The 68,983-nt window shown below is 35.2% G+C and overlaps 8 protein-coding genes and 2 non-coding genes across 20 annotated transcripts; 4 read left to right on the forward strand and 6 right to left on the reverse strand.

Annotated features, from left to right (window-relative positions):
• Positions 1-13,130: 13,130 nt before the first annotated feature.
• Positions 13,131-17,208, reverse strand: LOC145029133 (protein BONZAI 1-like). 2 transcript variants are annotated; one of them, XM_078977751.1, is made up of 16 exons: positions 16,926-17,208; positions 16,236-16,283; positions 15,937-16,085; positions 15,806-15,854; positions 15,669-15,725; positions 15,370-15,558; positions 15,152-15,286; positions 14,988-15,049; positions 14,816-14,912; positions 14,596-14,710; positions 14,406-14,482; positions 14,205-14,342; positions 13,973-14,137; positions 13,781-13,894; positions 13,599-13,698; positions 13,131-13,485 (listed from the first exon to the last, which is right to left on the reverse strand). In XM_078977751.1, the coding sequence occupies exons 1-16, from the start codon at positions 17,067-17,069 to the stop codon at positions 13,397-13,399; spliced, it is 1,728 nt and encodes a 575-aa protein (XP_078833877.1). In that variant the 5' UTR covers positions 17,070-17,208; the 3' UTR covers positions 13,131-13,396. The 2 variants fall into 2 exon arrangements, with proteins under 2 accessions (XP_078833877.1, XP_078833882.1); XM_078977756.1 differs by lacking the exon at positions 16,926-17,208 and adding an exon at positions 16,597-16,800.
• Positions 17,209-19,616: 2,408 nt separating this feature from the next.
• On the reverse strand, positions 19,617-21,797 carry LOC145029150 (uncharacterized). 3 transcript variants are annotated; one of them, XM_078977766.1, is made up of 5 exons: positions 21,680-21,797; positions 20,589-20,980; positions 20,413-20,526; positions 20,049-20,335; positions 19,617-19,979 (listed from the first exon to the last, which is right to left on the reverse strand). In XM_078977766.1, exons 2-5 carry the CDS (start codon positions 20,961-20,963, stop codon positions 19,733-19,735), a joined length of 1,023 nt encoding a protein of 340 aa, XP_078833892.1. In that variant the 5' UTR covers positions 20,964-20,980; positions 21,680-21,797; the 3' UTR covers positions 19,617-19,732. The 3 variants fall into 3 exon arrangements, with proteins under 3 accessions (XP_078833892.1, XP_078833900.1, XP_078833887.1); XM_078977774.1 differs by lacking the exon at positions 21,680-21,797 and adding an exon at positions 21,527-21,653 and having other exon boundaries at positions 19,617-19,928; XM_078977761.1 differs by lacking the exon at positions 21,680-21,797 and adding an exon at positions 21,527-21,652.
• Positions 21,798-23,368: 1,571 nt separating this feature from the next.
• Positions 23,369-35,285, forward strand: LOC145029178 (Tetratricopeptide repeat (TPR)-like superfamily protein). Of its 5 annotated transcripts, XM_078977803.1 has the most exons (6): positions 23,369-23,626; positions 24,093-25,618; positions 25,713-25,811; positions 33,693-33,931; positions 34,655-34,824; positions 34,921-35,285. In XM_078977803.1, exons 1-2 carry the CDS (start codon positions 23,512-23,514, stop codon positions 25,613-25,615), a joined length of 1,638 nt encoding a protein of 545 aa, XP_078833929.1. In that variant the 5' UTR covers positions 23,369-23,511; the 3' UTR covers positions 25,616-25,618; positions 25,713-25,811; positions 33,693-33,931; positions 34,655-34,824; positions 34,921-35,285. The 5 variants fall into 5 exon arrangements, with proteins under 5 accessions (XP_078833929.1, XP_078833909.1, XP_078833922.1 ...); XM_078977783.1 differs by having other exon boundaries at positions 34,655-35,285; XM_078977796.1 differs by lacking the exon at positions 34,655-34,824.
• Positions 25,530-27,155, reverse strand: LOC145029231 (uncharacterized). Its single transcript, XM_078977832.1, has 6 exons — positions 27,003-27,155; positions 26,611-26,872; positions 26,500-26,536; positions 26,290-26,395; positions 25,896-26,006; positions 25,530-25,799 (listed from the first exon to the last, which is right to left on the reverse strand). Exons 1-6 carry the CDS (start codon positions 27,108-27,110, stop codon positions 25,683-25,685), a joined length of 741 nt encoding a protein of 246 aa, XP_078833958.1. The 5' UTR covers positions 27,111-27,155; the 3' UTR covers positions 25,530-25,682.
• On the reverse strand, positions 28,438-30,775 carry LOC145029213 (uncharacterized). 2 transcript variants are annotated; one of them, XM_078977819.1, is made up of 7 exons: positions 30,636-30,775; positions 29,803-30,177; positions 29,454-29,715; positions 29,335-29,371; positions 29,150-29,255; positions 28,898-29,008; positions 28,438-28,809 (listed from the first exon to the last, which is right to left on the reverse strand). In XM_078977819.1, the coding sequence occupies exons 2-7, from the start codon at positions 29,908-29,910 to the stop codon at positions 28,693-28,695; spliced, it is 741 nt and encodes a 246-aa protein (XP_078833945.1). In that variant the 5' UTR covers positions 29,911-30,177; positions 30,636-30,775; the 3' UTR covers positions 28,438-28,692. The 2 variants fall into 2 exon arrangements, with proteins under 2 accessions (XP_078833945.1, XP_078833951.1); XM_078977825.1 differs by having other exon boundaries at positions 29,803-29,893; positions 30,636-30,765.
• SDHAF2 (succinate dehydrogenase assembly factor) lies at positions 32,475-33,640 on the reverse strand. The gene is made up of 5 exons (XM_078977843.1): positions 33,508-33,640; positions 33,323-33,427; positions 33,109-33,235; positions 32,952-33,020; positions 32,475-32,838 (listed from the first exon to the last, which is right to left on the reverse strand). The coding sequence occupies exons 1-5, from the start codon at positions 33,630-33,632 to the stop codon at positions 32,692-32,694; spliced, it is 573 nt and encodes a 190-aa protein (XP_078833969.1). The 5' UTR covers positions 33,633-33,640; the 3' UTR covers positions 32,475-32,691.
• LOC145027894 (U6 spliceosomal RNA) lies at positions 34,734-34,836 on the forward strand. Its single transcript, XR_013675657.1, has one exon. It is a non-coding gene; the product is annotated as a U6 spliceosomal RNA (small nuclear RNA).
• Positions 35,286-37,689: 2,404 nt separating the features above from the next.
• Positions 37,690-39,179, reverse strand: LOC145029253 (uncharacterized). 2 transcript variants are annotated; one of them, XM_078977850.1, is made up of 3 exons: positions 38,872-39,179; positions 38,242-38,695; positions 37,690-38,159 (listed from the first exon to the last, which is right to left on the reverse strand). In XM_078977850.1, exons 1-3 carry the CDS (start codon positions 38,982-38,984, stop codon positions 37,764-37,766), a joined length of 963 nt encoding a protein of 320 aa, XP_078833976.1. In that variant the 5' UTR covers positions 38,985-39,179; the 3' UTR covers positions 37,690-37,763. The 2 variants fall into 2 exon arrangements, with proteins under 2 accessions (XP_078833976.1, XP_078833982.1); XM_078977856.1 differs by having other exon boundaries at positions 38,242-38,681; positions 38,872-38,983.
• A 23,818-nt stretch (positions 39,180-62,997) lies between these two features.
• On the forward strand, positions 62,998-65,943 carry LOC145029271 (calcium-dependent mitochondrial ATP-magnesium/phosphate carrier protein 3-like). Of its 2 annotated transcripts, none has more exons than XM_078977868.1 (4): positions 62,998-63,780; positions 64,337-65,113; positions 65,221-65,349; positions 65,435-65,569. In XM_078977868.1, the coding sequence occupies exons 1-3, from the start codon at positions 63,354-63,356 to the stop codon at positions 65,313-65,315; spliced, it is 1,299 nt and encodes a 432-aa protein (XP_078833994.1). In that variant the 5' UTR covers positions 62,998-63,353; the 3' UTR covers positions 65,316-65,349; positions 65,435-65,569. The 2 variants fall into 2 exon arrangements, with proteins under 2 accessions (XP_078833994.1, XP_078833987.1); XM_078977861.1 differs by having other exon boundaries at positions 63,001-63,780; positions 65,221-65,311; positions 65,435-65,943.
• Positions 65,944-66,480: 537 nt separating this feature from the next.
• On the forward strand, positions 66,481-66,562 carry TRNAS-AGA (transfer RNA serine (anticodon AGA)). Its single transcript has one exon. It is a non-coding gene; the product is annotated as a tRNA-Ser (tRNA).
• The last annotated feature ends 2,421 nt before the right edge of the window (positions 66,563-68,983 follow it).

Genomic DNA, 68,983 nt, shown 5'->3' on the forward strand with positions numbered 1-68,983 from the left:
ATCCACTGTATTTCCTTCGTAAGACACGATAGCTAAGAATTCGACATATAACTCCTTGTAAACCAGCTTATTGATGAAAACTAAGTTCCTCTAACTATTTCAAGCAATGGAAATGCCATTTCCCACAAACATCTCAAATAGCACACACAAAAAAGCATTTCTTCTAGTAAGCACTCTAGCATGCAACCCTGAGTAGATCCTGATGGGTTTTACATGCAATAACACGGACAAATCCTTATATACTTAAGGGTACATGCAACCTATTAGATCTAGTCATAACACTATTGAAGTAACATTCTATTGAACAGCACAAACACTATAACCCTAGTTAATTTCGAAATTCATAGAAGAATATTACATACCTTATGATTGTTGTAGTAAACAATCAAACAATCCTTCTTGAAAAAACTCTTGGAAGCTAGCACCAGAAATCTTATGCCACTGATGGTTCACACCCAAACCCAAGCAACTACGGAGGCTTGAAGAGAGAAGATGAGAAGGTAAATTTCAGCTATGCTCTTTCTAATAGAGTGATGGTTGAAAATTAAAGAGTGGAAAGCCCTAATTATAGTTGTTAGAAAACCCCTAGATAACCCTTATTTGATTGAAATAATAATATTAAAATCACATAATTATCTAGTTTCCTAATTTTCTTCAAGGGGTATTCTAGAACCCTAGAATCACCCCAAAACCATCCACCCTTATGTGGAAGGTTCTGCAACCCTTTTGTTCAACTATTTAACAATTACAGCTTAGGTCCTTACATTATTAATTAATCTAATTAATTCTAATTATTTTTTTATTGATTCTTAATTAAATAATATTATTTCTAATTAATATATTACTCTCATAACATATTAATAAATCCATTTATTGTTATTTATTAATCATATAACAAATCAATAAACCAATATATATATATATATATATCTTTCTTTCCCTCTCTCTCTCTCTCTCTCTCTCTCAAAGTCATCATATTTAATTACTAGGTTTGAGGGTAACCCAAAGAACTTTTTAATAAGTCAAATATATAGCAATTTAGTTATTGGCTTAGACAGCTAATCCAACAGATCCTTAGCCTATCTTATAGCATACACATCATACTATAACACGTATAACAACAAGTCAATCATAACATGTAAAGCAAGTATGGATATTTTGGGAAATCACTTTTCTGTGCTCTGGCTAACTATACACATCGCATCTACCCTTTTCTTCTCTTGAAATTAACATTTTCGAAAAAATAAAATTAGAAAAACACTCAACTATGTATTTTAAGTTTAAAATCCCACAAGTGTTCATCCAAATCCCTAAACTAGAGCTTTGATACCAACTTGAAACATTCCAAAAACCAGGGCTAAATTTTCTATTTTTAATAATAATATAACATCCATTTTTAATAAAGTTACAACCATTTATTCATAAACCATTATTCTGGAATCAGAGTTAATAAAAAGATAATGTAGAATCTCAAATCATAATTTGTTAATGTGTGTGTACGTATAGTCCCGCCTTCATAATTTGATAAGTACCATCAAAATATTTAATCCACAACTTTAAGCATAAATCATAGTGAGTTCCCTAAAATATTGCATAAAACAAGGCACAAATAAACAACTATGGATTATCAGCAACCCTGAAAACTACTAGAAGTCTCAGGGCATAAATAGAACGCGCAATGGGTTATCAGCAACCTTAGAGACTACCTAAAGTCGCAGTGGGAAAACAACACGTCCTGTGGGTTATTAGCAACCCTGGAGAATACTCGAAGTCTCAGTACTCACGATAACACATATCATAGTAACAACAAATAAGACCCAACCGGTCAACATATATACTACCACACAAGCATGTATAGTGAGAAGACTCACCTGAACTACTCAACAGAAACCCAACAGCTACATCATCATCATAACAGCCAATCTAAATTTCCTAAAACCAAACCGAGAACAATCCTTAGTCAAATACTCAATTCTACCTAAGTTTAACCAAAAGTCAAACCGGTCAAAAAGTAAATGATCAAAGTCCACAAGGTCAACGGTCAGGTTAGACAAAGTCAGCATCACATTGTGACCATTCCGTGGTCACGTCGTGAGAATACGATGACATTAAGTGCTTAATCTCTTTAGACCAAGGCTCATAATCTCATATCTAGCTCCTAAATAGCTTCATCATGGATAAAGTTTCCAACTTTATCCATTAGGATGATCCAAACAACCAAGATCTAGTCTTTAAGGTCTTTAAGGGACCAAGAATGAATCTTTCTCAGCTAAATCCATTAAGTCCAAGTCTCCAACCTTCAGATCTAAATCAACATAATGTTTGAACGAATAAAGTTTCTAACTTTATCTATAATAATGTCTCAAGATTTCAAGATCTAAACTTTAATACACCAATGTAACGACCCAATTTTCAAAAGAAAATTTTCTTTTTTGATTAACCAAAATACTTTCCACAAACCATGAAATCCCAAATACAATTGTTTTCAAAATTCATATCAAGTACAATTTTATTTCAAATTATCAGAGTGTCCCATAAAAATGTCTGAGAGAGAGTGCATGCCGCGCCATCAAGCCTTGTTCTTGCCTTTGGGTTCAGATATACCTGAAACAAATCCACAAACTATAAGCTAATGCTTAGTGAGTTCCCCAGAGCATACCCTACACAACCATATTAGCTATAAAAGCTACATATATCACAACAGCCATGCATACAAACATATAGGGATATCGTGGGCTCGTCCACTGGGTCTTACTCCAGGATGCCATGGGCTCCCCACATAGTCTTACACCTAAGTGCCATGGGCTCTCCCATCGTCTTTAATTGGAAAGCCATGGGATCTTCACATGGTCTTACATTTGGTTGCCATGGGCTCTCCCATGGTCTTTAGTAGGAAATCCATGGGCTCTCCACATGGTCTTACATCCAGGTGTTATGGGCGCTCTCATGGTCTTACATCCAGGTGTTATGGGCGCTCTCATGGTCTTCTATATAAGCATACCATATATACATATAGCATACTTCCTAGCACATAAACAACTATCATGCCTCGTACCATAACTTCAGCTACTATACCACATAACATAAAATGGGCCAACCTTGGTGCCTTCGACCCATTGATATGGTGAGGAGACTCACCTTTGACCGCTGAATCCGAAAGTTGCTCTCCTAACAGCCCGTAACCACCTGTGCTGAACAATAATAACATTACCTAAGGTTAGGACTTTAACACAATCCAATTAAAGAACCCAAACCCCAAGTCCTTTCATAATGGCCCAAAAAGTATTCCTTTGTTAATGGGCCCAAAGTCCATAGCTAAAATCATTAATGGGCCTCATGGCCCAATAAGGCCTAACCATAGTATCCATGGCCCAAAACAGATAAACTATCCCACTAGCTCCAAAAAGTGACCAGGTCCAATGATTAATTAAGGCCCAAAAGCTTACAAGCTCAAAACAAGTTTGAGTCCATCTGTTATGCGTATGCCTTGTGTACCACCCTGGTACGCACAGCGCACTCAGTCCTTGAGCTATACGCGCTGTGTACTCTAAGTTACGCCTAACATACAAACAGATTATGCACATTTTCCATTAAGTGCTTAATACTCTATGTTCTAACGTCTAAACCCTAGATCTAGTCTCATTAAGACGTCTTAAGGCATAAAGTTGGCAACTATAAGCCTTTGCATGTCCCCTATGCTCCCAACAACCCATTAAGACCTTTCCAAGAGTCTTAATCCATGCATGAGGTCAAACCCCACCAAGACTCCATTTTTATGCCATGAATGGACCAAAGGACTTCAGATCTATCTTCCTTAAGCTCTAGAGTTGCTCAAACTCTCAAGAGGTGGTTCAAGAACACAAAAAGGGGACTAAGGAGAAACCCTAACTCTAGAAATGGAAATGATAACCAAGGTGAAAGCTCTTTACCTCCTTAAGCTTTCTAGGCTACTCAAAATGCAAGATCGAAAGCTCTCCCTTGTTTAAGCTTGTTTCCTCTTCTTATTTGTAGCTAACACACAACAAGGATGATGTTTAACCACTCAAAAGCACAAGAACACACTCTATAATGATTTTAGGGTTTTCAGGGACGTTTGAATATGAAGGAGGCTAGTTAGGGTGAGGTTCAAATGAGATAAGGATGCTTGTATAGATCTTAAGTCCGAAAATTAGGGTTTGAACATCCGTCACGTACGCCCTGCATACCCTTTGGTACGTCCGGTGTACGTGCTGGCCCTCCGCGATCATCCATACATGGTACGCTAAGTGTACTCATGAAGTACGCCCAACATACTTACGAGCCTTATTTTACAATATTTGAACTTTCAAGCGCTTCAAAGGTAATACCTAATTTGGAATGTTACAACCAAAATGACCAAAATAACTTGCATGGCTGAAAGAGAAGGCAAAAAATCAAAACTTTCATAGTCCATGATGTCCAAGAAAACATTCTAAACTAATCAAAAGGATGTTGGAGTCCAGATCTGAAACATACAATATTCTTGGGACCTTGGAGAGTAATAAAGTTGCAAACTTTATTCGCTACTATCACTCAAAACTCATTAAAATGGACCAAGACACCAAATACACTTAGATCCAAAGATAAAATGCAATAAATCTTAGAACTTTATAACTTACAATGGTTTGGAAGTTAGATAAAAGTTGAGATCTTTAATTGTCAAGCATCAAGTATCAATCCTACATGAAAACATTGCTTCAAAACCACCAAAAACTCCAAAAATGGATGAGAGAGGAGATGGGAGGCTTAAATCTTGAAAAGGGAGGCTAAGCTTTCTCCCAGCAGGTTCTAGATATGTTAGAGGCTAAGAAAATATCCTAAAACATGAATCATTACCTTTAAATACCTTGAAACCCCTAAAAAATTTGTGGGCTTTTGGTTGCACAGTTCTCATGTCGTGAGAACATATTCTCACCTCGTGAGGACTCTCATGTCGTGATATTCACTTCTCACCTCATGAAAACGGGTTTTCATTTAATTTCACTCCAACTTCAAACAATCATAACTTCTTCGTTTCAACTTCGTTTTCAGCGTTCTTTATATGCACTGAAAGGTATCGACGAGCTCCACAACCTATTTAATTAATTTTGGCTTAAAACACATCGAACTAAAATCCTCAATTCATGAAAGAAGTCTGAAACATCACTTTTTCCATTTTACCGTTTGACTCCAAGACACAAACTAATGTTTTAATCACTTATCCAACATTATCATCATCCAATAAGGTTTAAACCATATTCCCTTTAAGCCCAAGGCCTTTAATTGATCCATTTATTGTCCATAGTCCTGAAATAAGAAATCTTTAAAACAAGAGTTACGTATTTTTCAAAAAACAAGTTGGTTGAGAAGTGACAATGCAACACATCTGAATCTAAATATCAGAGATGAAGAAAGCTGATAAATTTCATTCACCCATACCATTTAAAAAAAACCCTCAAACCTCGATTGTCACCTCAAGGGACGAGAATAATCTATATGGCTTGTTGTCATGAACGATGTGTATATCAATTTACCATTTTATTTGCATTTTGTTTTATCTTACATTTATAAACATAATAAAACATGTTTTTATTAACTTTTTACATTTTAATACCATATAAACTGATCAAACATATTTTAAAACCTCATTTTGGTATCTCAAACTAATAAATATTTTTATGAAATAAAATATAAATTATTTTAAATAAACAATTGCAAATTTGGTCCCTGTGGTATGTCCAAACTAGCATGTTTGGTCCAAAATGGGTTTGGCTTGCAAAGATGGTCCAATAGTTTCTATTTGTTGCGAGTTTAGTCCAATGGCTTAACAGCCGTTACCAAGCTCCCGTTAATTTACCCATGCCCCTCTCACTTAAGGGTATTTTAGTCCATTAATCCCTGTAACCGTTCCCGCTAAAGCTCAATAAAAGCAGTTCGTCTCCTCCCCAATAAAGTAGACCGTCGTTCTTTACCAAGACCAATAAAAGCCCTAGACACAAAATCAGTTCTGTTAGTTAAGCTGCGATTTGTAGAGATTATCGGTGGATGAACATAACAATGTGGCACGTAAGGTTGTTAAACACACCCTTCAACCCCAAGGTTGTTTATGGTACGTAATTTGCCCTTTTTCATCTTTTGATTTCTTGAATTTTTTTAAGTAAGTCCAACTGAGGTGTTTTTTTTCTTGTTTTGAAGATGGACACCCAACATTGTTTACCATTAAGTTGTACCATGGAGGTGAGTTCACCAAGTACCCTGATGTTCGTTACATTGATGGAACTGTAAACTATGATGACATGGTAGACATAGATGAGTTTTCAGTTCATGAGCTCGATGCAATCATGAAGGGTTTTAGATATGGGGTTCCTCCTGTTATATACTACCATTTTCTTGTGCCTGGTGGAGACTTCCACTTTGGTCTTCGCCCTTTAGGAAATGATCAAGATGTTGCAAACTTTTCTCAATATGTCAGTGAGCACAAAGTGATGAAGGTATACACAGAGCATGGTGAAACAAGAATACTCACCTATTTCTTGAATCCTAAGCCTGTTACCAAGGTTACCCTTGTACAGTTAGATGAACCACATGAGGATGTGCAACACATTGATGAAGCTCCTGATGACCAATCAAAGAAAACACCTGTGATGACTACACCTACTGATAATTTAGTTGATGTGGTGCCCACTCAAGCAAACCAACCTGAAATCCAAGTTAATGAAATAGTTCAAGTCGTATCCTTTTCACCTGGATATAATAGGAGAAGGGGTATGAGCAAGGATGGAGTGATGGCATCTTGCAGTAAGAAAATATACTTTGATGATATTGGTGAGACTGAACAGATAGCCAAAGACTTTGTTGAGGCAGCTACTGATTTTGATATTAGACTCTACCAACAAATACTACAAAGCAATGTTGATGGAGTCAATGGCACTGACATGCATGATGTCAATGAACCTCAGATGGATGAAGAAATCCAACCTCAAATGGATGAAGAAAACCAAGCTCAGATGGATGAAGAAAACCAACCTCAAATGAATGACTTTTGGGATTTTGACTATCAAACTGATGCTTTTGTCCAAGATGGAAGTGAAAACCAGCCTCAGTCTAACATGGATAGTAGTGGAAAAGAAAATGTAAGTGAGGTTGAAAGTAAAGAAAGAAGTGAAACAGAGCAGGAAGATGATAGTGATGATAGTGATTATTGGGTGGATGAAGATAATGTAATTGAAGATATTGAAGTTGATATGAGGGATTTTAACATGAGCATTGATACAGAAGTAGAGTTCTTAGATAAAAGGGCTAGGAATCCTAGACAACATGAGAGTGATGAAGAAGCAGATGAGTTAGATGTCATTGACAATGATGCTTTTGATTCCATGGATGAGGATTCTGACCAGGACAGGAAGAGAAGAGCAGTTTTGAAACAACTAAGTAAGGAAAAAAGTTGTTCTTTAGGTGAGGTTCATAAGTGTCATTTTAAAATAGGTCAAAAGTATAACAGTAAGTAGGATTTGAAAGAGAAAATCAAAATGCATGCATTGGAAACAAAAAAGAATATTGCATTTAAAAAAAATGACAAATCCAGATTGAGGGCCATATGTAATGGAGTTGTGGCATTTACTAATGATGGAGTTGGTGGACCTACCCAAGCTGAAAAAAGTAAAGGGAAAATTAAAGGGAAAAGTAAAGGGAAAAGTAAAGAAAAGGACAAACAAGGTGGTACAAGTCAGGAAAAAGCAGATTCTTCTTGTCCTTGGATGTTACATGCCTCGAGGTCTACAGATGCAAGCAGCTGGTACATTAAAACATATGAAGACAAACACACTTGTATCAATACAAGGAAGGTGAGAGCTGCAACAGCGAAGTTTATGTCCAAACAAATCATGGATCAAGTAGAATCCAACCCTACTATCCCAGTTAAAGCTCTCCAAGAACAATTACAGAAGAAGTATGGAGTGGGCTTCTCAATCCATAAAGTTTTTAGAGCTAAAGCAGATGCAAAAAAGATTGTAGTGGGTGATTACAAAAAACAGTATGAAGTTCTGAGAGACTATATCCTTGAGTTGCAGTCAACCAATCCTGATACCACAGTCAAATTAGAACTTGGAGATGTTTCAGAATCTAATTTGGTGAATTGCACTTCAAGATGTTTCAAAAGAATTTATGTTTGTCTAAGGGGGATGAAGAAGGGATTTAAAGCTTGTTTAAGAGATTTCTTGGGGCTAGATGGGGCTCATATGAAAGGCCCTTATCCAGGACAGATCTTAACTGCAGTTGGATTAGATTCCAACAATGGCATATACCCACTTGCATATGCCATCGTAGAGATTGAAAACTGTGAATCTTGGAAGTGGTTCCTTGAATGTCTTGGTGATGACTTGGATCTACATGCTATGTCTAATTTCACTTTTGTTAGTGACAAACAAAAGGTAATGGTTGTTTATTTATTATTTTTAATGTTTATTTTGTTAATCATGTGTAATTTGTTGCCAGGGTTTGCTACAAGCAGTTAGTCAACTGTTCCCATGTGCTGAGCATAGGTTCTATCTCAGACATATACATGAGAACATGAAGAAACAATGGATAACTAAGGAATATAAAGATCACCTTTAGGATTGTGCCACAGCTACAACAGTGCCAGAGTTTAACCATTTCATGCACAAATTCAGTTTATATGACAAATCAGCATATGAATGGTTGAAGTCAATACCACCACAACATTGGGCAAAAAGCCATTTCACATGTAAGCTATTATGACCCTTTTACCCTTTTACCATTTTACCCTTCACATAACTTTATGACACTTTTACCCTTTTCTATACAGGGAGAGCAACCACAGACATGCTGTTAAACAACCTTTGTGAGGTGTTTAATGGCAAGCTAGTTGATGGGAGAGACAAACCAATTATTAGCTGCTTGGAGTTTATTAGGGAATATATGATGAAGAGGATATGCAATGTCCTCAAGGTGCAACAAAAGTGTTTAGGCCCACTCACCCCAACAGCAACAAAGATCATGGAGAAGAATGAAGCAGCTGCTACTCAGTACATTGCAGAATGGTGTGGTGATGAAAAATACCAAGTCAAAGGCCCATGGAATGATCAACATGTTGTTGATATGCATGAAAGGGTATGCAGCTGCAGGAAATGGGAATTAACAGGTATCCCTTGCAGACATGTGATTTCTGTGTTTTATAACAAAGCAGATCATGGTGAGTGTGTACAAGAGCTCCATACTTATGTCCACAAGGTGCACTTGCTACAAACTTGGAAAACTGCATATGGGTACAAGGTGGAACCAATTAAAGGTCGGGCACTGTGGCCTAGAAGTGAGTGTCCAATGCAGATCACACCTCCCCCACACCGTAATCAACCTGGGAGACCTAAGAGGAAGAGAAGGCAATCCATGGAGGAGAAAAGTCAAAGCAAGAGTCAAAGTCAGAGTCAAAGGTCAGATGTTGGTCCCCGTGAGATTCATGGTCATGGTCCACATGGTAGTGGGAAACTAACAAGAAAGTTTGTTAGTGTGACTTGTAGTAAGTGTGGAAACAAAGGGCACAACTCCAGGACATGCAAAGGTCAGGGAGGGACTTGATGGTCTATGTTGGTTTTATCTTTTGGTTTGACTATATTGAACAACTTTGGTTTGATTCCTAGATGCAGGATGTCTTTTGTTGCAATAACTTTGTTTTCGATTAACTTATGACATGTATTTTGAAGATGGTAATAGGTATTATGTCTTTAGTATGCTTTTGTGTTAACTACATATGGATGCATTATATGTTATCTTTAGAAGGTTATGTATGAACAATAGAACAAATCCATAATTGGTCAATAGATACCAAATTTTCATTAACCATTACTTTGCATTACAACAATGTTCCACATTAGCAAAAAAATACTTAAACCAGACACATATACCCCTATCCTATTACAAAAGATAACCACAATCAACCTGTGGACTTACAACAAGAACAGCAACACAACAACAAAAAAAATCCAACTATAGACTAGGTAATACTTCAACATAGTTGCTTGTTCTTTGATCTTCTCCATTGCTTTTTCATGCTTGCTTGCTTGTTCTTTTATATCATCCATTGCTTTTCGTAGCTTATTGATTGTCCTAAGCAGCCCTGGTATTATAACTTTGGAACGAGCACACATGGGTTCATCATACCACCCAATAAACCCACATGATGAATTCTTGAAAAAAAAGAAGAAAGAAACATTATATCATCAGGGAGTAGTCTTCAAAATAAAGTTTAACACACTTACCGGGTCAGGACATCCCTAAAATTGGCGCCCTGGGTTGTTATCTGTCCACGATGTCCGAACTATCGCCCACTTTCTGCAGACGCACATCACCATTGTCGATGGAGAAGATGAAATCACAGGGGGGTGATCGATGGAGAAGATGAAATCAGAGAGGGAGTGATAGTTAGGGCTTGTTGCTGGAGACGAGAATAGAGACGTTGTAGTCTCTTTATGGACTAAATAATAATAAAATAATAAAGGGGCTAGATGAATGGACTAAAATACCCTTAAGTGAGAGGGGCATGGGTAAATTAACGGGAGCTTGGTAATGGCTGTTAAGCCATTGGACTAAACTCGTAATAAATAGAAACTATTGGACCATGTTTGCAAGCCAAACCCATTTTGGACCAAACATGCTAGTTTGGACATACCACATGGACCAAATTTGCAATTTTGTCTTGCAAAGATACGATTTTTAATATAACCATGAGCACGAATAACAATTTTGGGCAAACATTCAAGTTTTGTGACATTTAACCTTAACAAATGACCAACTTTCTTGTATTAGCGAACCAAAAATTATAATTTATTATTATTATTATTATTATTATTATTTAAAAAAATAAAAAGGCAAATGAAATGGTCCAGGTCCCTCTGGTTTAGGAATGGTTAAAGCTAAGCTATTTTTGTCAGCTTTCAAGTAATTTCTTACAAGTACCACTAAGAATAGACTTGACTATTCCTACTTTCTACCCATTTATTATTGATAAAATTCAAACACAATTAGTTCAAGACTTTTGGTTTACTTAAAGATTTAACCATTTCAACTCTTCTTTTGAGGTTTAGTAACTAAGAAGTCTTAGGTTAATCTCAAGAGAAAGAAAAAAATATATAATTATTTGCTGTTAAAAAAAAAATCTCTAAATATGTATACCCATGATTATAGATAGTCTAGTGATAATGATGAAAGTGAAACCCTGTATTGCCACCTCTAATAGTCAAGACTTAACAAATTATTATGTAATAACTTTTTTGATTGTAATTACATTAAAAAATTAACAAGAAATTAAATAATGCAAGGATTAATACAAACCGACTCATTTCGAAGTCTGTCAAATTTCAAACATGTCAAGTAAGCCCACTTCTTGCAAATATTCAAAGGGCTCTTCACTCTTGCAATTTGCAATACTTGATCACATGTTAGGCCCACAATCCAATTAAAAATCCATATAAGTTATCATTTTGTAATTTATATACTAGTTAGACAAAACTACACAAATGTTTCTGGTTAGCGGAAAATTGTTATTTTGGTTCAAAAAGGTTTGGACTAGCATCAGAGGTCCAAATTTTTTATTTTGTTGCGAGTTTGGTCCAATTTGCTATGAACATTTTCGTAATGAAATTTTTCTTAATGATGATTTTGCCCTTATTTTTTTGTTCTTTTGTAGTTTTTTATCAAAGGAAAAATTAAAAATAAAATTTGTATTTTCTATTTTTTTTATAATTTTTAATAACAGAAATTAAAAAAAAAATGCAATCTCTCTCTCTCTCTCTCTCTCTCTCTCTCTCTCTCTATATATATATATATATATATATATATATATATATATATATATATATATATATATATATCATTATTCTGAAAGAATAAAATACGACTAGAGACTTTCTCTAGTGATCTTCATTTGTCCGAGCACCACCACCTCTATCTTCACTTCTCCTGAGATGTACAACAAAGAAAAAACTATCAGATTTGTAAAATCAGACGCATATATAGAGATCTTCTCATATACAAAACCGTTACCAAATTTACATAAATATGAATAAATGGTTTAAAAAGAAGGATAAAGGAAGGACTGATTCCAGATACGGGAAGAAGGATAAAGACAGTCCAAACGACCGGTCATAGCAAACCCTAATCGTCGTTGTCACAAGAAACCCTCGAGAAAGATCTGATCTACAACTCCACAAAGACAGTGATTAAGGAAAAAGAAGCTCTGATATGCAATTGCATCTCGATGAACACGACAACGATCCTAATGACCATCGTCACCACCTTTGTAAACCCTAACTTAGTCTCCTTCCTTCTCCAACAGTTGTGCTGCCTTTCTCAGATCTACGCCATATTTGTTAACTTGTTGATCATTACCATGTTATTCGAGTTCCTTATGATACATATTAAAACCCTTGATGCTCATCAGATCTTAAAGATGAAAACCCTAGTTTTAGATGAGAAGGCTGGTGGCGCTAGGGGTTCGTAAAAGTGGCGTTCAAAACAGACCAAAGATGGTGGTGTAGCAATCAGATCAGACTTTGAGGTTACATGGACATGGTGGATGCAAGGAGAAACACGAAGGCTAGACAAGATCATCAAAGGTTGGAGTTTGACAGACTTAATCACCACCTTCTTCTGGTGCTTCCAACTAGGTGTGCTTTGAATCAGATGTTTCATCATCATCCTTTCGATCATCAAGTTTTGCGATGGACTTTAGCTTGTACTTGTGTAACTTTTTGGTTTTCTTTATCTAATTTGATGTGCTTCAATCATTTTTTGATGAATTTTTGGGGAAGAAACAACTAAAGAGTTATATTGATAGAGAACTAATGAAGAGAGAGAGAGAGAGATTTAATTTTATATTTTATTTTCTAATATTTTTTTAAATCTAAAAATCAGAAAAACAATTAATTAAAAAAAAAAAAAAAAAAAAAACGTAACCGAGACAAATCCATCATTTAAAAAAAATCATAATAGATTGAACCAAACAAACAATAAAATAAAAACTTTGGATATAATCCAAACTTTTTTGAACCAAAGTATCAATTTTGACAAGAAGTTTAACTGTAGATGGTATACAAAAAGTAAGAAAACAAGTAAACATATATACAAAAGGATACTTTATTATCCTCCAAAGTTATTTTGCCAAAAAATCAAATTACAAACATTCATGCCCATATATCATTTAAAAACAAGGCTATTGAATTTCAACCATAACTTAAACTAAAGACACATTGTGACCAAAGTGGAAACGACAATAAAAAATAAATAATAAATAATAAAAATAAAAATAAATAATAATAAAAAAAGACGTGGAATGAAACTGTACAAAAACGAAACGACACAAAGCACTCATTAAATTATGTACGTATCAAGGAAGAATATCACGGTTTCTCATGTATGTTAAGAATTGTGAGGGTAATTCTGCCAAAAGGGATTGAGCAACAGACACTTCTCCACCTGCAAAATAACAAATAAATCACAACTATTTTTTATCATATTCAAATAAATAAAAAAACGTATTTTTTTAAGTGCATACAAAAGAGAAGGATTGAAAGAAGACTTATTATTACCTTGTATAACATCCCTGAAAGGAACAAATTGAACTATGTCACGAGATGCAAGCCGGCCTGTTGAGCTTTGGAGACTTTCACCTTTATCCGCATCTAAAATCTGCATGGAATGTAAATAGAGTAAATGACAGTTTTACCCTTTCATATGAGAAAAAAAAAAAAAAAAAAAAAATTTGTACTACCTCCATCTCCGTAAAATCAGCTCCACCAACCCCAACGATTAGGATGGACAACGGAAGATCTGACGCCTTTACAAGGGCATCCTTTGTTTCTTGGAGATCTGATATCACTCCATCCTGTTTGTTAACAAATGGAAACTCATATTATCATTCTGATGAATCTTCAATTGTTAAATTGTTAATATGTATGTATACCGTGATGATTAATAGAACAAAATACTTCTTCTCATTAGCTGCCAAAGCCTGCCCGGCTCTCAGTCCTGCAGCCTTTATCACAGGTCCAAATATGGTGGGGCCCGCTAGTGAAACATTAAAAAGAGCCTGTCTATATGCTGTCATGATACCTTCAATCCCTTCAACCTAAAATTTCCATAATTAAAAAAAACAATTAAACCTTATAAGAAAAATTAAAAGTTTTCACGTTCACCTCTGAGTTGACACTGCTTCCGTTTAGGTTGAAGCAATGAGAGACAGGGCCATCAAAAGGACGAGCTCCGAAACCCCATAAAGGAAATTTCTTGTCATAATCATAAAAGTGAAGTACTTCACCAACTTCAAGTATTGCCTAAAACAAGTGAAACATCATTACTATTTGTATTTGTATTTGTTTAAAATTGTAGCTTCTCACTTTTTGGTATGCATTTGGACGTCCAGAATGGTCTATATAATGCAAAGAATCTGGCTGACGTGGATTTCCATTAGAATCTGAAAAACAAAAATATATGTTATATATACAACAGAAGGTAAGTAAGTAGGTTTGTTTGGCAACACAATCATATGTATCCATAGTTGTATGTGTAGAAAAAGAGCACAAATACTTGTAAAATCTACAGCCACCATGAAGTTCAATTCACAGCCAGCAGCCAAGTAATCAAGGAAGGTATGTTGGACCCTTTCAGAAAACTTATCCACAAAGAGTTGACTTTTCAGTATCTGTGTTCATATCATAAATAGGTAAGAACAAAACACTATAATATCTGTAGAGTCAGATGAATAATTAATTAAAAACATATAAATAAATGGATTAGTGGTTAAAACCTTTTTCTGGTTATCTTTATCAAGTGATGGAAACATATTCACTCCCTGACCACTTGAAGATAATTTTTCTAACTCAGCAAGCGACTTCTGGACTTTGCTGAATCACCCAAAATATTAATTAAAAAAAAATCACGGTTTTAATTAATAATAAGGAAATATAACGATTTCCTACCCAAGTGGATTGTGATTTCCGTTACTATTATAGTTGAAGCACTCAATAGTAAGTGGAGTGTCCTGGATAGATTTAAATAAAAGAATTAAAAAGTAACCAAAAAAAGTGACTCCATATTGCATATATATGAGACTGAATGATAAGTTGATAACATATTTTATTACCTTGCTACCCACTTGTGATGTGTACAAAAGAAATGGTTTCCAAATTGGGTTTAAGTTATTTTTCAGAACTTCTGTTTTGTAAACTGGAATAGTAGTCCCACCCTCCACACATTTTGAAATTACTAAAAAGGAATCCTGAAACAAACAATATGAAATAAGTAAACTCAAGTCTACTGATCTACTCTACTGTAATGGTTAAAAACAGAATAAGTGCATACACTTTTGGAGAAGAAATCCATATTCTTTAAATCTGAGCACCTAAATGTTAACTCAGTTATAGTCTTGGAAACAAAAACTTCTTCTGCATGAACATTGAGCTTCCCTTTGTTTTTTGGACGCGTGGTGTTGGTTGACTCTATTACATCCACAAGATCCATGGTCAACAACCAATTTGGTTTGGTGACTATCTACATAGAAATAAACATCAATCTTTTATAAAAATCAAAACTTACAGATTTCAATTTTAATTATATATAAGATAGATAGTCTGAGTCAGAGGATTGTTCATGGTTTATACCTCAGATAATGTACAAGTAGCCTCTCCCAGGAATTGTTGTTCATCCAACTTAAGTGTCTGCAGAGCAAACATAAAACTTTGAGTGACAAATCTTTGAGAAAAGTTACTAGATAACAGAATTATGTAATTTATTACACCTTTACTTGTAGATCATGGAGTTTCCTATCAACATCATATACCCTGAACCTGTAAGATGACATTGTGTTTAGATATAATTTAAAATAAATGTACATGTATGAAATAGAAAATCTGACCTAGTAGAACTTACAACAGCATTTGAACCATTTCAAAGTGATAAGTAACAGTGTGTTTTGTGATCCACTGTGGATTTAATGAATTTAGAACAACTTCTGTACGACCAATCTCTTGTAATGAGCCATCATTTCCTTTTGTATAAATAACTGCCATGGGATCACTCTATGGATAAAACATGTATTTGTTAGAGAGCAAGAAACCTTATCAGCTTCTAAAAACAAGAAACAAATCAATATTTCACTCAAAATGCATAGATTTATAAGTACATGAAGTCATGTTTAAATCAGTGTTAATAAAAATTTGAGAACATACCTTGGAAAACATATCCATGTCACGCAAGTTTGAAGCAGACAAAGACAACTGCAACAATTTGATTATGAATTACATCAGTTTGACATATATGTAAGTTATCAGGTATAACAACAATACATTGATAATCATAATTAACCATATGTCTATCTTACTTATACTTACAAGTGAACATCAAAGAACACTTATTTAGAAACGATGCTTACAATTTAAAAAAGTAGTGCTGTTATAAATTCTACAATCAGGAGATACATCAAAATCAAAATTGAAAACCAGCCCATTGTCCCCTTTTTATAGGAAGCAACTACATGCTGCTACACTATACCCAAAACAGACATAGCTTCATATTTGGGCTGAAAATTACCTCCCTCGATCTAAACCTGCACATAGTCCGAACCTCTTTTTCAAAAACCAGCAGGAAACATAACAAACTAGTCAACGGATTCATCGATCAAAAACCTCTGAGTAATTAAGAACTAACAGTTAACACTTGACACCTTCACTCTGCATTTGTACAATGTATTACACTAGGCGTGATAGGTCAAATATTACACACTCCATTGGACGTAACCAAACCAAGTAATTCAGGTAAGCAAACAGAAAAGTCATCCTAAAAATGATCGGAAATTATTAAAATAAATATGTGTGAGAGAGAGAGAGAGAGAGAGAGAGAGAGAGAGAGAGAGAGAGTACCTCGATCTGAGAAAAGAGGCCATGGTAACCACGAGATTTGAGGAAAACGTCTACGGCATCATTAGGACCGGGAGCATCGGGATTATATGGAGAGCCGCCGACGGCGGCCTTGCCGTCGGTAACGTCGGAGCAACAATTGCCCATGGCTGCTGCTGATGTTTAGAAAAATGAAAATGAAAATTCCAGTGAAGGTAAAAGGGGGTCGACTTTTTAAAGTTGAATTGGAGTGGAAAATAGTAGTAGTTTAAGACCTCGACGGGACCTGGGAGGTTTCCAGGAGATAACGGGCGGAGCTGGTGGAATTAATTCATTTTTAATTTAAACATTATAAAGAGTAAATTACGTAAATAGTCCCTATGATTTGGAAAAGTTACAAACCTAGGTCCCTGTTCCAGCAGAAATTTTTTTTTATTAATTTCAATTATTATTTTTATTTTTACCTATTTAAGAAATTTAATAAATGACTAACCTTGAAACCCATCCCACTCACCTTTTTTTTCTACTTCATCAAAGCCTCCATTTTAATCAACCGTTTTCTTCTTCATCAATGCCTCCATTTTAATCTTTGATGGCCAATTTTACGATCCCCGATCATAACCTTCGTCATCTTTGGGGAAAAGCACAATTTTTATAAAATGATCATGACTTCCGTAGAGATGGGCTTTACAGAAGTCCTTATGCTCTGAGGAACAAGAAAACTCTCTAAGAAAATGATGTGGCGGGGAAAAAGACAAAAAAATTATAAAATTCTAATTCCGCAAATGATGCATCGTTTTACAGAGATGCCTTCTTAGGATATGTTATTCAGAGGACTACCTCTGATGAATTGTTCTTCGCTAAAACATGACTTATTTATTCACTAAATTCTAAGTCTATTTTTTAGAAACATAGTTTTATAGTTTAAATTGTTATTTTGAATAAACAATATATGCTAAATGTTGATACCTCCTTAGATTTAGAAGAAAACAAATATCGTAAATTGCAATAAGCTTTTAACACCAATAACACCTATTATGCAATTTACGGATATAACTATTACTTCAATTCGTTCCTTACCAATAAGCTTTTAACACCAAACTCACTTGATTATTATACACGGAGATTGTGAAATTAGGTAAGTAAACAAAAACTACAAAAAATAAAAAAATAAAAATAAAAAGCACTTAACCTGAAAACAATTTTTATCGATTATGCTTTGATTTAAATGAACTAATTTTTGCTGCTGAGATTTGGATAAAGTATTCTCTGATTTGGTTGTGATTTGGATCAAAATGATGGATTTATAAAAGCCTATTGGCGATCGATTATTGATGAAGACGCATAAGAGTAGGTTAATGAGATACAAACGTGATCGTTATTCCGGGGAAAGATGACAATAACATTGGTAGTTGCAGGGAAGAATGAGGTTGCGCCGGTGGTAAGAGATGAAGTCGTGAACAGAAGAGATCGACAACTAAACGTAGAGACAAATGTGAATGTATGATTTTAAACTGATTATCGTTATTTAAAGTGATATTAAATATTTTAAATCATTACTAAAATTAAACATGGTAAAGATTACTATTATACCATTTAACAATTTAATAATTATATAAAATTTGCTAATTTTTTATTGATGCATTCAGGAATACTATAATTGTTAGAAACATTTTAACCTATCTTTCTCTGTGTGTGTGTGTGTATATATATAGTTTTTTTACAGTTTATTAATTGTTTACAAGATTTGAGTACCTGAAGTTGATGTTTTTATTAGAAATTGTATTAATAAACCTAAAAGTTTTACCATGTCAGTTTCAAAATCTAATGTGTTACTACTGAAATAACTTATTTTAGTATCACCGACTTGAGATATATTGTTTATGTTAATATCGTTACCCCAATGAATACATATAAATATGAATATATGATATACATAAACATAAGTATCTTAATAGTAATAATGAACATATCTTGTAATTTCATTCATCAAATGATGGCAAAATACTCGGGTTAATATGAATATATGATATACATAAACATGAATATCTTAATAGTAATAAATGAACATATCTCGTAATTTAATTCTGCTAATGATGCCAAAATACCCGAGCCAACTCGTGTCGTTACTTTAAATAAATTGTTTTCCAAAATTAGGTACGATGAAAATAAAAATGAACGAGGTCTATAAATATTACTTATGTTATGATTAAATAGACTGAATTATGCGTCAGTATTTTTGAATTGTATGTCATATTAGAAATATCATTTGAATTTTAGATAAGAAGTCTCATTGAATTGTGTGTATCATTACATTTATAGCCTCTCTTTATTTTCGATTTTCATATATTTTTATTTTTAAAACATTATTTATATATTTTTATCTTTTTATTTATCTTTGGTGTCATGTGTAATTAAACAGAAAAGCCTAACAAAAAAGTCATAAATATTATTTTATAGTTACAATTACAATAACTAAAGAGACGAAATTATAAATATATAATACAATTAAAATGAATTTAAAAACAATATAAAATAGTCAAAAGAATCATGTCAAATAGGTTTATTAAAGCTACACCTAACCCTATGCCAGCTAAATACAAACTTTGTGTCGACTTTTCGTAGTCTTTTTCGTTTGAGTACTCTTCTGTTTATTTTCACCTATTTTCAGTTTTAGCTATTTGATCAGTTAGAGGTAACATAACTAAAATCGACTTGGCAAATATAGCTCTCTATTCTCCATTCTCTATTAATAGAAAAGTTAACCTCATACATTTTTCAAGTTTCTGAAAGTCACAAAATATTCACAATCTTTCTCCTCCAGTCAACTGTCAACATAACCCCCGAGGAAACAAGTAACAAGATGAAACTGGCACCTCATGCCCTTGCAATTGTGTATGAGATTGAGGAGGATGCATGTACGTTGGTCCACCATAAGGAGTTGTAGGCCGCAAATGCGGAGGAGAACCACAACCATAACCATAATCAGCTGCTGATGGCACAGGGTAAGAGCTGTGACCCAAATACCTGTCAGCATCCAATCCAAATCTTTGATCACACCCATGCATTGTCAAATAGCTGTTAAAAAAACCAAATTTTAGATTACATTTTTCAAAATTACAATTTTGTCCCATTGACATCAGTTACCTTGGGTATGGTTGATGATACGGATGACCTGGCGGGGGTGGGGGGTGATGGGCAGGGGCGACAGCTGGATGGCAATTATGTAAATGTGGGTTTAGGTTTAGCCCGTTTTGCTGACCCAATTGAGGAAGATTATGAATTGGTTGTCTATACGGATTTTCTAAAGGTGAGCTGTTAATCCATCCGTTAATATTATTTGTGGCAGGTATCCTCTGCGGTTCAGGTGCACCATTAGGTGCTGTAGGGTATCGTGCACCGATGGGACGAAACAGTGACAGAAGTGCCCTCACCTGCAATTTTACGAAAATACCCCAAATGGGTATATTGGGAAAATTGGGGAAAATGACAAAAAGAAATTGTGTTTTACCTGTTGACTATTAAGTTCTGGTGCAAATTTTGAGCCTTGATAATTTTCTTTAATGGCATGTTTGAATGTACCTAAGGGGAGTGGAAGAGATTCCTTGTAAATCTTGAATTTTACCTAAAAAGAGAGAATTTTAGAGTATGATTATTTTATATAAAATTATAAATAAAAGATTTAACCTGTGCTGGAAACATGCCACCAAAAGCAGCAGATTCCAAGTTCATGCCTCCATTGGATGATGCCTCGTAGACACCATAAAGAAGCTTCACATCAGTATCAAACAGAAAAAGCTTGGTGCCTGGTTTGATCTTTTCAACAACTTGTCTTCTACCAGAAGGAAGACCAAAAACTCGGTTTATATAACATTCTGGTTTTGTTTTTCCACTACACATGAATATGTAACCACATAATTCCTCTTTTTTATCATTCACAGGAGCAAGAGCGCTGTTTTCTGAAGAATGATGAACAGTGTCTTTAGATATGTTGTTTGTTAACTTCTTGAAATGTTTCTTGGCAGGAGGTCTGCTTGAATCTTGTCCTTGTTTTTTCGCCATGATGAAAACTGTTAGTGCTGCAAAATCAAGATAACACCTCACTGTTAGAAACGCACATGATTCTAAACATTCTAATAAACATGATCTTGCAACTTACTGGGTTTCCTATAAGTTCCCTTAAGCTATATACTGTTTTAACTCAATTCTTTATATGTTTCAAACTTTGAATGAATTCGATAAACTTATTTAATTACACGCAAAACTCAGTACGCATTACAGAAAACAATAACCAGTCCAATTTGATGCACAACCAACTAATTAGAGATGACAAACAAATAATGAAGTAAATTATGTACAGGATTTCTGTAAGATCATCTTTCATTGTTCTTTTTCAAAAATTGCGCAATATTCAATTAAGTTCTGTACGAAAGCTCGATAAGACTGAATTTAAACACACACACATAAACACAGTCAGGGCTCAAAGTAACCCCAAAGAAGGAAAAAAAAAATATAGGTGGTGTTAGGTCGCATGGAATTCGAGATTTGGAATTAAAATCGAATGCAAATTATGAACAAATTTCGTTTGGATTCCTTCCCAAGATACTTGGGTGAAGAAATCTTACATTTCGACATCAACAACAGATTGAAAAGCGCGAGGAAGCAATGTGTTCAAGAATGGAAACAATACGCCCACAAGTTGACAAAAATATACCAAAAACCCTAATTTGTAATCAATAGAACGAACAGACGAAGACAAAAAAAAATGTTGAACTAACCTTAAGGATGAAAGGTCCGAGGGTTTTCGCAGAGAGTAGAGAGTGATTGTATTTGGTAAAATGGGTGGCACAAATATGACTATGTAAAGGATTTCCGCTACCTGGCGTTTTTATAACGGTTAGGAAATGGAATATTTATGGTGTACCGGCGAGGTGTAAGAGTAATTAATCTCATTGACGGTTAAGGTAGAATCTTTTGAAGGTTATAAATAGTTAAATATGTAAGTAGATCTTATGAGTTTTAATAAGATAAATAATTTGTTTATGGAACGAAATTATAGCTTTTTTTTATTAATTTATATGAAGGATTTGAAGTTTTATGTATATTTATAATTTATGTAAGTGTGTATCATATATGTAATAGTAAGTCTTAAGGGGTTGTTTGACTTAGCTTTTTGGAGGTAAAAGATCTTTTTGAAAAAGTTACAAAATATCAGTTTTTCTGATTTTTCTAAAAAGTTAGATTTTTTTTTTTGTAAAATTCAAAAGTAGCTTTTAGAAGTCTTTTATTAAACATCTTTTGCCTATCATCTTTTTCTAAAAAGATTTTTGGTCATTCAAAAGCTAAGCCAAACACCCCTAAATATGTAATAATGTGTGTAGTGTCAAATGTGCATGACGTATGTAATAGTTAGTGGCAAATATGTAATAATATGTGTAGTGTGCATGACATGTACTCAACGATGAATAGTAACATCAGGTGCATATCCTATATGTGATAATGTAAAATTAAGTATGTGTCTAGTATTTGTATTTAACTAACAATAATTAGTCCTTTTGTTATTTGTAAAATATTGCTTACATAAGGATCATTGATCCTATAAAATAAAGCATAACGAAAATTTATGAAATGAGTTTACTCTCAAATTAATATGTTGAAGTTTTTAATTTTTGAATGGTAGATTACATATTTTAAAAATACGATCCAAAAATTCAACTCATATGACCTGATCATTTATCAACAATACCATCCAAGTATTCGAGTTACTCTCTTATCAACAATATCATTTATCAACAATACCATCCAAGTATTCGAGTTACTCTCTTATCTATTATTATTATTATTATTATTATTATTATTATTATTGTTATTTGATATTTTATATTACGATTAATTTTAAAATACAATACGAAACAATACACAAATTATTTCTAGTTTTTATCTTATAATCAATGGATTCTTCTTCATCAAAAGGAGTGAAAATGGTGAAATTATTCTTCGATGTGGAAAGATTGTGATTGTCAGGACATTTTACACCCACGCCTATATAATTTTACACAAATGATAATCATTCAAGTAGTTTATATGTAGATGCCACTGTAGTAAGTTGATCGGGTTGATCCCGTGCTATTAAATGCTTTTAAGAAACAAATTGAAGCAAGATGATGATGCAAATTTAAATTTATGGAAATTAGATTAATTAAAAGCACGAAAAAGTTCCAAATAGTATATAATAGTGTTTATCAGTGATGATAAAACAAATTTATTTGTTTTGCCTTAAAGTTTATTGATGATATCATACATCAATGCTAATATCAAATTGTCCATAATCTAACAATATCTCTTGGTCAAATCAATCACTATATCGGTGTCAATATGAATCGAAATTGGAAGGTATATTGTTATATTTGGGCCAAACTGAGCTGGGCTATGAACTATTGCAGCACTAACTAGAAGCCCAAAAGTGTATTCCTAAACTGCTAAACAGTCGGCGTCCATGTCTCCTCCATCAATGGCGGGCGAATCTCTACAGTTAGAACACTACACGGACAATCAAGCGGGGCTGCTGGTGTTTTTCTTACCAACAGTCATACTTAATTCATTGTAGGCGATGAGGATCGCGATTATTAAACGGATTTATTGGCAGAATAAGCGTACTTGCATCTGGCAATGGCGCTCGAACCACGCAGCATCCAGTATCGGATTTCCTCCTAACGAACCTTCAGGTTACTTACCTCTTCATCTCTCACAGACTCGCTGAACAAAACTTAATCAATTTATTTTTAACTCCATCTATTTCCCTACTGGATTGCGAACACTTTTCGTGGAATTACTCTCATACACATTATTTTGACGCACACAGCATTGACAAAATTGACAGCATCCATCGGAGTTCGCAAATCACTGGCATCATTGTTTCATCTGTTTATTGACACATTATAATCACTTCTCGTAAATCATTGCTCTCATACACGCACTAGTTTTCAGCACACATTATAATCGATATATTTAAAGCTTTGTGTAGAACAATATATGCGATTTCTAAACATAAATGTTAATGTTAGAAAATATTGGTGCTTTATTTTTGAGGTCGAAAAAGAATAGGTTACACTTCAAAGAACTTCTGTTATGAACTTTTCACTTGGAAACTCTTGTGTATATTAAATCCATTCTCCTTTTATGGAACAACAGTTTCAAACCATCAATTGTTACTCCGTTCTCTGGAAGAATGCAAATTTTCAACTAATTCAACATCTGTTAGTGGAACACATGCAAGAATCATTAAACTCGGGTACCAGACATGCCCATCTCTCACATCACTTCTGGTTACTACATATCTATCTTTCAATCTTCTCTCTCTTGCTCGTCAATTGCTTAATGAAGTTCCTTATCACAAATTCAATGTAGTTTCATGCAATTTGATCATTGCAAGTTTCATGAAAATGGGAGACATTGATATTGCCAAGAAAATATTCCGTAAAATGCCCAAACGAGATTTAATATCCTGGAACTCAATGATAGGAGGTTTTGTTAAGAATGTACAATTTCAAGAGGCATTTGGGATCTTCAAAAAGATGTTAAGTTCAAACATAGAGCCAGACAAATTCACATTTTCATCCATAATCACTGCATGTGCTCGTGTTGGAGCTTTAGACCAAGCTAAATGGATACATGGTTTGCTAACCGAAAAAAGAATCGAACTCAATTTTATTCTGAGTTCTGCACTTATAGACATGTACTCAAAATGTGGTAGAATTGAAACATCAAAAGCAATTTTTGAAAGTGTAAGACATGATCATGTTTCTGTTTGGAATGCCATGATCAATGGTCTAGCAATGCATGGTCTTGCCATGGATGCCATTGAAACTTTCTCAAAGATGGAAGCTGACAATTTTTTACCAGATCAAATTACTTTCATTGGAATCTTGACTGCATGTAGCCATTGTGGGTTGACTCAACAGGGTCGTGAGTATTTTGACCTAATGAGAACAAAATACAAGATTACTCCACAACTTGAACATTATGGATCAATGGTTGATCTGTTTGGGCGAGCTGGGCTTCTAGAAGAAGCTTATGAAGTGATTCAAGAGATGCCTATGGACCCTGATGTTGTTATATGGAGGGCATTTCTTAGTGCATGTAGAACACATAGAAATCTTGAGTTAGGTGAATTTGCAGTTGCAAAAATATCAAATCTTGATAGTGGAGATTACGTGTTACTCTCAAACACATATTGTTCAGTAAATAAATGGGATAAATCTGAAAAAGTGAGGAGTATGATGAAAAGGAATGGTGTTAATAAAAGTAAGGGAAAAAGTTGGATTGAAGTTAATGGAGTCATTCATCAATTTAAAGCAGGAGATAAATCACATTGTGAAACGGAATCAATCTACAAGGTTCTAGAAGCATTGATCGGGCGTATTAGACATGAAGGATATGTTCCTGTTACAGAATTGGTTTTAATGGATATATCTGAAGAGGAAAAGGAAGAGAATCTGAATTATCATAGTGAAAAGTTGGCATTGGCTTATGGGATACTAAAATCAACCCCTGGATCTGAAATTAGGGTTTCAAAGAATTTAAGAACATGTCTTGATTGTCACTCTTGGCTGAAATTGGTTTCTAAAGTATTGAAAAGGGTAATTATTGTAAGGGACAGGGCCCGCTTTCACCACATAGAAGATGGTGTTTGTACATGTGGCGATTATTGGTAACTGGTAAGTTATTATGAATATTTGTTACTTACATTACAACAATTTTCATAGCATTTTAGATAATTAATTAACTATCTTGAATGGGAACTAATTTCAGTTTGCCTCCATAAATTTCTGGAAGTTGACTCTCATCAATGTCTTTCAAAAGTGTTGGCTTCAGCTCCTTATTTTCAACAAATATGATCTGCAATGTAAGGTAAACATAAATTCAATTATACTTATTTGCACCATTTATAACTGTGATATCAAGGTGTTTACTTTAGGATGCAGACGCTCTTACCTTTTCCCTTGTTTTTTTATCGATAAAAGGATAAATCATCTTCCATGCTGCCATAAATATGTAAGGAACATGCAGAAAAAACATTTTTCCAAGTCTTTCTGGATAATACTCCTGTCATAAACATCATTTCTTACATCAGAAAATAACTTATACTAGGACTATATGCAAGAAACAGCAACATATTTTTTAATTTTTATTTATCTGTATATTATATCATCCTACTTTCATTTCTTCCTACTACAACATCATACATAGAAAAAATTCTACCTAGTTATAACAGTGTGGCATAACTGAGATTTTTCATAATACAATAAATTGTAATAGAAAAAAAAATGATAGTAAAGTATGTTGCTATTTCTTGCATATGAAAATAAAACATAAACAACATAAATACCTGCAAAATAGAGATGGAGGCAAGATATGCGCGTATATCACTGTTTGAATATCCCCATCCTTCAACATCTGCAATAGCAACAAACTTTTCCTGTCCAGCTGGCATCCTAATATATTCATTTTTCAAAAATCGGTTATCCAGTATTTTTCTAGATAATATTAGTCAAAAATCAGTTATTGAGTATTTTTTTCAGTTCCAATATAGTCATACCTTGAAGTTATTCTTTCAAAAGTGAAGGTCACAAAACCTGTGATTAATCACAAATTAATTAAAGAAAGTATTGAAAATATATATTGGTAAATAATAAGTTAAAGAACATACGCTTGAATTCCTCTAGACCTCCTATTTTATTTTGGTAATGTCTGCCACCAAACACAAGTGTAATCAAGCGTCCACTTCTATCTGTTCCTTGCATGAACAATTTGTTTTGTGCTAATTCATTTGGGATTTCAGATACAGAAATTGAACCATTTGGAACAAATGTTTTTCTCCATTTAACAAACTTTAAAAACATAGCAGAGGCTTTGTCTATATCCAGATCTTGAGCACGAAGAAACCTTCTGATTGTCAAATCATCATACTCCTAATATACAATTCTAATTATTACTCTTACTTTCTTGATCTTAGCATTCAAAAAATCTAGAGATTTATTGAATTAGATGTTAAGAAGAACAGAATATAGTTACTTGTACTTTATGCATTAAGACTTATACCTTGGAGGTGGGATCTTGCTTTTCGACTATATCCCTGATTTGCTTAATCTTCTTGTGTTCTTCTTGGCTGATTTCATTATTCTGCACAATACCACTATCTCCCTCCATCTGTTTTTACTTCCTCTCTAAACTTGTTAATATTTGATTTATTTGGCCACATTTATACCAATTTATATTTTCTGTGTGTCAGTGATTCTCTCTGTAATTATATATTACTTTTACACTTTTGACAGAGAACTTGAATTATGAAATTACTAAATAGGGCTTTGTAAGTTGTTTTTTTTTTTTACTTAATTTGGTCAGAATGACTTAATGGGCATCATAACTAAATGTGGAGGTAAATTTTCACTTAGTACATGTACTACCTATGCATTATAAACATGCTTATAAACTAATAATCATGCAACACATTTTTTATGTGAAACTCAATAATATTGAGATTTCAGAACTACCATCCATATGCATATTGGAAATTGACTGTAGACCCTTGTGGTAACTACCATAAGTGCCAACTGGCGTGTGATAAATTTCCGTTAGCATATGATCTAAAAACGTTCACTTAATGATCATTGTGAATGAAATATGTAACATTGATCATATAAACTAATAAACCACCTAAATTCTTGTGTATTCTTTATTTTCTTCACATTTTGTACTTTCAACTAATTCGACATTTGTTATTGGAAAGCATCTCTCACATCAATGCAGTTACCGCATATATATATATATATATATATATATATATATATATATATATATATATATGATGTTTGTATGTGTGAAGTAGTTGAATGGGTAATGATGTCTGTTTTGATGACGTGCTCTATGCAGAAGGTCTATTTATTTTCTAGACTAAATAAACCATTTACTAAATGACCATTTTACCCTTGCATTCCAAAAAATCTTTGCTTAGTAGTATGAGTTTTTAGCATTTATTTTTAAACAAAAAGCTCCTAAATCAATAACTACTTCAAGTGGCTTTGGCCTTTTGGTTTTATCTAATTTTACTCTTTTAAAAACTAACAACTACTTTTGTTGAACACGTCTGCACAAATAAAAGCTACAACTTTTAGCTTTCAGCTAGTTTTACCAAACACGACCTTATTCTCTTAACCCATTAAGTCATTAGGTTCAAGTTAAATGTTTAACCCATCAAGCCCATTAAGTTAAAAAATAAATAGCACCTTAATCTAAAGTCTAAATGTATATATAAATTTATTTATTTTTAACTTAATACATAGAACATCCTAATGGGCTGGGATGAGGGTGTGTTTATCCATTAAGACGTTATTGAAAAAAAAAAAAAAACATTTCTCTGTTTTTCATAACAAAATTATCCAGCTAGTTATCACTTATCAGCATGCATGCTAATTTAACAAAAATCAAAAATCTTTTATATCTTTATAAACGTTTCTTTGTGATTTCCATTTAAAAATATAAAATGTGGTACATCTTTGTTATTCTCAATTAACTTTTTCCATCACCAATGGTTACACTTTCAATTTATAACAGTCCTTAAATAACGATCAACTGTTGGTGAAATGGTCAAATTTTCATATTCAGACTGTTTATACAGTCCAAAATTGATACAAACTTATACATCATTTATCCATTCAGCAGAAAAAGAAACAGCCCCTTATGACTGTTCCTTTAATGAATGATCTCACTTCTTAGGAGAACATAAACCAAACTAGCTATCTTGAATGGGAACCAATTTCATTTTCCCTCCATAGATTTCTGGAAGTTGACTTTCGTCAATGTCTTTTAAAAGTGTTGACTTCAGCTGCTTACTATCAACAAATACAATCTGCAATGTAACGTAAACATAAATTCAATCATATTTTATTACTTCTACTTCCTGCGCTTGATCTTATTAGCCAATAATTGCACCTTACCTTTTTCTTTGTTTTTTCATCAATAAAAGGATAAATCATCTTCCATGCTGTCATAAATACGGAAGGAGCATGCACCAAAAACATTTTCCCAAGTCTTTCTGGATAATAATCCTGTCATAAACATCAATCTTACTAATTTATACTAGGACTTAATCATGCAAGAAATAGCAATGCTTTGTATCTTAATGACATTGCTTATTGCTATCAGTTACAGATTTTTCAAAATATAAACCATGTAACATCGTTGTAAACCTGCAAAATAGATAGGGAGGCAAGATATCCACGTATATCACTGTTTGAATATCCCCATCCTTTTACATCTGCAATAGCAACAAACTTTTCCTGTCCAGCTGGCATCCTGATATATTCATATTTTAAATATCTGTTATAATAAAATATTATATATATTTACAAATCGGATTCCAATATGGTCATACCTTGAAGTTATTCTTTCAAGTATGAAGGTCACAAAACCTGTGGTTTAATTCTAATCGCAATTAATTTGAGAAAAAAAAAATCGAAAAGTAATAAGTGAGTGTAAGAAACATTAACATACGTTTGAACTCTTCGAGGCCTCCTGTTTTGTTTTGGTAATGTCTTCCACCAAACACGACTGTTATCAAGCGTCCACTTTTATCAGTTCCTTGCATGAACATCTTATTCTGCGCTAATTCATTTTGGATTTCCGATACAGAAATTGAACCTTTTGGAACAAATGTTTTTCTCCATTTAACAAACTTTAAAAACATAGCAGAGGCTTTCTCAATGTCCATATCACGAGCACGAAGAAACCTTCTGATTTCCAAATCATCATATTCCTAATACACAAATTTGAATTATACTATATATATTAAGATAATTACTAGATCGAGTTTGACTTGTACGTTTAGCATTAAGTCATGTACCTTGGAGGTTGGATCTTGCTTTTCAACTAAAGTCCTCATTTGCATAATCTTCTTTTGTTCTTCTTGGCTGTTTTCATTATTCTGCATAATACTATTGTTCTCCTCCATTTGTTTTGTGTTTTAGTTTCTTTGTAAACTTGTGAAATATAGAGATTTATAACTATCTACAGAAACTTATTAATATTTGTATAGCCTGTTGTCGGCTGGTGGCGTCATTTAATTGGACGGTTAATGCTGGCGGTGACTTTTGCCAAATATAATATCTGCCGGGATGGGTAGTTGGATGCGGGCATCATCGTTAAATGCTAGGGGGATTTTTCATTTAGACCCCTTTAATATCTCTTACTTGCATATTTCCTCAAACATCTTTCACATCTAAGGAGCAATAAAATGTAAACCAAGGAGTATATGTTTTTTGCCATTAAAATATGTACATCTTTTTTAAGCACAAATAAGTTTTAGCTAATGTAATGTAACATGACTAAACGTCACAAATATTCAAAATAGCGGCTAATAACAAATTTGTAAACCTAGGGGTGGAATAATGACCAAACTACCAAAATTGGGTATTTCTGTAAATTATGAAAACTTAATTTAACTTTAATGTGCCAAAAAATGGTATTTATAAGACGTTTAATTTCCAGCATCATGGTCATTGATGTCGTATCGTAATCCTATTTTGTGTATATTGAGCGTCCAAACTTTTTAGCCTTTTTTTTTATAAAAAAAAAAAGCGTTGGTGATGTCGTATCATATTCCTATTTTGTATATTGAGTGTGTGATTACATGATTATCGGTATGTATTATGTAAGCAATAATTTTATAAAACTAACCATTTTTAAGGCATTCAGTATTTGGAACATCCATTGGTAACTGACCATTTGTAGTTTCAAAATGAAAAATCTTCAGAGGACTTGAACAAGAAGAAAGAAATATAAGAGTCGTGTTTACTGATAGGAAGGAAGGAAAGCTAGTGAAACGTAAAATAAATAAATAATAGAATTTGAAGACCAATTGAGTATGTGGTCGGCTGGCAATCTCATATTCACGACCGTGATCTACACACATGGCAGTCCATGCATGGTCACTTCTTTTAATTTTAATAATTATTTATAGATCTGATTATATGTTTATTGAAAATTTATAAAACAATATATCTTATTGTTTTTAATTTCCATATAATACAAAATTTTGGTTGTGTTAGATTGTTAATAAATGGTTAAATTTTTGAATTTGCCTGGTTGGATACTTTAGATATGGACGAGAAAGAAATTTTTTAATAAAAAGATGAATCGTGATGGGTTGCTAATAAATATAGATTAAGTATATATGATAACTGTAGCTAGCTTATAAATTAGAATAATAGGGGATACTTTTGTCATTATAGAATTTTATAAAGCATTTACCTCCATTTCCTTTCTAAAATAAATGAACCGGAGAACTAGACTTCTTTTTATTGAGAAAGGAATGGATAATTGTAATAAACTAACTTGCATACCGTGAGAAACAACGGAAACCTGAAAAAGATTAAATGGAAAAAATAACAATATATTTTTAGATCGATATTGTGGCATTAAAATTATTTTATTTGTTTATGTAGAGTTGTGTGGTAATATATACATAGATAAATAAGAATTTGACCGAATTTTTTATTTGATAATATTTTGTATTGAGATAAATTATGGAGAGCTTGATTTGTGATGATTACAATAGTGTAATCAGTTTCAAACATATAAGGTTTAATGGAAAATGACATACAATTTACTAAATTTGTATCAATTTAGACGTCTTTAGAGCATCCAAAATATGAGTTTTTTACTCCAAAAAACTCATGAAAATTCAAAATGCTATTGGATAAGTATTTTTTTCAAACTTAGGTTTTTTCAAGGAGACTGTTATTTAACAAACTCTGTTCATAAGTTTTTTCAATTATTTGGTGGATCTCATATGTCTTTAACTAGTTGTAATCGTATGTTTGTAGCTAGTTGTATATACACAATTTTTTATTATTTATTTTGCATCCATGATTATTTAGGGAATTCATACTGCATAGACAAAGGGATATTCTTATGTATTTTTCAATTTTTAAAAAGATGTAATAACAAGGTTCAACACCCTCGTTGACATTAATAGATACCTTGCAAGATGGTGGTTGTGAGGGTTGTGACAGCATCAGTGGGGTGTTGGTGGTGGCAACAGTGGTGACAGCAACTATAGGGTGGTGGTGGTGGCAGGCTGGTAGCAGCAATAGTGGTTTTTGGATTTAATCCAAATGTGCTCAAAAGATACATCTTTTCACTTAAGGGCATTTTAGTCTTTTTGCTTGACATATGAGTAAGTAAAGGTCATGTAGGGCACACGTTTTTTTTCCAGAATTTAAAATAGTTGGTTGTATGGTGGTTGTGATGGTTGGTGGATTATGGTACTGTTGGTGATTAGTAGTTCTAATTAATGGATAATAAGCAATAAAGAGAAGATAAACAAGGGCAAACTTGTCATATTTAAAAATATAACAGCCAAGTTGTTAGTCTTTGTTAAACTAACGGACCACATGTGTTACCAAAACCCTCCACGGGAACCACCCATGAGAAAAAGCCAATACTATGACCAAAAGTGCAATTTTGGCAACTGTATTTTACTCTAAAAACTAAAAAAGGTTCCACACAATAACAGACTAGTGTATACATTCGATTTTATATCATAACAACATTATAACACGCAACTTATTCAGGCCTGAAAACATCATGCTCTAAGGTTTACAACATCAGCCACTACAGATTAGAAGATCATCCTCATTGTTATGTCATAACACCTTTATTCTTAATACATTTTTTGACATAAGTAAAATTACTAAGCAGCAGCAATTGAGTTATAGAAGAAGAAGAAGAACTACTGATTCCCAACATCAGGGCTATCACGACCTTTCTTGAAATCATCCCATCCTCTCACCCATGGTTGCCCAGGTGTAGCCCTTGTCTGTTTAGATGCATAGCTCTCCAGATTGTTCATCACCTTGCTACGCACCTCATTGAATACCTATTATTTATTACCAAAAATAACTTCCCCAAATCAGCCCACTCTAAACAATCCATACATAAGAAACAAATTAGTGTACATGAATTCAGGTTTTTCAGTAAAGTTTAACTCACAGGATTCGTCTCAATTGCTTCAGGAGGTTGCTCCTGTCCAGTGAGCCATTTCCACAAATCTGGATTTTCCTGCAATTCAAAAGTAAGAAAGATGCATGTTAACCCTATCCGTAATCTGTTACTGGTAATTATTAGCAATAATATTTGTGGAATTTACCAGGTCGAGGACAGTAATAAGCGATTTGATCCCCTTTACATCTAAAGATCCAATGTGATTCTCCACCCAACTTCCTAGAACTAAGTCCAGCTCCAGAAAACCCCTTTGTTTGCTTCTATACAACAATCTAACTCCAATTTACAACAAAAATCAGAAATCGTCATCATCATCAATCACGCTTCTGGAATTCAAATAGGGATATGAAAAAGCAAACCTGTTAGTTAATATTCGCTTGCTTTCTTCGTTAGACAAATCGAAATCTAGGGATTCGACGCCGTCATTAGAGGAGTAGAAACGAGAGAATGAATTAACATAAGGCCTGAAACTTACAGAAAACCATCAATAGAAGAACAAAATTTGGCAAAACACACACACACACACAAGCACAAGATTATGAACCTGTAGAGAGTTTGATACGGAATGGTGGCGTTTGACGATGCGCCGCCGAGTACACGAGCCGGGGCGGCTGTTGAATTAAGGAAGCGTGATATGCCAAACAACACACTTCTTCTGATATTCGCCATGATTTGCTCTGATTGTCGCTGTAAATTAGGAATTGAGTTATTTTATGTGTTCGATTTCAGGGATACGCGAACGCGAGGTGACGTGGCGGAGGAGGGGAAGGCGGTTCTTTGTGAACAACCGTAAAGCACCGTGGCAATTTTGTAGCCACTTGGAACCACAGCAACGTACAAGTGATCACTGCACTGAAAAGTCAAGGATCGAATGTGTTTAATTGCAAAGCACGTCCATATATTCAACAATAATCGTAGAATCTACTGAGGATACAACAGAAAATCGCCAATCAACCCGAATTGTAGAAGTAGGTGATCGTAAAAACCTAATCAACTATTAGATTTTTAGCTTATTGCTTATAGCTTATTTAGCAATAAGCAATAAGCCGTTAAAAAAAAAAAAAAAAAACAATAAGCATGGGGAGGGATGCTTATTAAAATTAGTTTATTTAGCCTAATAAGCTAGATTTTATCCAAACACTTAAATTAACTTATTATAGGAATAACCAATAAGCACCTTTTTTTTCTCTATCCAAACACTCCCTAAATCGACTCGTTTTCTAAAAATTTAACCAGTCCTCTTTTAAAACTTAACTATGTTTGGAAAGTCAATAAACATTTTTTAAAAATAGCTATTTACACGTTACAACCGTTGAGTTAATAATAATACTTGATTTTATGGTTTTAGTCATGAAATTGAAAATCTAAAATGAATTGCATTGGATTGAAGTTTGGATTTGTTTTTAGGGATAATAACTTAGGAGGGTAATAAGGTTTTCAGTTTGTCCGTATTAGGTCACTAAGGTTTTTTTTGTGCGTATTAGACCAATATGGTTATTACCGTTTAGAAAGTCTTTTTACCGGTTTTAACGGTTAAAAGAGATTATTTCTAAACGGTAATAATAACCATATTGGTCTAATACGCACAAAAAAACTTTAGTGACCTAATACAGACAAACTGGAAACCTTATTACCCTCCTAAGTCATTAACCCTAATTTTAAAGACATTGAGAATATATGACTATCAACAGTAAACTACTTCGTTTATAACTCGCGTCGTCCCATATAACCTGCTACACCTCTATATGGCGAAGCTCTTCATCTATAGTCGTCCCTTTGGGGACATCCGATAAAATTTGAACGATACAGAGAAGATTAGCATGGCCCCTACGCAAGGATAACACACACAAATCGAGAAATGGTCCAAAATATTTATTTAACCCTTCGTCGTCTTTTCTGGAATCCTAATTCCCTTTTCAAATGCTAATAGAGTTCAATTGCAATTCTTACGTTTCAGTAGTTCATCAACTGAAGTCATGATCAGACAACATATGGATTCTATGGTCAGAGTGATCTTCTTGTTGATGTCTTCAACCATTTGTGGCAAATAAGGGTGATCTTTCTTTCTATAAAGTCTCCTTTAAATTTTTTACTTTTCCTGTCATTAAGTTTCATGCTTTATAAACTTCCGTTTATGTGTTGTATATAGTATGTATGTATTTGTTTATGTGTTGATTTTTTATTCATTGTGCAACTTCAGTTTCTTAGTTCATGTTGTGGTTTTGCTTTTTATAAAATAATTGATAATAGACATCCTATACAAGTCCCCGTTGGTTTTACATTTCCATTCGTTATCAAATGTAGACATTGATGAGAGGTATCAAAGTAAGATTTTGTTTTTGTACATATGGATGTGTTCATGTAAACATTTAAATGACAAAAAAGAAATTATTGATAAAATGTGGCATATTTATGTAATGAAGATCATCAATCATATGAGTTTATGGACTTAGAAGTTCTGGAAGGGTTGTGAGATAAGTTTAAATGGAAGCAACTATTTTCAGTCAAACAAATCATTCACATTGATTAGTAAGCATGTTTTCTAAGTAATTAGGGTTAATGACTTAGGAGGGTAATAAGGTTTCCAGTTTGTCCGTATTATGTCACTAAGGTTTTTTTGTGCGTATTAGACTAATATGGTTGTTATTACCGTTTAGAAATAGTACTTTTTACCCGTTAAAACCGGTAAAATGACTATTTATAAACGGTAATAACAACCATATTGGTCTAATACGCACAAAAAAAAAAACTTTAGTGACCTAATACGGACAAGCTGGAAACCTTATTACCCTCCTAAGTCATTATCCCTTGTTTTTAATCTAGCGGTTATTATCACTTTAGCCTAACAAACTTTAGTATATTTGTTTAAATGGTTCATCGTGACTTTTTTTTTTTTGCCTTTTAAGGGTATGTATTTGTGTTTTACCGTTTTAAAATGTCATTATAAAATATATGAAGGGGTCACCCGATGAACCCCTTCCTACTCATCAATTTTGATATGCCACATGACATTTGGTCAACTGAAATGGTCCATGTGGCGCCCATATGTCATCCATGTGGATTTTTCCTATTAAAACTATGTCGGTTGTGAAAACCTTTGTTCTCTCTCGTTGCTTTCTTGATCACATCTTCCTAATATCCTCATTCTTCCCTAAATTCAACAATCTCACCATACTCAATCTGTTCCAAAACAAACTCCACGGATCGATTCCTGATTTCATTGGCGAACTACCGGAGTTAGAGGTATTACAACTGTGAGAAAACAACTTCACTAAGTATCCCTTAAGGCCTTGACAAGAACAGAAAGCTACAGATCCATGATCTGTCTTCCAACAAATTAAAAGGTTCACTTCCTCCCAATCCATGCAATGTAAACAAACTCGAAACGATAATCACTTTGGGAAAAAATTTATTTGGTCCGATTCCGGAGTCTCTTGGTGAATGTCAATTACTGAATCAAATCTGAATGGGAAAAATTTTCCTCAATGGTTGGATTCCAAAAGGGCTTTTTAGTTTGCCTCATCTCTTACAGGTTGAACATCAGAACAATCTTCTCTCCAGTGAATTCCTGGTGACAATTCTATGTCTGCAAATCTTGATAAGATCAGTTTGTCCAACAATCGGTTAATCGGTCCACTGGCGGCCACCATTAGCCAATTTTCCGGTGTACAGAAGCTTTTACTCGAGTCTCGAGGGACCTTGTAAAGAAGGAATCGCAAACGTCACCCATCAACCACATTCAAAATCACCACTCTCCGTCTCTGCAAAACTTATTCTTGTTCTTGGCCTACTTCTCTGTTCCATCGCCTTCGCCATTGCGACAATCATCAAAGCTCGATCTATCAAGAAAGCTTGCAAAGCTCAATCATGGAAGTTTACTGCTTTTCAACGCCTAGACTTCATTTACGATGAAGTTATCGATTCTTTAAAGGAAGATAATATCATCAGAAAAAGAGGAGCCAAGATTGTTTACAAAGGCGCAATGCCCAACAATGAGCTCGCTGTAGTGAAAAGATTGCCAGACATGAGCCGTGGTTTTTCTCACAACCATGGATTCAATGTTGAGATTCAAACCCTAGGAAGAATCAAACAACGACATATTGTGAGATTATTAGGGTTTTGCTCGGGTTATACTATATTGGTCCAGTTGATGGACACAATGTTGAAGACCTAGTCACCATTTTTTAAAAAGTCAAGTCAATGCCTTCACTTAATTCTTATAACTTGTGGAAAAAAAAAGTCACGTCATCAAGAATACCAATAATAACAAGTCTCGGGCCTTTTTTGGCAGGTAAAAATAGATTTTATGTCCCTAAACTACCGAAAACAGTCACACTAGTCTATTTAAACCAATATACTAAAGTTTGTTGGGCTACAATGACAATAACCCTTAATCTAGTGATTCATGTATTATTTGATCTAAAGTACTTGAATTTATAATTTGTTCATAAATGGCCACTTTAATTAGATTGGCTCTAATAAAGTTATTTAATTTATAAAGACAATTAAAATTAATAACAAAGAGCAAATTGGTTCTTTGCTCCTGTTAAAAGTCAATTGCTATATCCAGTCACAAATGGTTCTAGTGCTGCTCTTTGTTGTCTTATTTGTTGCATTTGATTATAAGTTGCAACTCTTGGTGGGGTTAACTTTTTCCCATCTTGTATTCAATCAAGTCATTCTTTTTGCATTAATCTAAACATAAACACACACACATACACACACATTATAACTTATCAGATCAAATCATGTCTCATTAAGTCCACTAAGTGAAAAGAATACAGACACAAACTCAAGCTTTTAGAAATTAATCTCACGTCTCTCTGCAAAGAATTTGCCATTAACAGACTGATCCCTAATCAAAGCAAGCCAAACAGCAGTATCAGCTCCTTCCTCAGGTGAAGTCTGACCTGCCCATCCAGTCATGGCAGTTTTCACCCACCCCGGGCAGCAGCAGCTGATATATATCTTCCCACCATCACCTCTTTCAGACAATATCCTACCCATAACCCTAGTGTAACCATTCACTGCAAGCTTCGACAATGAATAATCAGTATTGTTTTGAGGCCATCCTCCCGAGATCCAACTCCCATCTTTCACTTCTTCCAAGAACTTGTTCATAGTTCCATCAATCAGATCTTCAGATAACAACTCCACATCTTCTAATTTCTCTCTCAATCCAACATCCCCGATCCTCTGAAAACACAATTTGAAAAAATTTCAGGTCATGTAGAACGGTAGAAAGTTGAATTTATAGATGAAAGAAGATCGTACATACATTTCTTCTGCCATTAAGTCTTCCCAATCGCGAACTCACATTAACAATCCGAGCACCTTCAGCAGAAGGTTTCATCAATGGAAGCGAAGCTTTAATCATGTTTTTGGTTCCGACATAGTTTGTGTTGATTACCTTTTCAGCGAACTCAACGGAATTATCAAATCCGGTATTATGACTTATTCCTGCATTGTTTACCAGAATGTCTATACCACCATACTTTTTGTTTACCCAAGCATAAAAGGAATCGATGGATTCATGGTTTAAAATATCGAGTTGATGGAAGACGACTTTCAATCCTTCTTCCTGTAGGGTTTTGGTTACTTCTTCCCCAGCAGTAGTGTCTCTTGAAGTAAGAACGACTGTCAATCCATGGAATGCAAGCTGCCGTGCGATCTCAAATCCAATTCCTCGATTGGCTCCGGTCACCACCGCTATTGTGTCTGCAGACCACCACCTAAATTAATGATACTGTAATGATTAATTTTTTGTTCGAGAATTGAGAGCTCTTGAAGTTGAAATTCAGCCATGATGATGATTGCTTATCAACATTTCTATAACTTCAGTCCACGATTGGGGATTAGGGTTCGCTGTAGAAAAAAGTAAACAATTAAAAGCGGGCATTGGATATACCTGTCGTGGTCTGAATAAGGAACTGTACGGAGGCGAGAGATCTCTTGGTGACGTTTCTCTCTACGCTCCTTGGCTCTCTCCTTTTTATTCGTACGTTTCTCTGTAGCGTCCATTATTACATAATCGTTGCGAATAAAGATACTATTTTGCCTGCAACTCGATTTGTTCGGACCACCGACCGGGGGAGGCAGGCTGAGAGAGTGAACGGCGGCGTTATTTTCCCGGTGAAGTCGAGTGTTTTTCTGTTGTCGCTATGAACCTATGAGTCTACGGCTGCATATTGACGCTTAACCAGCCAAGTTTTTTTTTTTTTTTTTTCATCTTGCTAGCACTTTTTTTTTAATATTAGCATCCCTAACATTTTTTTTTTTATTTTCTTTTTTATCGAAATAAAATAAATTATATTTTTAATATACAAACATTTAATATTAAATAACTTATATATTTATAAAACGTAAAAGTTTAATTTTAATGGCAATGTTTTTATTTTTGAACAAAATAATAATAATTCGACAAAAGTGGAACCAATGTATAACTTTTTTATCTTCTTCTTTACTTCTCTGTTAAAAGAACACAGTTTCTTCCCCAATTTTTTAGTTAAAAGAAGGTAACAAATTAACAATAAAAATTGGTCCATTGAGAGCTCAAAATCACCCATAAGTTCATCATCTTTCTTATTACATTGATATATGATTCTTCGATTTTTGTACAAAAGCCCAACCACCGAACACAACATTCTCTTGATTTTTGTGCACACAATTGGTCTTTAATACTCAACGGTTCATGGTTGTTTGACTGCCGAACTCTGACTGATTTTTACCAATTGTTACATATAGTTATACCCTAAGGCTTAAAAATAAAGTTTAGTTCGATTAAGTTTAGAAATTGAGTAGTTTTAAATTGGGATATGCGTAAAATTGAAACGGATAGTAGAGCTCTGTTTCTCATGTGCTACTTGTATCAGGGTAATATTATGTGTCATAAGTACTATTATATACAAAGTCCATTTTCAACACTATCACCTTTCAAGGTACCGGAGTGTACAGGAGTACTATATTAGTATTCCCCCTTCTTTTCTTTTGACGAGCTTCATGTGTTAACGTTTCCTTTTTTCGTGTTGATTGGATGAGTTGTGACATCCCAAAAATAGTGATAAAATTTTTCATTTTTAAAATCATCAAAACCATACATCATGTCTTAACACTATCATAATACAAATGTATCAAAAACATCATAGTAAAATGATCATTGTTGCGGAAATCATAAGGGAATGTTGTGTAGTCAAGTCGGACTCTTCCCCTTGGAACTGAAAGTACCTGAAAATGTTTAAACAACAAACTGTAAATATCAAGTTTAGAGAGGCCCCCAAAATACCTCAAACTAATAAATGGGCTCATCCCAATCATACGAATAGGCCCAATCCAACATAACAAATGGGCCAAACCCAATAACAAATGAGCCCACCCCAACATACAACAAATGGAGTAAGCCCCATAATAAATGGGACCAACCTAGTAAAAATAGGTCTAACCTAACAAACAGTAAATAGGCCCAACCCAGCATACAATAAATGGGCCCAACCCAACATACATATGCAAGAGTCACAAGGACAACTAGCATCCTACAATATAGTGAAAAGATTCACATCGCTAATGAAGTCAAAAGTCAACGGCTTGCATAATCAGGAAATAGGTATTAAACGCCACCTAAATCATCACACAAGATAAACTCTTTGGCTATCTTTCTAAATGTAGAAATTTGACTAAAAGTCAACGAGTCAAAAGTCAACCCTCAAAATCAACAGTCAAAGCTAAGGTCAAAATTACCAACAAAGGCCCTTAACATCATGGCCTCCCTTTGACCACGTCGTGGGCAAAAAACGCCAAAACAGTCGACGACTCCCCAGTTGCCACATCGTGGCAGCCTAATGGCCATGGCGTGGGAACTGGGTCTGAACAACTTTCCATGAAGTTAGTCAAATGATGCAATATATCCTAGAATTCAAGCAAGGTTTCCAAATCACCACCATTTCCTAAATCTAAGAGATATAATGCTCTTGGGACATAGAGAAACCATAAATTTGAAAACTTTATCTCTTCGATCCATACAACAATATCAAAAGGGACCATAATATGACATAAAGTCTAGATCTATGGAGAAAAAATTAAAAGATGGAAGCCTTAGGACTTATGTAACGTCCGTATATCAGGGCTAGTCAATTTAGAGACAATGAGCGTTAAAAATGACTTTTTGTTGGAAGATTATTTAGAAGAAGCAATCTTAACTAAGTTTTAGTATATGTTACAAGGATTCCTTACATATAAAGAATACCGAAATCCGAGTTATAACGAAGAAGTTATGACCTGTCGAAGTTTCGCGACAGAACTGGCACAACACGGCGCGATGTAAATAGTGAATTTACGATAGAGTGATATTTGGATTTAGCTATCTAAACAAAAGTCGTATAATACGTTAAACCGAGAGCGTGCATGAAAAGAAGGCCAAAATTTGACTTCGTATGAGGAAGTTATGATTTTTCAAGGTTTCAGCTTAGCAGTGTACAGCCCGAAGTTTGAATACGAGACCGAGCAATATTTAGCCGAAACATTCTAAATGATAATTGAAGATCTCGTCGATTGTAGTCCAACGGTGAAAACACAGAGGAAAACGGACGACAGGTGAAGAAGTTACGAGTTTATAACGGAGTTTTCCTGTCCCGGCCTACTAAAAATAATATATAAATAATATAATAAAAATAAAGTCAAAGTTAGCCGACGAGGTCTGAATGAAAGTTGTAGATCTTATTTTTACCTACGCGTCGATATAAAAAACGTTGAAAACGAAGTTCGTATGCGAAAGTTATGAATTTCTGAAGTTCGGGACGCGAAAACCCAAAACTGTCAGAGTTCACGATGTGAATACAGTGTTCACGACGTGAACTCAATATTTACGACTTTTGGAGCCTGATAGACGCAAGTCGCGATGACGCACCTAATGACTACTGAACTCACGACGTGAATCCAGAAAAATGGTCCTATAAATAGAATTCAAGGGGCAACCGAGTTTAGTTGCTCAATCTCTTCTCTTCCACTCCCGATACCTTCTCTAAGCCCTATTTTAACCCCCCAAAGCCCTAGTATCATCCCTAGACCCGAAGCAAGTCCCGAAGCCCGAACATCCCGAGAAGAAAAGAGTTTCCGAGCCGAAGCTCTGCCTGCGAGAAGCCCGATTTTTGTGATGATCTCCCGGTTTCACCGAAGAATACCACTTCTACAAGCCGTAGTGCTGTCCGATCATCTTCTGATCAAGTGAGTGTATATTCTATTTCATAAACACGATTTTAATACAAGTATTGTTTGAATGTATTAAGTATATGTTTGGTGTGAGTGTGTAGTTACTTTCTTCTAACACATAGATATGAAGTATTTGCTATGAAATATGTGTTATGTGTTTATATATTGTTTGTTTATTTGAGATGGATGTTGGATGAATGTTTTATATAGGTTTGTATATGATTTAAACTATATATGTGATTTATATCTACAAATATGTTGGGTAGAACATGGGTAGATGGAATAGTTAGTGTGTGATGAGAGATGGCATGAGTAAACCCTGGTGACTATGAATCGTAGTGCCTATTAGATAAACCTTGGTGACAATGTGACTTTGTGCCTGTTAAGTGAACCTTGGTGACTATGGAGTTAGCGCCTGTTAAAGTAAACCTTGGCACTATGGCGTTAGCGCCTGTTAAAGTAAACATTGGCGACTATGGAGTTAGCGCATGTTGAGTAAACCTTGACGACTATAGAGTTAGCACTTGTTGAGTAAACCTTGGCGCCTATGGAGTTATCGCATGTTGAGTAAACCTTGGCGACTATGGAGTTAGCGCTTATTGAGTAAACCTTGACGACTATGGAGTTAGCGCTTGTTAAGTAAACCTTGGTGACTATGGAGTTAGTTCCTGATAGCTATGCATTTAGTACCTGATAGATAAACTTTTGGCAGCAATGGACTTCATGCTGATTCCTTAGGTAAATCCTTAGGAACGAATGAATAAAGGATAGTTAATTCTTAGGGTAAAACCTTAAGAAAATAGAAGATAATGGGGATGGGTAATTGGGTTGATCGTTTGATGATTAAATATAATAATTATATTACTATGGGTTGAAAACCCTATATGCTCACTAGGCTCCCAAGTCTTCCCCGCTCAGTTCTCTTTGCATTACAGCTAATAGCACAAGAGTATAAGTTGGTGGACTTGACGAGAGATTTTGGATTATAGATCAGTAGTTATAAATAACTGTTGTAAGGTCTATTTTATACTGTTTATGCTTTTGGTCTGTATCAGAACATGACATCCCGAGATGTTTTTATTTAATGAAAATACATTTCTTTAAAGAAATGCTTTGATAAATTCTTATCACGTTTTGTTTTAGGAACAAATTCCGCAACTGTTTTCTGTAAACGATTACTCTGATTTTAAAACAAAGCATAAACAAATCAGTTTTTTCTATCCGTGAAAATGGGGATGTCACAGTTGGTATCAGAGCATTAGTTTAAGCGAACTAGGAATTTGTAGGATTTCTAGACTTAAACTTAGAATGCTAAGCGATGATTGTGAGATGAGTGTCTACCATATTTTAAGACACGAGCACTAGTATATTTTAGGAATGATGCATAAAATGCTTTTATGTGCTAAATGTTATATGTTTGCCATATATGATGTTATTTGTTCGGATCTATGGTGTGTTGCCAACCGGATCTGGAAACCTTATGTGTTTAGGATTCTAAGCGTGCGATTACAGTATTAGAAATAGCATGTAGACGTTTCGGAGTGATAAGGAGACTTATACGTCTGTCGTAAATAAAGCTTTCTGATCTTAAATTCTCGCTCGATACACCGAATGTCTGCTTGGATGTACAAAACGTTATGGTGAAGACTCGTAGAGAATTGAGTAGATGGAGGAAATGAAAGTCTTATGATAGTGAATGACACTTATCGGAATATATCGTAAGAGTGGTATCTTGCCTTTAGTTTATGTCTGATAAAATAACGGAACGTTCAGAGGAGTACGGTACATCTGAAGTACACATTCGATTGGCAGGATGATGGAACGATTGGTGTAATTCTTGAAGTTGTCCCATAATCTGGAATTTCCATCACCAATCGAGTTGAAACATGATTGATGATAGAAGATACGCATGGAAGAAGTTCTAGTAGAGTCTAGGATAATTTTTAGGACACATTCGTATGTGTTAATTTTTTTTGTGATTTTAGGACTTGGGGACTACGAGATAATACTTGGGATGAGTATGAATATGTGTGAATAGTAGTAGAGATCTATACTACTGGAAGCACATGACTCATGCGTGGATCAGGGAATGTCACAAGGTTACCAAGAAGCTTGTAATTGAGTTCGTTTTTATTCAAGTATGTCGTTACCATTGTTTCAGTAATGACTAAAAATACGAATGATATTCTGACCCTAGTGGTCATATCAAATTAAGTCCGACTACGATGAGTTTGTTACGTGGTTCATAGAACCAAGTTCAAGGTAGCATCTGACTCAAGTCAGAAGATTAAAATCAATGTGATTGATAGCATCGCGCTCGTTGTTAAGAAAGCTTGTATCTAGAAATGCTACATGTAAAAATGTGATTAGATCACATTAGAATATGAAGGAAGGTATATTCCATTCTAGAATTTAACTCTAAGAGACTTGAGTCTAAGCGTTGCATCATACGATGAGAGGTCATTAGAACACGAACCATCAGTCTGTTACAATAGATAAAGGAAAGTACTTATTCTAAGAAGAAGGTGTTCTCAGTAAGGATTTATTTTGTAACTCGAAGGTTACGATTGAAAGTCCAACATAGTACGAAGGGCAGATGCAGGATTGAGCATTGCGTGCTATCGAGAAGTCCAAGAGTTAGATACTCTTTCGAGGAAACATAGAACTTACAGTTATTACCTAGGATGAAGAGATAACGTATGAAATCATTATACAAGTCCTATTTCGTTGATGATTCTAAGACGTAATCATCCTAAGGGGAAGATAATTGTAACGCCCGTAGATCAGGGCTAGTCAATTTAGAGACAATGAACGTCAAAAATGACTTTTTGATGGAATATTATTTAGAAGGATTAATCTTAACTAAATTGTATTATATGTTACAAGGATTCCGTACATATAAAGAATACCGAAATCCGAGTTATAACGAAGAAGTTATGACCTGTCGAAGTTTTGTGATATAACCGACACGACATAGAGCGACGTAAATAGTGAATTTACGATAGAGCGATATTTGGATTTAGCAATCTAAACAAAAGTCGTATAATACGTTAAACCGAGAGCGCGCATGAAAAGAACGCCCAAATCTGACTTCATATAAGGAACTTATGATTTTTCAAAGTTTCGGCTTAGCAGTGTATAGCCCGAAGTTCAAATATGAGATCAAGTGATATATAGTGTAACACTCGTAGATCATGGCTAGTCAATTTAGAGACGATAAGCGTCAAAAATTACTTTTTGATAGAAGAGTGTTTATAATAAATAATCATAACCAAGTTGTAGTATATGTCACAAGGTTTCCGTGCATATAAAGAATGCCGAAATCCGAGTTATAACGAAGAAGTTATGACCTGTCGAAGTTTCGCGACAGAACCGGTATGATACAGTGCGACATAAATAGTGAATTTACGTTAGTGCAATATTTGGCCTTAGCGATCTAAATGAAAGTCGCAGAATATGTTAAACCGACAGCGTGCATAAAAAGAACGTCCAAATCTGACTTCGTATGAGGAATTCGTGATTTTTCTCTAAGTTTTAGCTTAGCAGTATGCAGCCCAAAGTTTGAATATGAGATCGATGGATTTCTAGCCGAAACAATCTAAATGAGAATTGAAGATCTCGTCGATAGTAGTTCAACGGTAAAAAGACAGACGAAAACGGACGTCGGATGAAGAAGTTATGAGTTTATAACGGAGTTTTCCTGTCCCGGCCTACTAAAAATAATATAATAAAAATTAAAGTTAAAATTAGCTGACGAAGTCTAAATGAAAGTTGTAGATCTTTTTTACCTACGTGTGGAAAAAAAAGAACGTCAAAAACGGAGCTCGTATGCGAAAGTTATGAATTTCTGAAGTTTGGGGCGCGAACCTCAACACCGTGTCAGAGTTCACGACGTGTACACAGTGTTCACGATGTGAACTTAGTATTTATGACTTCTGGAGCCTGACAGACACAAGTTGCGACGATGCACCTGATGACTATTGAACTCACGAAGTGAATATATGAGATTCACGACGTGAATCTAGAAAAATGGCCCTATAAATAGAATTCATGGGGCAACCGAGTTTGGGTGCTCAATCTCTTCTCTCCCACTCCCGATACCCTCTCTAAGCCCTATTTACCCCCCCCCCCCCCCACGAAGACCCGGTATCATCCCGAAGCCCGAAGATCCCGAGAAGAAAAATGTTTCTGAGTCGAAGCTCTGCTTGTGAGAATCCTAGTGTGAGAAGATATCTCGGTTTCACCGAAGAAATACTACTCTTAGAGCCGTAGTGTTGCACGATCATATTCTGATCAAGTGAGTGTATAGTCACTTTCATCTTACACATAGATATGAAGTATTTTATAAAATACGTGCTATGTGAATATGTATTTTTGTTTATATGTATAAGTGTATAGTCCCTTTCATAAACATGATTTTAATACAAGTATTGTTTGAATGGATTAAGTATAGGTTTTGTGTGAGTGTATAGTCCCTTTCATATACACGCTTTTAATACAAGTATATGCTATGAAATATGTGATATGAGTGATGAATGTATTAGATATATATAATATGAGTGAGTGTGTAGTTAATTTATTCTAACACATAGATATAAAGTATTTGCTATGAAATATGTGCTATGTGTTTATACATTGTTTGCTTACTTGATATGGATGTTGAATGAATGTTTTATATACAGGTTTTAAACTGTATATGTATTTTATATCTACGAATATGTCGGGTAAAACATGGGTAGATAAGTGATGTGGTATGAACGATGTTATAGATAATCCTAACAGATGCGCCTAATGTAGAGTGTCATAATCCTAGCAGATGCGCTTAAGAGTTAAATGACATAATCCTAGCAGATGCGCTTAATAGTGAATGTCATAATCCTAGCAGATGCGCTTAATAGTAAATGTCATAATCCTAGCAGATGCGCTTAATAGTAAATGTCATAATCCTAGCAGATGCACTTAATAGTAAATGTCATAATCCTATCAGATGCGCTTAATAGTGAATGTCATAATCCTAGCAGATGCGCTTAATAGTTAAATGACATAATCCTAGCAGATGCGCTTAATAGTGAATGTCATAATCCTAGCAGATGCGCTTAATAGTTAAATGACATAATCCTGGCAGATGCACCTAAATGATAATATTTTGCAGATGTGCCTAATAGAAATCATTGGTAGTCGCGCCTTAAGTAACAATGTAATTTGTGTCTATTCCATAAAGTCAATCTTTAGGAATGAATGAATGAAGAATACGTGATTCTATGGGTAAATCCTTAAGAAATAAAGGAGACAATGGGGATGGGTAATTGGGTTGATTGTTTGATGATTGAATATAATAATTATATTATTGTGGGTTGAAAACCCTATATGCTCACCAGGCTCCCAAGCCTGACCCACTCGGTTTTCATTGCATTACAGGTAATGGTACATGAGTATAAGTTGGTGGACTTGACGAGAGATTTTGGATTATAGATCAGTAGTTATAAATAATTGTTGTAAGGTCTATTTTATATTGTTTATGCTTTTGGTCTGTGACGGAACATGACATCCCGAAATTTTGTTATTTAATGAAAATACATTTCTTTAAAGAAATGCTTTGATAAAGTCTTATCATATTTTGTTTTGGGAACAAATTCCGAAATTCTTTTCTTTAAAAATATTACTCTGGTTTTATGAAACAAAGCATAAACAAATCGGTTTTTTCTGGCCGTGAAATTTGGGATGTCACATTTAGCCGAAACAATCTAAACGAGAACTGAAGATCTCGTCGATTGTAGTCCAACGGTGAAAAGACAGACGAAAACGGACGACAAATGAAGAAGTTACGTGTTTATAACGGAGATTTCCTGTCCCGGTCTACTAAAAATAATATATAAATAATATAATAAAAATAAAGTCAAAATTAGCCGACAAAGTATGAATGAAAGCTGTAGATATTGTTTTAACCAACGCGTCGATATAAAGAACGTCGAAAACGGAGTTCATATGCGAAAGTTATGAATTTTTGAAGTTCGAGGCATGAAACCCCAAAACTGTCAGAGTTCACGACGTGAACTCAGTATTTATGACTTTTGGAGCCTGACAGAGCAAGTTACAATGATGCACCTAATGACTATTGAACTCACGACGTGAATATTTGAGATTCACGACGTGAATCCAGAAAAATAGCCCTATAAATAGAATTCAAGGGGTAGCCGAGTTTGGTTGCTCAATCTCTTCTCTCCAACTCCCGATACCCTCTCTAAGCCCTATTTTAACCCCCCCAAGCCCTGGTATCATCCTGAGACCCGAAGCCCGAAGATCCCGAGAAGAAAAGAGTTCCCGAACCGAAGCTCTGCCCGCGAGAAGCCCAATTTTTGTGAAGATCTCCCAGTTTCACTGAAGAATACCACAACTGAAAACTGTAAGCACGAATTAGTGAGCTCCCCCAAACTACCACATATCATACAATAACATATAAAGCACATATTGGGTATTGCCTATTGCATTGGACCAAGGTCCAGACTAACTTGGGCCTTTCCCACTACATGGGACCGAAGTCCAGACTAACCGGGGCCTTGCCCCCTGCATCAGACCGAAGTCCGGACTAACTTGGGCCTTGCCCACTGCATCGGACCAAGGTCCGGACTAACTTGGGCCTTGCTCACTGCATCGGACCGAAGTACGGACTAACTGGGGCCTTGCTCCCTGCATCAGACTAAAGTCCGGGCTAACTGAACATAGCATAACATGATCATATCATATAACATAAGCACATATACTCCATATTGTATCGTACCACAGTACGGACTAACTAACACATAAACATGCCTGAATCACAAAGACATCAAGCATACTGAACTACTGCATCGGACCAAAGTCCGGAACTACTGTTGTCTAAACGGGCTGGCATTGTGGCCATATACCCATTCCTACTGGAAGTAAAACTCACCTCGAAGAACTGACTGCTGAAAGCATGAGTAAAGAATCCTTGATTGTTGTTCCGGCTGCTCCCCGGCTATCATCATCAATTAAGATACTAAATCAAAATAGGGATCCTTCTATGGGTAAAATGACTATTTTACCCCTGCTATGGTGTGGGTCATAACCAAGGCCCAAACCCTTTAGTTCTTTCTAACCCATCAATGGCCGACTAAAGGCCCACTAATGGCCCAATTTGCCACATTGGGCCCAAATCTTTTTGTTGGGCCTTACCCTAAGCCCAACACTTATTTCTTGGTGCATATTAACTGACTTCTGATGGCCCACTATGGCGCATAGGCCCAAAATCCAAAACACAGCCCACATCGAGGCCCAAAATCCATAAAGCCCAACTGGCAGCGTTACGCGGGGCATACTCTAATGTACGCTTAGCGTACGGGCTTGGTGACGAGTATACCTGCACGTACACTCAGCATAATACTCTATTAAGTCCTTCTCTGTTAAGTGCTTAATACCTCCGATTCAAAATCTACAAAACTAGATCCAAGTCTTATTCCATGCCCCAACCCATAAAGTTACTTACTTTATGGCTTCCATGACTCACATAAGCCCCAACTCCAAAAACCATGATCTATTTCCATGAAAGAAGGTCTTAACTCATACATGAATTCATTTGGGCATCCAAGACATCAACTTTCTATTCCTGGGAGTCATTTAGCACCAAGGGAGGCAACCCTTGGTCTGGAAATCATATTTAAGCCATAAAGCTTTCACCTTTGGAGCAAAACTAAACCATACTAGATCTAAGCACCCATAAGTCATGTTGTGAGCTTTAGACAATCAAAGTTTTCCAGAAGATGATGTTGTCTCGGATCTAAAAGCTCTGGCCTCCAAGGTTCCTCCTTGCCACTCTTCTTCTTTTCTCTTCCAAGCCTTAAGCCACCAAAGTAAGCGTCCCAAGGTCAAGATCTCACAAAATGAAGGTAGGTACGTTCTAGGGTTTCTTTTGAGGTTGTGGAGACTAATATGGGGGCTAGGGTTGAAGTCGTTGTGTTCTTTATATAGGGGCTCACCCAAAAATTAAGGTTTAAGGGCTCTCAGCGTACGATGGGCGTACCTCCACGTACGCTGGGCGTATGCCTTCCTCACTCGCGATCCTTTACTCCACTACGTTGGGCGTACCCACGTGTGTCCCAAAATGCATGCATGGCTTCCTCAAAATCTTTTCAATTAAGGGCTAAAACTGTCAATATCTTCAAAGTGTCATAACTCTTTCATTCTATATCCGCTTCCGATGAGCTTTGTATCCACGAAAAGGTGGCAAGAAGCCCTACGCTTCTATTGATACACCCCAACCCAAAACCTTCTTGAATAGCAACTCAAAATCATAAAAGACCAAAACGCCCCTTACCTTTGCTCGAGAAATCCAAAAAAATGAATATTTTAGAACAAGGCGTTACATTTGCATAAGTTTGCATGTACAATAGAGAAACCTAGATCCAAAGCTTTAGGGTTTTGCATGTGCACATAGGAATGTTCTTTTGCTCAAAACCCATCAGTGGTATCAGAGCCTTGCTTGGTTTCTATTGTATTTAATGCATTGTGTGTTTATTCATAGCTTAAAATTGATTTTTCTGTCATCTGCCTGACAGACTCATCGAGTCCGCTGATGAACTCGACGAGTCAGATGAACTCGACGAGTTCTGTAAGGGACTGAGTCGGGCTGTCAGACAAACTGATTTTCGGGATTTTGGCTCATTTTGACTTGGGATAATTACCAAAATTGTTTTTAATTAATAAAATACGAATTTTATTGATTCTATGTGATTATCTTAGTCAAAATAAAATATATTTATCCTTTAATTATATAATTATTGCCTTATATGATAAACCTTAATTATCTGAATTATTTGATCAATTATCTTGCATGAAATTAGATTACGTCAAAATTACATAATCACCAATTAATTGTTTAATTATATTATTTGAAATTTGATGTAGATAGTTTTGAAATGTTTCAAAACTTGCCCTCAAGTTTGTAATTTAAATTTTTGATTAAAAGTTTAATTTTGAAATAATTAAATTCCAAACCCTAGAATTTTACAAGTTTAAAATTCAACCCTATACTATTATAATATTATAAGAATAATTATTATATATGTATAAGAAAAAAATGCTAGTCTTACCGTTAGTAGGTCTCATTCACGAAGTCGATCTATAAGGGGGTATAAGGTTGCTGCCTATAAAATGGCAGTTTAATGTGTGTCCACTCTCACCCACCGCTTCCTTGATTAGTGGAACCAAGGCCGGTCCCGCTGCACCCACCTCCAACCCAAAGGATGCAGAGTGCTACTACTACCATGAGAATGGGCATTGGAAACGAAGCTGCCCGAAATATCTGCAAGATATCAAGGATGGAAAGATCAAGCCGTCCTACGCAGGTATTTATACTATTCAATCTAATGATTCATCACATGCTATTTCTTGGGTTCTCGATACAGGGTGTGGTTTTCACATTTTTTCTAATTTGCAGGGCCTAAGAAGAAATAGGGATGTGGAGCATGGGAAGATAAACTTGATCATGTGGAACAGAAGAGCATCGCCTAGCACCAAGATTGGAGTTTACTCTTTAGTGCTTAGTAATGGATTAGGACTAGATTTGAATAACTGTTTCTATTCGCCCGAAATGGCAAGAAACATCATTTATTTTCATGGTTTGTATAGAAAAGGATTTAGATATTCATTTGATAATGAAAAGGGTTCTATTAATGCTTATCTTAATGGTGTTTTCTATTTTGAAGCATTGCCCTATAATAGAATATATGAAATTGTGATGGTTATAGACAACTTAGGAAATGATGTGTTACATATTGACTCTTCCAATAGTTTGGACAAAGCATAATTGTGGCATTGTCGTATTGGACATGTCAACAAGAAATGCATAACCCAACTCCAAAAAGGATGGAGTGTTGGAGTCATTCAACCTTAAGGACGATGACATGTGTGATTCTTGTTTGCTTGGAAAGATGACCAAGTCACCCTTCACCGGTACTTGTGAAAGGGTTTAGGATTTATTGGATCTCATATACACCGATGTGTGTGGGCCCTTTAGATCCACCAAGGGATGCAAGCCGCTTCTATATGACTTTCACCATGATTATAGCAGATACGAGTATATCTACTTAATCAAGCACAAGTCAGAAACCTTTGAAAATTTCAAAGAGTTTAAGCAAGAAGTGGAGAATCAATTAGGCAGGAAAATCAAAATGCTTCGATTTGATCGATGTGGAGAGTACCTAAGTCTTGAATTCTATAACTACATCAATGAATGCGGAATAGTTTTGTAATTGACGCCACCTAGGATACTGCAGTTGAATGGTATGGCTGAGAGGTGTAATTGAGCCTTGCTAGACATGGTTCGTTCCATGTAGGGGTGTGCAAAAAAGCCGCAAAACCGAACCGATCCGGTCGATTCGAAACCGAAAAAAATCGAAACCGAAAAAACCGGGTATATACGGGTCAGTTTCGGTTTGGATATTCAGGTATCCGCGGATACCCGAACCGAACCGTATTATATTATTTATTTGTATATATATATTTTTATATTATGTAATATAATAAAACACTATAGAATTTAATTAAAAATTTGTTACAACCCATTCCAAATGGCCCAAATGGCACTCGACTAGTTGACTGTACTCAATTACTCAATGTTTCGCTTAGGGCAACACCACAACAATTCAAGGCTTCAACCAAATGGGAATTGAGCAACTGGAAACGATCACTTGATCATCGGCCACTGTCGCAACTTGCACCATTCGTTGTCGTCTCGCCAGTCGCAAAAATCCCACCATTTCTCTCGTCAACAAGTCGACATTCAGCAACGAGTCAAGAAGGTGCAGTAGCAGTTCACGTCTTCACGAGTCACGACAAGTTGACGACTACAGGCTTAGCTTACAGCGAAATCGTCAAATCGACACATCGTTCTCTCCATCTCCACTATTTGGTACTTGGTAATTAGTTATTCCCTTTAATTTGTTCGACTTCTGATTTTTTTGTTCGTCAATTTGTTCGTACCTGCAACCTGCATCACTTCTCGTCTTTTGGACATTACCCCTTCTGTTTAATTTTATTTCACAAACGAAAAACCTTCAAACTCCTTAAGTCAAAGCTATGATTTATTGTTTAATATTCATGGATTTAATGTTGAATATTGATATGGAATGACTTGTAATGAACTTCACTTTACACACATTTAGATCATATATAAGTTAAGAATGCTCTAATACAAGCTCACTATGGTAAGTAGTTGACTAGTTTATTCATCCAAATCTGTTCTGTTGAGAGAATAAAAGGAAAAAAATTACAGTAAAGGCTTACCTTCTGCACACTTGTATTTATTTGATGTTGGTCTCCAAATGTACAACTAGATTATAGCATTTACAACATAATTTCTAATAAAATATTATATGTTTACTGCTGTATCAATGTATGCATGTATGGTATCTAAGTTATGTCTATATTTGAACTCTAACAAAAAATAGTTTTTTTTTTTTTTTTTCCCAGAAAAAAAAAATGGCTAAAATGGAGGTTGATGTTGATTCTTTACCAACACAACAATCTAGAAGTTCAAATGCAAGTGTTAATCCTTCACCTACAACAGAAACTACCAAGAAAGTGGATGAAGGGAAAAAGACCGAAAAGAGAAAGCAAAAAGCGGATACTTCTGAAGCATGGCGATATTTCACTAGAGATCCCGATGATCCTAATTACTCTGTTTGTAATCATTGTACTAGACGATTGCATTGTCCTAGTAAGAATGGAACTAGTTCTATGCGGAATCATACAACACGTTGCACTAAGAACCCTGATAACATCGACAAAAAACAAAAACTTTTGATGTTTCAAAACCAAGCTTCTATACAAGAAAATGGAGAAAGCATATCTACATTTGTCCCTTGGAAATTTGACCGAACCAAGTGTAGATATTTGTGTGCTAGAATGATCATTATTGACGAATTACCTTTCAAAACTATCGAACATGAAGGGTTTCGTGACCTTGTGAACATGTTGCAACCACAATTTCAAATCCCTTCAAGAACCACTATTACTAATGATTGTTTGGAGATATACAAGTCAGAATCGGAAAAGTTAAAGAAGTATTTTGCTAAGAACAGACAACAAGTTTCTTTAACAACATATTTGTGGACTTCTAGGCAAAATCTTAGTTACATGTGTTTGACAGCTCATTTTATTGATAAATATTGGACCATTCACAAAAGAATAATAAACTTTTGTCCTGTTTCTGGTCATTCTGGTGAGATAATTGGAAAATATGTGGAAAAGAACTTACTTGATTGGGGAATTGACAAGGTTTTCACAATTACAGTTGACAATGCTAGTTCAAATGACCTTTGTATTCGATACCTAAAAAGAAGATTGAATGCATGGAAGCATAGTGTGTTAGATAGTCAGCATTTGCATATGAGATGTTGTGCCCACATCTTAAGTCTTGTTGTCAAAGAAGGTTTAAAAGATGTTGACACAAGTATTGCCCAAATTCGATCAGCTGTGAAATATGTGAGGTCTTCTCCGGCTAGGCTTCAACGCTTTAAGGGATGTGTTGAGAAAATGAAAATTAAGAGTAACAACCTTGTTTCTCTAGATGTTGAAACAAGGTGGAATTCAACATATTTGATGCTAGAAACTAGAAAGTGCCATCAAGTTTCAAGATGCTTTTGATTTATTGGAGGAGCAAGATAGTAAGTACAGGTCTGAGCTTTTATCATTGAAGGGGTTGCCCAATGAAGAGAATTGGGAGCATGTTAGGTGTATGTTACCTTTCTTGAGAGGTTTTTATACATATACTTTGCGTATTTTTGGCTCTTTGTATGTAACTAGCAACAGTTACTTTCATGAAGTCTTTGGCATTGGAGCAATTATAAAAAAAAGATGATAACAAGTGGTGATGGTTTTAAAAAGATGGCTGCTAAAATGAAGGAGAAATATGATAAGTATTGGAGCAATTCATCGAACATAAATGTGTTTTTATTTATTGCTCCAATTCTTGATCCACGATATAAGTTAGGTTATGTTTCCTTCATTATTAGCCAAACTTATGATGAAGAAAAAGCCAAAAAATTGTGTGATCAAGTAGAGAAAGTATTGCGAGATTTGTATGCTCATTACTCACATGAAGTTGGAGTTATTAATGAAAATCCGACAAGTAGTTACGAAAATGTTGAAGAAGAAATTGTTATTGACGTTGATGATGATCCGACAACTTTCTTGAACAACCAATACAAAAGATTGTTGGAAGAGAACTCAAGTGGTACAGGTAATTTACAAGTTGTCTTTCTTTTATTTTTGTTATTTATACTTACACAATTGATATTTTTTATTGTAACATTTTTTGATAATTATAGCTGCAAAGTGTGAGTTGGATTGGCATTTGGGTGAGCAATGTGAGTCTTTGGACAACAAGTTCGATTTACTTACTTGGTGGAAGAAAAATCAAGCAATGCTTCCGGTCATCGCGGCAATTGCTAGGGATGTTTTGGCAATTCCTACCTCAACTGTAGCCTCTGAATCTTCATTTAGTACCGGGGGACGTGTTCTTGATGCATTTCGTAGTTCATTGACCCCCAAAACGGTGGAAGCATTGATATGTTGTCAAAATTGGCTTAGGTCCAAAAACGTTCCCATTGATATTGAGGAAAGTTTTGAAGCTCTTGAAAATTATGAAGCCGGTACGACTTTGCTTTTTTTTAGTTTTATAGTTTCATGTTTTATTAAATCTAATGTATAATTTTTGTTGTTTCAGAAGTAAAGACTTGCCTCAAGCTATATCCGCCCTTACTGTGGATGATTAAAGTTTTAAGATGGTAAAATTTTGGATTTAACTGTTTTTTTGTTCTTTACAGTGTAGTTTATATTCAATTTTTGTGCAGTTTTTTTTATAGATTTTGTTGTTGTTTTCTGTACATTTGGTAGCTGTTTTGTGTGGTTTTTGAGTAGCTTTGTGCAGTTTTTTAAAGCTGTTTTGTGCAGTTTTTGGTGTTGTTTTTTTTTGCAGTTTAACACTGTTTTGTGCAGTTTTTTGGTGTTGTTTTTTGCAGTTTTTTAACGCTGTTTTGTTCTTTCTTTTGCAGGTTTGGTGATGATTTTAAGATGATTTGATGTTGTTTTTTTTTGTTTTGTTGAAGGGACTATGGTTGTTTTTTGTGTTATCAAACTAGTATTAAGCATTTTTAAATCTCTTGTTGAATTGTTTGTTTTGGATGACTTTGTTTTGAATGGATATTTTACAATTCACTTGAATGTAGCATTTTTTTATTAATTTTGTTTTTGTATATTTACTGATTTACCGGGTAACCGTGAACCGAACCGTGGTTACCCGCCTTCATATGGTTCGGTTCGGTTCGGGTTTTTGTATAATACGGTTCGGTTACGGTTAGTGCAAGTAAAGTACCCGCCCCGTGATCACGGTTCACAATTTTATTACTACCCGAGCCGAACCGCCCCGTGAACACCCCTAGTTCCATGATGAGTCGTGCTTCACTACCTATCTCATTCTGGGGTACGCTTTAGAGACTGCCGCCCATATCCTTAACTTAGTCCCCTAGAAGAAGGTTGCCAAAACACCTCATGAGATGTGGACAGGGAAGGCTCCCTCGTTAGCACATATCAAGGTTTGGGGTTGCGAGGCTTTCATAAGACGAGAGACTCACGAAAAGCTCGGGCCTCGAAGTGAGCGGTGTATTTCATCGGCTACCTGCAGAAGTTCTTTGGATATCTCTTCTATAGACTGAGTGATAATGATGTCTTTGTTGCGAGGAGAGGGTTTTTTCAAGAGTGAGAACTCATAACCTAAGGGGACAGTGGGAGGCAAATCGATCTTGAAGAGATTCAAGAATTGAACGATGAAGGAACCTCTAACACCGACGCTCAACCAGAGGAGGAAACTCTTGTTGAACCAATTAACGAGGCCTTACCTCTTAGACGTTCCAGTAGAGTTAGTGTTCCACCTGTGTTATATGGTTTTCATATAACAAGTTAAGGTGATACGTTTATTAGTGACAGTACACTGATAAATTTGGATGAACCTAACAACTACAAGGAAGCCATGGAAGGCCCGAAGTTTCCAAAGTGGAAAGAGGCTGTATACAGCAAGATTCAGTCCATGTATGACAATCTAGTTTAGAACTTTGTTGACAATGTGCCAGGCCGTAAGACGGTCGGGTACAAATGGATATTTAAGAAGAAGACCGAAATGGATGGAAAAGTACACACGTATAAGGCACAATTGGTTGCGAAGGGCTTTACTCAAACTCCCGGAGTTGACTATGATGAGACCTTCTCACCAGTAGCGAAAATTAAATCTATAAGGGTTATGTTATCCATAGCTGCGTTTCATGATTATTAAATATGGCAAATGGATGTCAAAACCGCTTTCCTTAATGGGAAGTTGGCTGAAGATGTTTACATGATTCAGCTAGAGGGTTTTGTTGATGCAAAGTACCCTAATAGAGTGTGTAAGCTTGAGAAATCCATATATGGATTGAAACAAGCGTCTCGCAGATGGAATCTTTATTTCAATGAGAAGGTCAAAGAGTTTGGTTTTTCGAGAAGTGAAGATGAGTCTTGTGTATATGTCAAAGCCAGTGGGAGTATAGTTAGCTTTCTCGTTTTGTATGTGGATGACATACTGCTCATAGGAAATGACATCCCAACCTTGCAGGAGGTTAAGTCCAGGCTTGGGAAGTGCTTCGCTATAAAGGACCTCGGAGAAGTTGCTTAAATTCTTGGGATAAAGATATTGAGAAACAGGAGTAAAAGACAAATAGGACTTAGTCAACGTACTTATTTGGATAAAGTGTTAAAACGTTTTAGCATGGAGAATTCTAAGAAAGGGGAGTTACCAATCCAAAGCAATACCAAGTTGAGTAAGACTCAAAGCCCGGGTACTGAAGCTGAAATAACAGAGATGAGTCGAGTACCTTATGCTTCCGCTGTTGGCTTGGTCATGTATGTTATGACGTGTACTCGCCCTGATGTGACCTTCACTTTGAGCGTGGTCAACAGATATCAAGGGAACCCTGGTAGAGCTCACTGGACCGCAGTAAAGAACATTCTTAAATACCTACGAAGGACTAAGGAATGGTTCCTTATCCTCAGTGGGAGTGATGACTTGAGAGTGCGAGGCTATAGTAACGCCAGCTTTCAAACTGATCGAGATAATTTCCGCTCTCAGTCGGGCTGGGTCTTTTCCCTAAATGGAGGAGCAGTGACTTAAAAAAGTTCCAAGCAGGAGATCGTAGCTGATTCAACGTGCACATCAGAGTACATAACAACGAGCGAAACATCAAAGGAGGCAATATGGATAAAGAACTTCATCGGAGACCTTGGAGTTGTACCTGCCATAAAGGAGCCTATGGAGATTTTCTGTGATAACGAAGGTGCGGTTTCCTTAACCAAGGATACTGAGGGCTCATGACAGATCCAGGCGTATCGATAGAAAATAGGGTAGAAGAGGGACTCCTCGTAGTAAAGAGGGTATCGTCATAAGAGAACCCAACAGATCCCCTTACGAAGGGACTGAGTAGGGTTAAGCACTTGCAACACGCTAGGAGCATTGGGCTGAAGGACGATATTAGTTTTAGTGATTAGATAGCTTTTAGAAACTTGTAATAGATAAATTGTAATTAACATTTGATGATTAAATAAATGAGTATTATTTATAAGTAAGGTTACCGTCTTGTGTTAATTATTTACTATTGTTTCACTTTGCATGTTTTGAATTCCTAAATAATAAGATTATTTAGACTATCCACATTCAATCATAGTACGTATGAAAGAAGACTGTAAGGAATTGGCTTGTAGATTGTCTAAGCGTTTAGACATAGCAAAAGTTTGTTGCAACGTTCATGAGTGCTCTTGAAAGAAGATTTGAGTATTGGATTAAACTCGTGCTCACATGAATCCCTTCATGGAATTTAATCACGAGTGATTGTGAGACGATAATATCATATAGTCTTTAAACCTAAATATATGAGTTGTTGTTTACGAGTTGGTTGTGCATTGCTAATGCTTAAACGCACCAACAACTTGATGTTATAAAACGTATTATTGTGTACGATTTGATGAGTAAATAGTACAAGCATATAAGTCGAAGTTTATCTGTTAATTTTATCCTACGATGTTAAAAGCGATATATTGGGCTCCTCGATGATTTGGTTTGACTTATGTGTCGGGCCCGGTCAGGACTAAATTTATGTGTTCAATAAAATTCTATGTTAGACAAAATTAAAGATTGAGAAACAAACTGCTGGACAATAAATATGACTATGTTCCATGTATTTGTCCACACGATATCTTGAGAACATGGGACTATACGATCCCTTATCTAAAGGATGTGTCAGACTTCAACAATGGATTTTGAGACCTACGATTGTTGATCGAATTTTGAAGTCGTAATTGCATTTATAGTTATTAGACTTATCCATGTGGGAGACTGTAAGCCTATAACTATATTTGGTATGTACTTGACCCGGTTGTAACATGGTCATTTTGGGTTGCCTTCACCAAAGCAACTTGTTTGGATGAATAATGGAGAAAGAGGATAAATGTGATTTATTAATATATTATATGAATAATATATTAAAAGAGAAATCATATTATTTAATTAACATTGGTTAAGAATTAATTTTATGGTCAAAAGAGGTTAATTGAATTAAGGTGATTGATATTGCAATTAGAAGATAATTGAAGAATGCCTGAGGACCTCTTGGAAAGGAGGTGGACGAAGTCTTATGGGATCCCATAAGGATTTCGTCAAAGGCTAGGGTTGTGGAATGTTCCTATGGGTTGCTTAGGGCTTAAACAACTGAATTAGGTCTTTGACTGAAACCCTAATTCCTCACCTATATAAAGACCCATTGGCATCACATTTTCGGCTATCACAACCCTAAAAGGATTCCTAAAGCCGAAAATAGCCTTTTCTCTCACTCTCTAATATTCTCTAATTGCTTTGGTGTTTGTGATCTATTAGAGGCATCGCATTTGTGGTTCTAGGTTCTCAAAAGCTTAAGGATCTTCAAGCTTCAATTGAAAGGTAACATTCTTATTTGTTATTTATGTTGATTTCGATTTTGGTATGCTAGATTTAGGGTTTACAAGCTTTGGATGATTATTGCATGTATAATTAGAAAAACCTAGATCCAAAGCTTTAGGGTTTGCATGTGCACCATAGGATTGTTGTTTTGCTCATAACCTAATAGGGCACCCCTCGTGTGGGTACTTCTGGGTTTTGAAGCGAGAGACGATTTGGAGGTTTGTGTCGGGTTTGTTGTTATAGATTGAAAGGATTTCGTTAGTCGGTCGGTTAAAGCAAAGGGTCTTTTCGTAGCTCATGAAATTGATATGGTGAGGGCCAAGCCAAACCATGTCAAATGACGATGTTGTAAATTCTTATTGTAACAGGTGTTAAGTAGATTTGGAAGGGGTTAACTGTTTAGAAAAATAGTGTATTCTATGTATATGTCTTTAATGCTTCCAGTTATTACTACTGCGAATATCTTGTACCGTAATTACTGAGTACCAACAGTATGAGTGCTTCGATAAATAGTGATGAAATTTCATAGTATGATCCCTACTAGGTCCCTCTATAATCGTTTGGTGTAAACTAATCGTATATAATTAAGATTGGAAAGACAGTCGAATGAGTGACTATGTCCTAAGCCTACAACAAAACAAGGAACAAGAAAATAAGGTGGAATCACGCATGCTAAGTCTATAGAATCTTAATTATATATTACCCTAATGTTTACACCAGCCACCATAGATTACATGTAATAGTCCTTAGTTTTTATATGAATGATGTGATTTATTCAGGTGAGGGGGCAATTTATGATTGTGATTTGTCACGTTTCGAGATCTATGATTGATAAACTTTAATTGGCACTAGTTTTAGTAAAAATTTAGAGCCTAAACATTGTTGTTAGGAAAACGTACCAATATTCACAGGTGGTTCCGGGAGAGTCTCTCCTGCAGTGATCATAAGTACCCTTCCATCACCACCAGCATTCCTTGCTCTTGGACAATTTCTCTTGAAGTGTCCAGTTTCACCACACTCGTAACAAGTCAGACTTACTCCAACGCCGGGGATTTGGGTGATTGGTTGTGCTGGTGCCCTACAGAAACGGGTGGTGTGCGCATTCATGTTCCAATTTTTGCAGTGCATTTCCCGAGAAACTCCCGTGTGATGGAAATTGCACTTGCTACACTTTGGAAGTTTCTAGCATATTGATTGGGGGCTGCTAGAGTAGCAGGAACAACAACAGGAACAATAGCAGCGTGGACTGCCACAGTTTGTTGCTTCTTTGAGGACTCTGGTGACGATTTGCCCTTCCTTTTGTTCAAAAACTTCTTTTTGCTGTTACCTTCCTTGGGCTGCTCGGGAATGACTGTCACGAAGCCTTGGCGAACTCCATGATCCACGAGTGTGTGTGCCAGACGTTTGTAGGTTTGATAATTATAAATTATTATCATAATAATATCGTGGGATTGAGAATTCCATGTGTTTCACAAAGTTTTCCAACCCGACCCACTCCATTTACATGCATCACCTGGTAGTGGTGTTAAGATTGTTAGCGGTTTGAATAGGATGCTGAGTGATTAAATGGAAGATCTGCAATAGAGTTCATGACCGTAGGGCTTTACGCTATAACTATGTTGCGTAATATGACAACATCTTTAGAATTTTGTATTTTGAAATAACATCTTTACTCAAAGATATTTTTAATAAAACGAAACAGTTTCTACAAATGTTTATTATATTGTGAGTTTCTGCAAACAAAGATGTTTGGTTTTTAACAATATAAAGATTTTTTTTTTTCGGTTTTGAAAAATAAGAGATGTCACAAAAATCACCTGAAAATGTTAAATCAACAAGTGTTGGCATAAAACTTATTAAATTTCTCAATATACATCATACCATAATACACATAAAATGCATACAAGCAAAGTTTTCGGCTCCACTACCGATCCACCACACAACACAAGGACTCACGACTCGTGTTGTTCCATCATCAATAGGGGCTCACGACCCTCGTGTCGTTCTGTCATTATCAGTGAGTATTCTAGGCTCACAACTCTCATGTTATTCCACCATCAACCCCTCAACAATGAGTATTCTATGTTTACAACTGTCGTGTTGTTCCGTCATCAACCCTTCAACAAAACATTTTTGGTTATTATGAAATTAAGTTATAAAATTATATTGTAATCAATGTCATTTTATTTTTATAAATTACTCGCATCATATTGCAACATGCGTACGAATGTTGTCGAAAAGATGTGCAACATGTACAAGACCTGTTTTTTTATATTTTTATTTTGAATTCTGATTAAGTTGTTACACGTATAGTCTAGAAGTATCTGACCTGAAATTACAAACCATGGTGGGACATTGATTGACTATTGAGTTTACTTATTTCATAGCTATACATTATTTATGATTATATATATATTTTTTGTATATTTATTTTCTTATAAATATTGGTCAACGTCATTAGGTAATACGTGAGCTACGTTTGTATACCATGGTTTTAAACATATACGCGAACATTGTTTCTGGAGGCAATTTTTCATGACTTCAACATGAAAGGGAAATTTAGAAATTTCAACTACCGAACGAATGCATGCTTATTACGAAGACTCGTCGTTATAAAATTTGGTTTGGTTGAGGCCTTGAGGGGGTGCACAAAAATGAAAACATTTGATAGGATTAGAAATATTGTTTATTTATTATTTTTTTCTCAAAATAAATTACACATATAAGAAGATATTTTGGTGAGTAGTCGACATATAAATATAAAATATATATAGAAGTTGTTGGAATTAATCCTCGACGGAAAACCGTTTGTGTAAAGATTTGGGCCTTTGGAGCATGGTCAAACCATAGGGGCGCACGCTGAACCCCATTTAATTTTGTATACTCCACCAGATTTCTGCTAATCTCAAAATCTATCTCCTTCCTTTTACCATCACCATAAAAGCTTTTACAAATTCGAACCACAAAATATCCAAACCCTTTATTCAATCGGGTCAAATTAAAGGATCTCTTTCCGAAAGATCCTTCAATCATTACAATATGCGTTTGAGAAATATCTTTACACATTACACAAAAAACTCGTGTCTATACGCCCAGATCTGTTCACTTCTAGGAGGATCCGTTATGTATTTCGCCAATTAACAATCTGTGTACGTATGACATCGCCGGGAGACGAGCATTCGGAGAATCACCACCGGCCCGTTGAGCGTTCTAATCCGGTCAAGAAACCGGCATCGGTGTCCATGGACCACGTTTTGTCAGCATTGGGGGAGACTAAAGAAGAAAGAGAAACCCGAATTCGGAGTCTGTATAATTTCTTCGATACATCAAATGCAGGGTACTTGGATTCCGCTCAGATCGCGGTAGGGTTATCCGCGTTGCAAATTCCGGCGGATTACAAATATGCGAAGGATTTGCTTAGGGTTTGCGATGCTAATAAAGACGGGAGGGTTGATTATCAGGAATTTAAGAGGTATATGGATGATAAGGAGCTTGAACTTTATCGTATTTTTCAAGCTATTGATGTCGAACATAGTGGCAGCATTTTACCCGAGGAGCTCTACGATGCTCTTGCTAAGGCTGGTATATTCCATACGTTCCCTTTTATGTTCGTAATTTGTTGCATTTCGCTTTTTAAGTATTCGAATTAGTGGCAAGAAATTTGAGTGCTAGCGAGACAAAATCAGATTCCTACTTCAGAATCATGTTGATTAGATTTGTGCTCAACATGCTCGATCAAATTTCCAATATGTGACTTTTAAATAGCTTACTTTATAATATTCTAGTGCTATAGCTTTACACAGTGACTCATAAAGAGAGGAATATCTGCAAAGTTTCTTCTGGACCATTGAACCATTTCCTGTGCCTTGCTTATCAGATTGATTCAAATTCTGTCTACAAGGATGTCACATAATCAATGGTGCCTGTTGATGTTGACCTTCATTAGTCATTTTCATGGCTTTGCGAAGATCATTATCAGGACTTCTTTTTAAGAAAAGGGAAATTCCGGACGCATTTGAACCAATTAACCAAATTGTACATCAATCTTATGTATCGATTTCGATTGTTAAACAAGTTATTAATTTTCATTGAATTAATCGTCTACATCTTATTAGCCATGGCAGCTTTCCATTTTCAGGTATAGAACTCGATGATGATGAACTCGCTAGTTTCGTTGAACGTGTGGATAAAGACAACAATGGAATCATAACCTTTGAAGAATGGCGTGACTTTTTACTACTTTACCCTCACGAAGCAACAATCGAAAACATCTACCAATATTGGGAACGCGTTTCCCTTGTAGACATCGGAGAACAAGCGGTGATTCCAACCGGAATCAGCAAACACGTCCACGCCAGCAAATACCTGATCGCCGGAGGAGTCGCCGGAGCCGCCTCCCGCACCGCCACCGCCCCGCTCGACCGCCTGAAAGTCGTCCTCCAAGTCCAAACCGCCAAGGCTTCAATCGGGCCTGCGGTTAGAAACATATGGAAGGAAGGCGGGGTGGTATCTTTTTTCAGGGGTAATGGTTTGAATGTTGTGAAGGTGGCTCCTGAGAGTGCTATAAAGTTTTATACTTATGAAATGTTGAAGAATTGGATTGGAGGTGGTGATAAGGACGATATCGGGACTTCTGGGCGGCTTCTTGCTGGCGGCATGGCGGGTGCGGTGGCTCAAACCGCTATTTACCCGATGGATCTTGTGAAGACCCGTTTACAGACCCATGTTTGTGAAGGTGGAAAGGCTCCGAGTTTGGTCAAACTTTCTAAAGATATTTGGGTTCACGAAGGGCCTCGGGCTTTTTATAAAGGAATTATTCCTTCACTTCTTGGAATTATTCCTTATGCTGGAATCGACTTAGCAGTTTATGAGAACTTGAAAGAAATGTCAAAAACCTACATTTTCCTTGATAGAGGTTGGATGCTTGCTATTTTTGTGTATTATCCATTCCACTCTCTTTCTCTGTTTCCAAATCTTATATATCTTTTGAAAGGTGAATGGAATTTTATGTTGCAAATACAGATCCTGGGCCTTTAGCACAATTGGGTTGTGGGACTGTTTCTGGTGCCCTTGGAGCCACTTGTGTGTATCCATTGCAAGTTGTAAGGACAAGGTAAAATGTTTGATCTTGAAAAAAGTAGTTAATTATAGGTATGAAAATTGTTATAAAAGTGGTTAATTTGGAAGTATGTGTGGTATAATTATAATATGAATATGAATATATATAAATTGTTAGGATGCAAGCTAATAGGCCAGGTGGAGCGGATGCATACAGAGGAATGAGTGATGTGTTCTTGAAGACTTATCAGAATGAAGGGGCACGTGGTTTTTATAAAGGACTTTTCCCAAATCTTCTCAAAGTCGTGCCAGCAGCTAGTATTACTTATATGGTTTATGAAGCAATGAAAAAGACGCTTGATCTTGAATGATGATGATGATGATGATGATGATGATGAGAAGAAGATAGAATAAAGAGATTTTAGTTGATTATTAGGTGATACATACCAATTGTTGGATTTACATGGTGATATTGATAGGTGTTGTGTTACTGTTAACTTACCACTTGGGAAAACGCGCTGTTTTTGTAGAGAACGAGTTTTTCTTCAGCTTCATTCTGATTCCATGTATATGTTATGTTAGGTGGTCATGTGGAAATTGAGTACAATAGACTTGCCGATTCTTTGTTACATCAATTATCAATACATGTTGAATTGTGGGATGTAATTGAATATAATTATTCAACAACCATGTTTCAAGTCATTCTTATGTTTCTCTTGTGTTGTGTGTGCTACATATGCAAACACAACCTCGTTCTTCAAGACTACATTTGTTACAAAGGACTGGGACTGGACAAACTTTCTAGGATTATTCTAGTCTTTTGCACATAGATCAATAGCGAATTGTTGTCCCATGAATGCGAACATGAACACGAACATGGGTGGGAAACCGGAAATTGAAAAACTATGGAATGGAAAACCAAATCAGTGTAAACTGATTCCATTATATTTTTGGGACACCAAAATTGGAATTGTATACATTCTTGGGTTTGTTTCACTATGAAAAAACAAAGTCATTTTAAGTTTATAAAAAAAAAAAAAGCAAAAAAGAAAAGAAAACAATAAGCCAGTTCTGTTTCGGCGTGAAACGTATTGAAGCTAATCGATAACAATGGAAAATCGTCAACCCAATAATAACTATGCACATAACCATGAAAAAATTATCAATGGAGTGGTTAACTGATTTCCATACATATATAATGTATGCAAAGAAAGCCTCAACAATGTGGACGTGCCGGAGTGGTTATCGGGCATGACTAGAAATCATGTGGGCTTTGCCCGCGCAGGTTCGAATCCTGCCGTCCACGATTTTTTTATTCCGTGTCTTTTCTTATCTTTTCAATCCTTTTTAACCCCTCAATTTATCAGTCTCCCAACCCGCTAACTAGTTGTAGTGTTGTACTAGACTTTTTTAACATGTTTTTTATTTAGTACGGAACCGAATCATTTTTTCTATCAATTTGCATGATAGCATCATTGTATGCAGTTTGGTTTATAATCGGAAAATATATATTTTTAATCTTTTGGTTGAGTTTGGTATTCTCTTTTCTGATCTAGTTCAATTCAAACCTACTGAACAACACATACTACTAGATCCAGCAAAAGAATTCAGGTCCCTTAAATATATTTGTTAATGCATCCCTTTTTATTTGATTTTTTTTTTTTATTATTATTATTATTATTATTATTATTATATATTCAATTTTACTTATAACTTTTTTGATTTTTCTAGTATTTTTGCAGGGTTTTTTTAATCAAACAATGGGTTTTTTGTGTTTTATACTCAAAAATTTCGAATGTGGTTATTTCGAATATAAAAAGTAAAAAAAAAAAAAAAAAATGAAAATAAGCATTAAGCACAAGGGTTACATATATAATATTTAATTATTGAATTAATGAAATTTTATTAATGTCGCTTCTTGACAATATGACTTTCAAACCATTCATGACATAATTTACAGATCACATGAAAATGAATCATTTATTTGAGTGAATGAGACACAAACATATTAGTTGTTTGATTATAAAACGAATGTAATATGTTTAACTTTTTTTCAAACCAAAAGTTTTCCATCAATCGGTAAACCACCATAAGAAGAACAGAATAAACTCATATTAGGTACATGTTGATAAACTGTGTCGTAGTTGCGGATTACCTTGTTCTACGAAATTGCAATTTCTAAAAAGTCGGCCGATAGATACCGCTACAGTCTATTGACAAAATTTTGAGGATGCTTGACATAAACAGAGTTTTGCTGATGACGAACTCGATTATGAAGATGATGTGGAAATTTTTAAACAATGTTTTGCTAACCGGTCGAATGATTGCAAATCCAATTATTTGAAGCTATTTAGGAACATTTTTGTGCCATCAACAACTATGATTGTTGATCAAATGTTCGCAAAAATACATGTGGACGTCCACAAAGCACAAAACAAGCAAAAATAATAGGTTCAACTAAATGATAATCAATCAACACAAGATCCTTGTAGATTAGTGTTTTTTTTTGTATACATTAGATTTTGTGGGGTCTAGATTGTTTGATTTAAACCAGGAATCGACAATGTTCGTTCATTCTTCAACCAGGACCAAGCTATTCATAGCTCCTAGTGTAACATAGATGAATTGATGCATAACTCATACTTCCACCAAAACAACCAATGCATTATTCAAACCCACTTATGAATGAAATTTCATATGAATTTCATCCCTACGTCACAAACATAGAAAATGTGCTTAGAGATGGAAATTGTGATTCTAGGAAATAGTCATTTCCTCATTTATGGGGTAGATTATTGGCGTACAATAATTCGGTCGGTCTGATTTATAAGAGAGTTATTAGCGTACCATGAAGAATACACCTTGATATATGGAGTCTATTTCAACAACATAAATCATTCTTTGATTTACTTTGAATCGACTTTTGAAAGAATGGAACACAGGCTTATTATGTCGGACACCGGTTTTTTCATTGCAAATATGTATGGTGTAATCGTTAATTTTCTAAGCAAACAAGGTTCGTTGACATGCTTTCGACTAAGGCTTGCTCCACAAGACATTCAAACTCAAGTAGTTATTGTTTTTGCCCTTGTTTATGGTAGTTATTATGTGAATGTTGATTTACAGTATCTAGTAGCTACTATTTTTTCCGTTATAGAGAAACCACATATCACAACATTTTGCTAGATGGAAAACCATGTATAATGCATAGGGTCAGATTTGAAGAGGAGCAAGGTGAACAACTACACATGACCCATTTTTTTTTATATATTATATACATTCATAAAGGCCCAACCAGAAGCCATAGTCCAGATATGCTAATCGACTGATGGTCTAAGGTGAATAAGAAATCAACGAACTTCTAGTTACGCCTTCTAAAGACAGAAATCAACGAATCAACGATATTCCTGTATATTTTTCCACTTTTCATTTTGTTCCAATTTAGCAGCCTTGAATCATAATTTTTTTCTTCAGTTTAGAAGCCTTGAATCATTGTGGAAATCATCTTCTTCTGTAACGATTATTCAAGTATATATTTTATTAAAATATTATCATTTCTTGATGTTTTTGGGGGAGTATATTAGTATATGAGGTGATTATAATGGCTAAATACAAGAGTTTCTTCTTGCAATCATGTAACTATATTATCTATTTTTGATATTTATCGAACTTTTGTTAATCTAAATGGTCAAATTGGGACGAGGGTAGGAAGTTAAGTGCAATGTGA

This window comes from Lactuca saligna, chromosome 1 (genome assembly GCF_052625555.1).
Source record: "Lactuca saligna cultivar CGN05327 chromosome 1, ASM5262555v1, whole genome shotgun sequence".
NCBI classification, from domain to species: Eukaryota; Viridiplantae; Streptophyta; class Magnoliopsida; order Asterales; family Asteraceae; genus Lactuca; species Lactuca saligna.

What these genes read in the sequence shown, in the direction of transcription:
- LOC145029133 (XM_078977751.1), bottom strand. Translation starts at nt 17,069, where the DNA reads ATGGGCAATTGTTGCTCCGACGTTACCGACGGCAAGGCCGCCGTCGGC. An exon ending in TCCATGATCTACAAGTAAAG is followed by an intron (nt 15,726 to 15,805) that starts GTGTAATAAATT and finishes TTTGCTCTGCAG; the next exon opens with ACACTTAAGTTGGATGAACA. An exon ending in GGTGGCTGTAGATTTTACAA is followed by an intron (nt 14,483 to 14,595) that starts GTATTTGTGCTC and finishes TTTGTTTTTCAG; the next exon opens with ATTCTAATGGAAATCCACGT.
- LOC145029150 (XM_078977761.1), bottom strand. An exon ending in GTGGCATGTTTCCAGCACAG is followed by an intron (nt 20,527 to 20,588) that starts GTTAAATCTTTT and finishes CTCTCTTTTTAG; the next exon opens with GTAAAATTCAAGATTTACAA. An exon ending in TATCATCAACCATACCCAAG is followed by an intron (nt 19,980 to 20,048) that starts GTAACTGATGTC and finishes TTTTTTTAACAG; the next exon opens with CTATTTGACAATGCATGGGT.
- LOC145029178 (XM_078977783.1), top strand. Translation starts at nt 23,512, where the DNA reads ATGAGGATCGCGATTATTAAACGGATTTATTGGCAGAATAAGCGTACT. An exon ending in TCCTCCTAACGAACCTTCAG is followed by an intron (nt 23,627 to 24,092) that starts GTTACTTACCTC and finishes ATGGAACAACAG; the next exon opens with TTTCAAACCATCAATTGTTA.
- LOC145029231 (XM_078977832.1), bottom strand. Translation starts at nt 27,110, where the DNA reads ATGGAGGGAGATAGTGGTATTGTGCAGAATAATGAAATCAGCCAAGAA. An exon ending in AGCAAGATCCCACCTCCAAG is followed by an intron (nt 26,873 to 27,002) that starts GTATAAGTCTTA and finishes ATTGTATATTAG; the next exon opens with GAGTATGATGATTTGACAAT. An exon ending in AGGTCTAGAGGAATTCAAGC is followed by an intron (nt 26,537 to 26,610) that starts GTATGTTCTTTA and finishes GATTAATCACAG; the next exon opens with GTTTTGTGACCTTCACTTTT.
- LOC145029213 (XM_078977819.1), bottom strand. Translation starts at nt 29,910, where the DNA reads ATGGAGGAGAACAATAGTATTATGCAGAATAATGAAAACAGCCAAGAA. An exon ending in AGCAAGATCCAACCTCCAAG is followed by an intron (nt 29,716 to 29,802) that starts GTACATGACTTA and finishes TTTGTGTATTAG; the next exon opens with GAATATGATGATTTGGAAAT. An exon ending in ATGAAAAAACAAAGAAAAAG is followed by an intron (nt 28,810 to 28,897) that starts GTAAGGTGCAAT and finishes GTTACATTGCAG; the next exon opens with ATTGTATTTGTTGATAGTAA.
- SDHAF2 (XM_078977843.1), bottom strand. Translation starts at nt 33,632, where the DNA reads ATGGCGAATATCAGAAGAAGTGTGTTGTTTGGCATATCACGCTTCCTT. An exon ending in CCGTATCAAACTCTCTACAG is followed by an intron (nt 33,428 to 33,507) that starts GTTCATAATCTT and finishes TGTAAGTTTCAG; the next exon opens with GCCTTATGTTAATTCATTCT. An exon ending in AAGCGAATATTAACTAACAG is followed by an intron (nt 33,236 to 33,322) that starts GTTTGCTTTTTC and finishes AATTGGAGTTAG; the next exon opens with ATTGTTGTATAGAAGCAAAC.
- LOC145029253 (XM_078977850.1), bottom strand. Translation starts at nt 38,984, where the DNA reads ATGGACGCTACAGAGAAACGTACGAATAAAAAGGAGAGAGCCAAGGAG. An exon ending in CCTTATTCAGACCACGACAG is followed by an intron (nt 38,696 to 38,871) that starts GTATATCCAATG and finishes TCATTAATTTAG; the next exon opens with GTGGTGGTCTGCAGACACAA. An exon ending in GACTTAATGGCAGAAGAAAT is followed by an intron (nt 38,160 to 38,241) that starts GTATGTACGATC and finishes TTGTGTTTTCAG; the next exon opens with AGGATCGGGGATGTTGGATT.
- LOC145029271 (XM_078977861.1), top strand. Translation starts at nt 63,354, where the DNA reads ATGACATCGCCGGGAGACGAGCATTCGGAGAATCACCACCGGCCCGTT. An exon ending in CGATGCTCTTGCTAAGGCTG is followed by an intron (nt 63,781 to 64,336) that starts GTATATTCCATA and finishes TTCCATTTTCAG; the next exon opens with GTATAGAACTCGATGATGAT. An exon ending in CTACATTTTCCTTGATAGAG is followed by an intron (nt 65,114 to 65,220) that starts GTTGGATGCTTG and finishes TTGCAAATACAG; the next exon opens with ATCCTGGGCCTTTAGCACAA.